At 40.7% G+C, this 72,089-nt stretch overlaps 3 long non-coding RNA genes across 3 annotated transcripts; all 3 read left to right on the top strand.

Annotated features, from left to right (window-relative positions):
- The first annotated feature begins 3,309 nt into the window (after positions 1 to 3,309).
- On the top strand, positions 3,310 to 10,649 carry LOC113023281 (uncharacterized). The gene is made up of 4 exons (XR_013909680.1): positions 3,310 to 4,894; positions 8,672 to 8,815; positions 9,043 to 9,104; positions 10,235 to 10,649. It is a non-coding gene; the product is annotated as an uncharacterized LOC113023281 (long non-coding RNA).
- Positions 10,650 to 29,400: 18,751 nt separating this feature from the next.
- On the top strand, positions 29,401 to 31,252 carry LOC145429303 (uncharacterized). Its single transcript, XR_013909538.1, has 2 exons — positions 29,401 to 30,607; positions 30,731 to 31,252. It is a non-coding gene; the product is annotated as an uncharacterized LOC145429303 (long non-coding RNA).
- A 20,165-nt stretch (positions 31,253 to 51,417) lies between these two features.
- LOC113023384 (uncharacterized) lies at positions 51,418 to 54,366 on the top strand. Its single transcript, XR_013909537.1, has 2 exons — positions 51,418 to 52,641; positions 52,795 to 54,366. It is a non-coding gene; the product is annotated as an uncharacterized LOC113023384 (long non-coding RNA).
- Positions 54,367 to 72,089: the final 17,723 nt, after the last annotated feature.

The raw sequence follows: 72,089 nt of genomic DNA, 5'->3' as shown, positions 1-72,089 counted from the left end.
ACACCTATGACTGTACGGCCACTAACAACTCCAACATCATTGTTTGCGGACGACACTACAGTGGTGGGTCTTATCACCAACGGTGATGAGACGGCTTACAGGGAGGAGGTCAGCGCCCTGACCCACTGGTGTCAAGACAACCATCTCACCCTCAACGTCGCAAAGACAAAGGAGTTGATAGTGAACTTCCGGAGGTGCAGAGAAGTACACACCCCCATCACCATCAACGGCGCTGAGTGAGCAGTTTCCGGTTCCTTGGAGTACACCTGGCTGAGGATCTTACGTGGTCAGTACACACAAACAAAACAGTGAAGAAGGCGCAGCAGCGCCTCTTCTTTCTCAGGAGACTGAAAAGATTTGGCATGAACCCCCGCATCCTCAGGACCTTCTATCGCTGTGCCATTGAGAGCATCCTCACTGGATGCATCACCACCTGGTATGGCAACAGCACCGCTTACAACCACAAAGCTCTCCAGAGAGTAGTGCGGTGCTCTGAACGGATAATTGGAGGTGAGCTTCCCTCCCTCCAGGACATCAACAGGAAGCGGTGCCTGAGGAAAGTGGGGAGGATCATCAAGGACTCCAGTCACCCCAGCCATAAACTGTTCAGACTACTTCCATCAGGAAGGAGGTTCTGCAGCATCCAGTCCCTTACCAGCAGACTGAGAGACAGCTTTTTCCACCACGTCATCAGACTGCTGAACACTTCATAGACACCTCACCTTCACTACTGGAACTTCAACATTATGCACTCCACACTGTATATAAATGCCACTTGTTTTGCACATGTCCAACTACCAACCTCTGTATATTTTATATATTTTATTTTATTGTTTACTCTATTTAATTTGTAAAATATGTATATACACACACACACACGTAGAAAAACATATTTAGTATACACATCCAGTAATGCATGCACTCTTATATTGTACATATATTTATTACTCTAAGATTTAGCCATTCTTATATTTTGCTTGTTTTATGTTATTGTATTTTTGCACACCTCTGTTGCTTGTGAAGCTCGCACACAAGAATTTCACTCGCATGTACTGTACCAGTGTACCTGCTCATGTGACGTGACAATGAAAGTGATTTGATTTGATTTGATTTAGAACAGAAAACAGCCACATGAAAAAATCACATAAACAAATACAGCAGCATCTAAAAATTTGAGTTTTGACTCAATTAAAATAGTTATTCTCCTCATTTCTAATAGAGTAATATAACTATTTCAAAAGTATTTTTCTCATCAACATACATGTACAGTAACTTAGCAATGGTGATTGGTACAACAGAAAATCCTTAAATTTGCTAAAGTTTTCTCACATAAAGGGAGATGAGGGTATTATTGAAAAACATCATCCTGAAGCTCATTAGCTTCCAGTACAGATTGTATGCATGTCATTTTACTTAGTTTAAACTGATTTGAGTCCTCCAGCTAGCGTATTTCCAAATTGACAAGTGAATATGGATTTTAGTTTACCAAAATAACTACACATGAATATTTGTGAGAAGTAAACTGGACAATGTGGGAAATCTTGGTGAAGTTCATTACCTGGAAACAAGATTTGAGATTTTTCTATTCTATTCTATTTGTAATGGACACTGGATATGCAAATGTCCACATGGATAAACACACTGTTCAGGCAAATGAGAAAAAAAAAATTGCGACACAGCAGCTCAGTGTGTGATTTGATCACAAAAGTTAGTTTCAATGGCAAAAACAAGCAATTAATTTTGATATAATTGTCTAGATTTTTGTTTGTTGGTTACTCATATTGGCAATAAATGTGGATGAATAAAGTTAAAGGGAGGAAAGCTGATCCAAATAAAAGGGGCGTAGCTGCCAGGAGCAGAATAGTATACATACAGGATAGCGACGAATACATGTATATCCTATAGACCAACGAGAATCATCAAGGCTAGTAAACATTAATTTAAATTGACTAGATTTAGATTCACTCAGTCAATTTAATATTTTATATTGCCTTTACATTCTCTGGGGTTGAAAAACAGTGATGATAGCCCATGTAATACCTGCTTCTGCAACTATTGGTTAAATCCACAAAGGGTAGTGAATTTCAGAGCAACAAAATGTTTTTGGGTTTTTTTTGTCCACACAACATCCAATCTTAGAGTTACCCCATCTGTCAAATCTGCACACTTTAACTCCTGAGCACAACAATTCAGTTCAATTTATATTGCATCAAATCCCAACACCAATCAACTCAAGGTGCTATATATTGTAAAGACTCTACAACGAGATAGTGTACATGAACATCTGTGTAGCATATTGATTTGTTTATATAGCTCAGTAACTGCCGTGGGTTTCCTAAGGCACCAACGGCTGAGGACAAGAGAGCACAACCTGTCAAACCCTAGTGGTGACAAAACACCACTAGGTTGTGAAAGATGTGGCAGTCCTATTAAACAGCAGAATCAGGAAGAAGGCATATAAGAAAACTGTAATGTACCGGGGCACAAGGAACAACTGAATCAAATGTGGAACACTGTATTTCACATAGTAGTTGCAGTGGTATTAGGGGCAATAAAACCAGTAAACCCAAACTGTAAGATTCCAGTACATTGCAGACACAACATCAAAGGTCTCCGTCCAGAAGAGGTTCTAAGAATAGTTAAAATACTGTGCAGAACCCTCAAACTTGATAGAGGACCCAAGTTTGAGGAACATGGCGACAATGTAGGATCAAGTCAACAAGGTCCCAGTCTCACAGGTTTAGAGACCATTCTGATCTGGCAACCACCAGTTGTGAAGAAACTAGTAGATGACTTGCTATGGGATGACTGATATTGGATGACTTCCTCTTCCTGTTGCTGTGTACAGATGTGCTTTATCTACAGGTTAATCTGATTAACTCATTTAATTACAAAACTTTACTTAAAGGATAAACAGATTTAGTAGAAATGTAACTCATGTTAATACTAATGACAGTGGTTTTATTCATTTTTCTTCAAGGAAATTCAGAAACTAATAAGATTAGAATGTATTTTTGTGAAAGCACTTTCACTTTCAACCTAGCTATGTAGTCTACAAGAAGTTACAACAATATAAGTTGACAGTAAACCCAACGTTAACAACCCCCTGTTCTGTGAAAGTCACAGGAAACCCACAATGATAAACAGTCCCTCACAAGCATGCACAAACCTTCAGGCTGTTGAACCAGTATTAAGTGCAGAATGTGATTTGTTTTATTGTCAGTAGTTTAGAATGTATTTTCAGAAAAAAAAACATATACATATATATATATATATATATATATATATATATATATATATAGCGAGAGAGAGAGAGAGGGAGAATCAGCACAATTCAGAAAATAATAATATTAGGAAGTGTTATTTGTGACAGCACTTTCAAGATTACCTTTTTTGTTTTTCCAAGAAATGATATTTGAAACAAATTGTAATCATTTTCCTTGTGTCCTTAAAGTCAAGGTTGGTCACCATACAGGCTCTGTCTCATGCTGCAGAATGACAGAGGACTGATCATCCAGTGTGGTATTATATAAAAAAAACAATATAATCAACACCAAGTGAACTACAGCATCATCAAGAAACCTCAGCATTACTTTTCATACTGCAGTGTTTTGAAGGGGTTTTTTTATTCGGGCTCCACCCAAGTTATTTACACTGCCCATGGTCCCCTGGTATCTTGCATAGATAATATCAATTATGCGCTGCTCATTATTGCTGCCAAATTTTAACACTGAGATCACCACCTAAAGGGAACCAATAACATAACGATAGATGGTCTGTTTAGAGGAGGATCTTAAATCAAGAAATTTTAATATTAATTTTTGATTCTGTTTGTGTCCTCCATCGTTGTTAATGTGGACATATTTTCTTTATTTATAACCCAACAGAGGGCAACTTCTTCAGATTCCAGTGATATAAAACGTGGTTAAACAATAATTGTGCATGACTAGAAGGTCTAGGTATGTATACATATTTAAAATGCATGTATAAATTGATTTTAATAAAAGCTTTCAATAAAGTGTAATTGATTATTGATTTTTTTTTTTTACAGTGTGTGTGTTTTTTGTTGTTTTTCCTTCTTTTCTTTCTTTTTTTGTTCATTTTTGGAAAATGATCTTTCTGGTTACCATCATAACATCACTTGGTGTTGCACCTATAGAAAACAACCACAAAGAAATGTTCCATTCAGCAGGCCAATCACAACTTACATTTCCTTTAATGGAAAAATGTGCATAGGTCATGACATCTGTTAATAGGAAGTGTTGTTGTCTTCTAACTCCAGGTTATCGTCATTAGACATGGACGGGGTGCATGCATTTCTGGTTGTTCTTTTAGGTAAATCATCTAAATGTTTTTCAATATCCCATTTTAACAATAAACATTTTTCTCATTCTGAATGTTTAAAAATTGTGCATATGTGAACATACTTTAATTTTTGTTTGTTTGTGTCTTCCAGGAGCTTTATCTTCGAGTCAAGATCTGAGAAATGAATCAGTGATAGAGATGAGAGTGAGACCAGGAGAAAACATCACTCTCTACTGTGATTGTAAATCATCAGTTGGAGTATACATAGTGTGGTACAGGAATTGTTCTCATGAGAAGCAGCCTTCCCTGGTATTAAAAACCAGGCTGGATCGGAGATATGGTGCCCCACACTCAGATTATGAGTCTACTTTCTTCCATCTCCTGAATCCATTTCCTGATTTTCATCTGGTAAAGAACAATTTCTCTCAATCTTATGACCTGCTGATCACAAACATCACTGAGACTGATGAAGGCCTTTACTACTGCGGAACTGAAGAGCTCAAGGTTAAGGATGAAGAAAAAATTATCCAAAGATATGTGCGCACATATAGTAATATCACAACAAAGATCCTGCTTCATAAGGATTCTGGTGAGTCTTGCATTATCTGTGCACTGTTTTTTAGCCCTTTGAAAAACTAACCACAGTAAGAAGATATGATCCTACATTATGATGCATTTTAAAATGGACAGTTTGATTGTTTAGTAGATAGTAGGTGAATGATTATGATGATTTGCATGCCACCAGAATAAATTTAAAATGAAACAAGAAAGATGCAATTTTTTTTAATTTTTTGACAAACGGAGTTGTAAATGAAATGCAAATTTTTTATGTTTTCTTTGTGGTGTTTTAACACTTTCCGTCCCTCAGAATGCTTTGCTTGGCCTTAAATAAAGCTGTCTTAAGCTTTTGCCAGTAAGCAAACTGCATTCTAAACTGAAATCAAGTCAATGACGTGGCCGTTACTAAATATTTTATTTATTTATTTATTCATTTTACTTCTTTAAAACAAGCTAGATGCTGTTACAGCACATTCTGGGTTATCCTCTATAATATCAACTACATCTGTAAAAAGCCCTCATCTTTGTGGCTAAAAGATGAGCCTGGTGTCAGAATGTAGGTAAAAATGAGAACATTTATACTGTACAACTTCGTCTGAAGTTTTAAAGCACATATCTTGCAAGGTTATATGATCTTTTGTACTCTAATTTCTACTTTGTTATGATAATTCATAGACAATTAGTTTTACTATTGAAACTATCATATATAGTAATGTTCAATGCTGGCATTAGAGCAATAGAATAAAAAATAAACTTGAGCTTCAGATTTTGAGATTACTTAAAAACTGTTTTTCTTGCAACTTTGGTTGCAATTTTTTAGAGGAGCTAATATGTTTATTTCGAACATAAAAATTTTATATCACTTGCTCCTATATTTAAAAGTTGTATTTTGTGTTGTGATTCACTGTCCACAACCTAAATAGCATTTGGCTTAATCTGAGCTGAAAGCAGTTGAGATTTTGGTGAGGTCTGATGCAAAAATTCACAGAGGGTTCCTGCATTTGTTTGGATTTTCACTCATTCACACAGGGTCAAAATTATATGTACAGGTTCAAATATGTATAGTGGTGGCTGTGACACATTAAAAAATAACACATTACTGTAATCACATTATATTTTCCAGTAACATTTTACTGTACAAATTCAATAATGCAGCACATTACAGTTACAATTATGTTGTCACTTGCGTTACAAAGGTTCATTCATTTGCTGTGCGGCAGAAACCATTTGCACATTGTTAAAATCAGGTGATTTCAGTTCATGTCTGAGAGGAGAAAATTGGTGGAGCAGTACAGCAATACAGCTTTTGAGGAGTGGACATTAATTACATTTTTATTGCACAAAAGGACACAAGCACGATGGTCAAGCGGAAACAGCTTCCAGGACAGAAACAACCACATTATACTGCTAACACAACATTAACTCTTTGCAAGCATCTACATACACAACATGCTAACACAAAGCTAGACAAGAACTGAGAGAAATTTTAAAGCTGAGAACAAACTGACTGATCTTCAACAGGGACAAAAAACAGTGATGAGCATTGAGGCTAATAGTCACCATTTCTACCTGTTCATGTTTCTAAAGTAGAATGACTGTGTCGATCATTTTCAAGTTTCTTTGAGCTGGTTTTAATCTTTGCTTTGTGTTGTCAGGTTAATGTTCCTATCTAAAAACTGAAAGAAATATTGTACCTGTGTCCCCATTAAGATCGAGATTTGTGTTGGTACATGGGGCTGTAGCCTACATTAGCTGGTTATTATCAAACGATGTGTTTCAGGTCATTTTATGGAGTAATGACTAACTTAATGTAACATATGAGTAGTGTAACAAATAATTTTTCCTGGCAAGTAATTATGCAAAGCATAGCATTACTTTTAAGTAAAGTAACAAGTAATGTATTAAAAGGAGGTGCTGAAGGTTCTACAATGTCTTTGAACCAGACAAAGTCAAGGCATATTAATGTCTCATTAGTGATCACAACTGACTACATTTGGTAGTTTCTTTTTGCAAACATATCAATTTGTACAATAATTATAACCATAATAATTTATTTGTTAGCAATCTTTGGATTGACCAATACTCAGAACAATGGGAAACCCCAAGGAACTAAGTGAAGACCTAAGAAAGAGAATTGTATAAGTTGGGAAGGTCTCTTGGAGACCTTTCTAAATGACTGTAGAGTCCAAGATTATCAGTTGAGACAATTATAAATAAGTGCAACTTATTTGGATGTTGCCATTTTGCCAAGGAAGAAGACTCAGACTAACCCTGAAATAGGAGGAATCTGGTTAAGATGTTCAGGGACAATTCAGTGCTCAAACATGCCATGAACTGAAAACTCCTCAAATGCCAGCATCACTGCCCACAGTGAATTGAGTTTTACATTGCCATGGACTGAGAGGGTGTTGACCAGTAAAGAAGTCCCTGCTCCAAAATCGACATCTTCAAGCTCGACTGACATATGCAGCTGCCCACACAGACGAGCCAAATACGTAATGGATAAAAGTCAGACATGAAAAAGACTGAACTATTTGGCTACAATATTGAGAGGTATATTTAGAGGAGTAAAAGACTGGGAAGAGTGAATCTACAATAGGCAAGCAGCTTGGTGTGAAAAAATCAACTGTGGTAGCGGTCATCAGAAAATGGAAGACATACAAGACCACTGATAATCTCCCTCGATCTGGGGCTCCACGCAAGATCTCATCCCGTGGGGTCAAAATGATCATGAGAACGGTGAGCAAAGATCCCAGAACCACACGGGGGGACCTGGTGAATGACCTGCAGAGAGCTGGGACCAAAGTAACAAAGGTCACCATCAGTAACACACTACAACGGCAGGGAATCAAATCCCGCAGTGCCAGACGTGTTCCGCTGCTGAAGCCAGTGCATGTCCAGGCCCGTCTGAAGTTTGCCAGAGAGCACATGGATGATACAGCAGAGGATTGGGAGAATGTCATGTGGTCAGATGAAACCAAAGTAGAACTTTTTGGTATAAACTCAACTCGTCGTGTTTGGAGGAAGAAGAATACTGAGTTGCATCCCAAGAACACCATACCTACTGTGAAGCATGGGGGTGGAAACATCATGCTATGGGGCTGTTTTTCTGCCAAGGGGACAGGACGACTGATCCGTGTTAAGGACAGAATGAATGGGGCCATGTATCGTGAGATTTTGAGCCAAAACCTCCTTCCATCAGTGAGAACTTTGAAGATGAAACGAGGCTGGGTCTTCCAACATGACAATGATCCAAAACACACCGCCCGGGCAACAAAGGAGTGGCTCCGTAAGAAGCATTTGAAAGTCCTGGAGTGGCCTAGCCAGTCTCCAAACCTCAACCCCATAGAAAATCTGTGGCGGGAGTTGAAAGTCTGTGTTGCTCCGTGACAGCCCCAAAACATCACTGCTCTCGAGAAGATCTGCATGGAGGAATGGGCCAAAATACCAGCTACTGTGTGTGCAAACCTGGTAAAGACCTATAGTAAACGTTTGACCTCTGTTATTGCCAACAAAGGTTATGTTACAAAGTATTGAGTTGTATTTTTGTTATTGACCAAATACTTATTTTCCACCCTGATTTACGAATAAATTCTTTACAAATCCTACCATGTGGATTCATGGATTTTTTTTTTCACATTCTGTCTCTCACAGTTGAAGTGTACCTCTGGTGCAAATTACTGACCTCTGTCATCATTTTAGGTGGGGGAACTTGCACAATCGGTGGCTGACTAAATACTTTTTTGCCCCACTGTATGTTATCATCAGTCTACACAATGAGCTAACCTCGATAACTTTTGTTTTTCAGGTTCAAGTGAGAACCGCTGTTTTACAGCTTCAAGTGAGCACCATCATGAAACTTGTTGGATGCTACTTTATTCCTTGTGTCCAGCTTTTGCTGTTATCTCATCACTTCTCTCTTCTCTTTTGATTTATTACTGTCAGAAGACAGGTAAGTCCTCAACGTTTAATTTGTCTACCAAATTATTCTTCATCTCTTTATTTCCGTGCTCATTTTGCCATCATGATTAAATTAAGTTTTTGTCTCTAAAATTGAAATATTTTCACTTTCTCTATAATTCTGCTATTATAATTTTACTATGATTTTTCCTTTAATCTGGTTATAGTTGTTTTCTTTTGGTGTACTGAATTATAATAACACTATGTTAATTTCTATAGCTAAGACACCTCAGGATGATGAGAAAAGATACAGCAAAAGAGTACAGAAAAGATGGAATGAGGTAATTAAGAACTTTCATCAGTCTTTATATGTACTGATATTTAATATTTATAATACCGTATTTTCTGCACTATAAGGCGCACTTAAAATCCTAATTTTCTCAAAAATCGACAGTGCGCCTTATAATCCGGTGCGCCTTATGTATGAATTCTGGATTGTCGGAGCATTACAGCTACCGTAGTCAGGAGCCTAGCGGACTCGGAGTAATCTGGGTCCAAAACTCCGTCCGCTTCAGTTCCCAAAGTCAAACGAACACTGCAGCATCACTGAGAGTTAAAAACTGTCTAAATTATTTCAACTTTAATAAAATAATCAGCATTGCTGCTTTACCAAGTGTAACAATTAAGTTTAACATCCAGGCATCCATGAAAACATAATTTATTAAATTTAACAGAGTTAGAAGTTAGCAGGAAGTTAGCTCGCTAGTTTCAACCTAAACATGATATTGCATGTTCTGACTGAGAGATTTCTGAAAAATTTAAAACATACTGCTCTGCTATCACTTCCAACATAAATGAAGACAGAAAACTAAACAGCAGTGACATTTGTAGGGTTACTGAAGTTGGACTAGCTGATATATAATGATCTGCTATGTGATCGCTAGCGACACAGCTATGTTAGCCTAACAAACACAGTGAAGCTGGAGGATGAACGCTAACTTTTTCCACTCCATAAAAGTTAACATGAGGGTTCCCGATGATGAGGGACAAATGCAATCGCATGTTGGGATGCTGTAAACTGACCAAACTTCAGGAGAACAACTGGAATAATCCATCCACAATACGCGGTTAGTCATTAATATACTCCCAGCAACACTGGAATAGAGCAGCTGCGAGAGGATTCAACATTAATGAATCAATAGTACGGAAGTAGAGGAAGCAAGAAGAATGAGTTGAGTAAAGTTTGACTTATCTGACTGTTTTGTTTCGCTTACTGCGCCTTATAATCCGGTGTGCCTTATGTATGAAAACAGACCGTTCATTGACAGTGCACCTTATGGTGCCTATGGTCCGAAAACTACGGTACTGCTAGCATTTATTTTCTGCTGTTCCTCATTAATGTTTAGCAGTGAATTCATTTTAGCATATTAAATCAATAGATGATGATAATTCTAAATAAATATATCTTTAGGATGAAGAACTGTGTTATGCTGCACTGGAATTCCGCCAGTCGTCACAGAGACCAAAGAAGACGATAGCCCAGAGCTCAGATTTCAGCACTTACTCTGCCATTAATACTGACAGCATGCAATGAACCCATCAGTGCAACAGGCTGTATAATGAATTCTATACTCTTATACTTATATTTTATACTTTTGGTGTTTGTGCTTATTAAAATCATGTTTTGTTCACAACAGTGTTATCACAACGGTATTTATTACATCCCACAGAATTGCTTAGATCTGTGAAAATAAAAATATATTTACTTTGTTTGCCAAGAGGATCATGCTATAGTCTTTAAGTTAGATATGTGAAACAGTTTCGCTTTACTTTTTATGCAAGCAATGTAATACATCTGTAAAGTTTATTAAAAACATTTCACTTGTTTCCATTGTTTGTGATTATTCTTCATTTTTCTTACTGTTGGTCTTGAGAACTACTGTGTATTATTCAGCCAAAAAATAGAATAGAAGATTGGAAAAATGTTGCCTGGTTTGAGTCTCATATCTTAATTTCTGCTGCGAAATTCACGCATCATGTTTAGAATGTTGTGTAACTTTCAGGCTGGTGTAGAGTAAATGTGTAGGGGATGTTTGCTTGGCACATTTTTGGCCCGTTAGTATGAACTCATTTAAACACCACACTCAACCTGAGTATGATGAGTAGATGTCGTCCCATCCAGAACAGTTAAATCCTTCCCCAGGGCGTAGATTTGGTTTTGACATTGGTGGGGACGGATGATTCAACCACCCTGTTTCTTTTTTTCCCCTTTTTGTCTTTGCTTCTTGATAAAAAAGGAGAAATATACTTGCCTACATATGCTATTCTACATGCTTTTAAACCATTTAAAATTACAATTCATAGTTTTACATTTGAATTATATAATGTTAAATTACTATTAAACAAATGACTAAGTATTTTAGAGTTTAGTTTACTTCAGCCATATTTCATATAAATCAGGTATCATACAAACATAAAAATAGCTTCAAATACAGTCATGACAATAAAAGAATATGACTTTAAGGACTTAACAACATTACTTCAGTTATACTACACCAACATCTCTTATACATTAGCACTAAGGGAACACTGAATGACCCGGTGGGTTTTGTCTATAAAACTACTCATCTAAGATTACCCCAAGTAAAAGATCTCTCAGCAAAATTATGCAACATTTTAGGCACTATTGCCCCGATCAAATCAGTGACCTGGGATTTTTTATTCCAAACATGAACTACTGTTACAGCAACAGACATGGACTACTGGTGTCCCACACAACAACTCAATGCCCACTATGTGAAGGGACCACACACATGCCTTCTCCTCTCGTTAACTGAGATAAACTGCTGGCATATTTGTTTTACATCTATACTGTCCGGTCTCTCCTGGTGGACATACAGCAGCATTTCTCATTTGAGTCATTGTTAACCTTAGCCATCTTTTTAGTCTTCTGAGAGCACTGAAGCTTCTTTCAGCCTCAGTACATGCGTTTTATCCTCAGATTAAAATTATTATTATTATGTGCTTGATGTGCCTCACCTTTGGCCCTGGCTCTTCCCCTCTGACTGCACTAGGACATATTGCTACCAGATAAAATAACACATTGATTCATGCCATATGAAAAGTGAGATGTGTCAATTCAGATTCTTTGTCAAACAGACACTAATGAATCAATTTACATCAGCAGCCTAACAATTGTCATGATAAAATAAATACTAGTTAATCTATAGCACCAAATCATCAGTCAGTCACCTGTGACCTTGCCTCTTCACCTCTGTCCGAGCTACAACATGGCAGAGCTGCCTCTGTCACCTGATGAATAACAGTGAGACATTCCAAATACATGCAGTCACACATGTGCTTCAAATACAGTAATGAACCATCAAGTCATCATCCAATTTCACCTGTGATCTTGTATCACCATTGTTGGTTGGAATATTTGCAAAATCATGACTACCTCATGATATTTTGTCTCAAAAATTAACCCTATGAATATGTCAGTACAATTAGGATGAAATTATTGTGTCACCAACATTTGACATTAGACATATAATTTTAACAGCCTCTGTAAACTAATATCCTGGCTTGCTCAAGGCTGCCATTTTCTCTGACATTTTATATCAAAATTAGAAATGCTACTCTGGGAGTGCTGCCTGTTGCTGGGCAGAGAGCAATTCCCGGCACTGGTCATCTTGCAAGTTTCTTCCTTCTACACCCTAACAGTTAGCAGATAACATAGTGAAACATAGTTAAGCAAAGCTAAGGATTTTTTCGCCAGGTCATCCTGACACATAGACATACTTCATCTAAGCATACAAAGGTTATACAAAAATCATACAGTGAAGTTCTAACCACCTACATCTGAATGTGAGGGTTAACTACAATTTTCACATTACATTACCAGCAAAAGTTTCTTGACCAAGTACTAAGTCATGTTTTTGCTTATTTTACTCTGACATGCAAATCAGTTTATGAGTTTTATTTAATGTGGGGTTTTTTTCCTGGGTTTGGGTTGGTATTCAGTCTCTCTCCATTAAAATGAAACTACCATAAGATTTTAAGACTGTTCATTTCTATGTAAATGAACAAAGTTACAAATTCAGCAGGCGATCAAATAATAATCTCCAACACTGTATATCTTTTTAAAACTGGCTTAATGCTATAGTCTTAACAGAGAGGTATTATCAGTTTCTCTTTAAACATTTTCATGTAGCAAGTGTAATATGTCTGTTATTAAAGTATAGTTAATAAAATATTTCACCTATTTTATTGTTTGTGACTATTTTGCACTTTCCTTAGTGATGGTGGCATGGACTATTGTGTCACTGCCTGGCATTTGCATTTGCTGCTCTTACCACACATCTTACCACTGTTTTCCTGTCCTCATACATGTCTTGTACCACATATCACATATATCTCTGCCAGTCCTGACTTCCCTATGTTATGGTATCATTTCACTAGATCCACAAAGACACAATATAAGTCCTTCTGACCTTCACTATACCACCAAGTGTCCTTGTCCTCTTTCCAGAGGATTCGACTTTTGTCAAAGAAGGAAGATACTGCCCCCTCCCCTCCCCCCACCTCCTCCCTCCACTTTTAAACATAGGACACACATGGGACGAGCGACTATTAAAATATAACGGGAAACATAAACACAGAGACGAAACCCAGACTCAAGACATACAACTAGACACAAGGAAAGGGTAACAAATATAGAGACATGACTAAGGACTAACATTACAAGACATGAACCAAGAACTAACTAAACTCAGAAGCACAAGAGAATAATATACAGTATCTCACAAAAGTGAGCCTTCACATTTTTGTAAATATTTTATTACATCTTCTTGTGGGACAACAGCAGGTGCAAATGAAGAACAGGTGTGTTGAATTTGATGTTATTGCTCTCATACTCTCTCACAGTGGTCACTGGAAGTTTAACATGTCACATCATAGGAAAGTATTCTCTGAAGATATGAAAGAAAGAATTGTTACTCTACATAAAGATGGCCTAGGCTATAAAAATATTGCCAAAACCATGAAAATGAGCTACAGCACGGTGGTTAAGACCATACAGCAGTTTAACTGGACAGGTTCCACTCATAACAGGACCAAAGAAGTTGAGTGCATGTGCTCAGCATCATATTCAGAGTTTTTCTTTTGAAAATAGATGTATGAGTGCTGCCAGCATTGCTGCAGAGGTTGAAGGCGTGGAGCGTCAGCCTGTCAGTGCTTAGATCATACGCCTCACGCTGCATCATGTCCCAGAAGAAAGCCTCTTCTAAAGATAATGCACAAGAAAGCCCACAAAAAGTATCCTGAAGAGACTAAGGACATGGATTACTTGTGGTCTGATGAGACCAAGAAAATTTATTTGGTTCAGATGTTATCAAAGGTATGTGGGGGCAACCAGGTGAGGAGTATAAAGCCAAGTGTGTTTTGCCTACAGTGAAGCATGGTGGTGGGATGTCATTACTGTTATGAGATACTGTACATAGAGACTATTTTGAAGCTAAACTATTTTGTAATTTCAAAGAAATAAACAAAACCAAGTCTAGAAAAAATGAAAACAATGAACATACATGTATACAATCCAGCTGATCCCACAAGTGTTTAATCAGGTTAGGGGCAGGACCACAGTCAGCCATCCCATCATCTTCACTCCAAATACTGTATACAGTGGCTTGCAAAAGTATTCGGCCCCCTTGAACTTTCCCACATTTTGTCACATTACAGCCAAACATGAATCAATTTTATTGGAATTCTACGTGAAACACCAATACAAAGTGGTGTACACGTGAGAAGTGGAATGAAAATCATACAGGATTCCAGACATTTTTTACAAATAAATAACTGAAAAGTGGGGTGTGCGTAATTATTCAGCCCCCTGAGTCAATACTTTGTAGAACCACCTTTTGCTGCAATTACAGCTGCCAGTCTTTTAGGGTATGTCTCTACCAGCTTTGCACATCTAGCAACTGACATCCTTGCCCATTCTTCTTTGCAAAACAGCTCCAGCTCAGTCAGATTAGATGGACAGCGTTTGTGAACAGCAGTTTTCAGATCTTGCCACAGTTCGGTCCAATAAGGGATTGCCACGGGTTAGAAAATTTCATCTCAATATCTTCCTTCATTGAGATTGTCATCAGACCACAAGAACTTTCGTCTTTACATCTAGACCATCACATAACATTACACCAATAGAAAACAACCACAGAATACAGTTCCTTTCAACAAGCCAATCACAACTTACGTTTCCTTTAATGGAAAAATATGAGCAGGTCATAAGATCCGAGAGTCAAACCAGTTGTAGCGTCTTTTAACTACAGGTCATCGTCACACATGGACAGACTTCACATAATTCTTGTCCTTCTTCTAGGTAATATTTTGGATGGGTAAACTTTGTTAAACTCTGTTGAACTGAAATTTTGAAGGAATTTGAACTATTAATTCTGTTTTACGATTTACATCAACTTACATACTTGATTAGAAGACTTTTGTCTAAAAGACGTTTGTACTGTGTTTATTTTTCAGGAGGCAATTACATTTCTGGATCAGTGGTGGAGAGGGTGGTGAGATCAGAAGACAATATTACTTTGTACTGTAACTGTAAAACATCAAGTAAGGAATTTCTTGTGTGGTACAGAAACTGCACCCATGAAAATCAACCTTCTCTTGTTCTAAAACTAGAAGAGGATTCATGGAAACCCACCACTGACCAAGCAACTTTGGTGAATTCCCTATCTCGGTTCCACTTTGTAAAGAACCAGTCGTCTGGATCCTATGATCTGCTGATCATAAATATTTCTTATTCTGATGAGGGCCTCTACTACTGTGGAATTGGGACGCTCAAGGTGGAACAGACTTCAGTAATCAATCTCAAATATATTTACAGATACGGCAGCATTACAACAAGGATTCTAATTAGTAAGTACTGTGGTGTGATTTATCATTATTATTATTTTTTTATTAGTAGTAGTAGTGTAATGTGAGGGTTCACTAGATGGTTTGGAATCTCTCTGAATAATTAGGAACAGCAAGATGGAGACGGATAACTTTTTAGCAGCCACTTTACTCTCAGCACACCGCAACAACCCACACTTCCTGTGTGCCGCCCTCATGAATACTTCACTGACCTCTCAGAAGCCAGGAAATCTTAAACTCAGATCAAAACAGGGAAAACAACCAGGTAGATATAACACATACTTATTACTGGTTTGAACATGCATGTCTAAACATTCAAACATGTAAACATGTAAATATCAAAACACGTAACCACCAAATAGCTACATAACTAGCTTTATAACCTTTGTAAACACCTCTTTGTATATCAAATTAGATTTAAGTTTACTTCTACACTTTACAGTAGTATTAGAAAAAGTAGTAGTTTAGTATTAGTTGTAGTTCTTTGTGTTCAGTGGAGAATTATATGTTTGATATATAATTATATTTGATTCTCTTTAAAATAGCCTTTAAAGGATAATGATGTTTAGAAAGACTTATGTAATATGAAAATATTAACAAAAAACACAGCACAGACCTAACTGAAAAATATTTGTGAACAATTTAGATTCGAGTAACCAACACTACTCAACTTCAACTGATTGCCTGACTACACCAGACTGTAGCATGTGTTGGAAACTGCTATTCATCCTGTGTCCAGCATCTGCTGTTTTCTCCTTTTTTGTCTCTCTTCTTGTTCATCACATCTGCCAGAAAAACGGTAACTGCTAAATATAGCACTTTTATTCAATCCATCCTTCAGTTCTTTCAACCACTTTTATAACTGATTCAATCTGTTATCATAACGTTCTCCAAAAACTTCAAATATTTGTAATCATATTAGAAATTGTTGGAAAATAGATGCTATATTTAAGTATTGCATGAATGAATGTGCCTGTATTGGTCACTTGCGGTTTCCAACATTGTGTGTTGTTGGATGTTTTTGTAATGATGTTGTATTTATTTCTGGGATTGAAAGTTGATCAGCAAAAACCTGAAATGAGTGGAAAAGCAAGGAGAAATCAGGTAAATTGCATTAGTATCCAATTTCTGTTATATTTTCAGTTTTTTTTTTTCATAATTAATTCTACAAAACAAAAACTTTCAAAAAAGTTTTTAATGGATTAAAGTCAGTAGCGACTATAGATGCTGACATTTTTACATACAAATTTTATACACACAGCAAATTTATTGTTAGTTTCTAACAATTACTCAACACCATGCAGTGGCGAATCAAAATTATGGTTTGTTTTCTTAATAATAGGCATATATTTCCATCTCTTAGTGCAGCCATTTTTCTATCTTTATTCTTAAGAACGAATACAGGTTTCACCATTTACAGTGCTTATACTTTCTTTATGCACCAATATACAGAATTATGTTTAACAGTGACTTACAGAAAGTCAAATTCATTGCAATCATTAATTAATCCTTAATTAAAATGCACATTCACAGGATGAAGATGTGTTTTATGCTACAGTGAAAACGGGTCAAGCAACACAAAGACCAAAGAAGAAGATAACCTATAGTTCTGAATTCTGTACTTATTCTGCCATCAATACCTCCAAAGTTTAGATATAAAAAGGTCAAAATTGTTTGAGAAATTTTTGTATTGTTCACCACACAAAGTTGAGCAGTGACTAAATTTAAAAGTTTCTCTTCTCAATGAACTTTAAACTGGTTGAGGTTACATTTAAGATGTATACAACAATGGGTTAATGATGTGACATTACCAGAGTTGTTAGCTTTAACACAGGGATTTATAACAGGCCTTTGCTTTTAATCAATTCACTGAATAAATGCTGTAGTAATTCTGTTGCATTCTTGTGTTGATAAGTTACCGTATCAGTATCCCAGTTGCTACAGATACATAAATGCTTAGTACAGACTCCTCCATATCATTAAGTGTATGGAGTAAGGGTGAGAATAATAAATAAATATGTTTTTTTAAGATTAAACATATATGGGGGCACTTCAGAATTTTAACTTAAATTGACCTTCATATTAGAAAATTGACAAAGATAGTTACCCCTTCCCTCTTCGAAGCGTGTCTGGTTTCACAGGTCAGAGCAGACTTCATTTCTAAGTGTAAACACAAAGAATAAAAATAGTACGCATCTTTAGTCCCCAAGTGCTAATTTATAGCTGATGATATGTTACCATTTGGTATCTAAACTTGTGATTACAATATACAATGAATCTTATAGGAATATTGAGAGACCAATAACCCCATTGCCAAATATTAGAGAAATATTAGATTTAATAATTATGTGAACTTTTGAAGTGACTGTGCACACAGTATTTACATTGATCAGCTGAAATATTTACAGTAATTCCAGCCTGTTTCACTTTTTGCCCATCATGTGCCTCAGAAAGAAATCTAACATGTAAAACTGCAGACTGTAGAAGACCTCTGATGGTGCCCTATGGTTTAGACCATGATTTTAATAGGAGATATGTTATAGTCTGTATCATAGGATCTGGTGATGTTGTAATTAATTAAGGTATTTGGAAGAACGGAATCTCAGCAGTGATAGGGATTAGGGAAGGACTAGTCTAGACAGTGGTGGAGATGAAGATTGGCTTGAATGGAGGAGAGTAACAAGGGAGAGGTGGAGATGGAGAGAGATGGGTTGCATGATGGCGTCTGCAACGGAGAATTACAGATGAACAGACAGATTTAAAGTACTTGGGGTGGAGGCTGATTGGCTCGAAGAATGTGGCATGATAGGATTAGACCAGTGATGTCAAAATGAGTTTGAGAGTGTGTGAAAGTGGAAATGATGTAATGCTTAGATTATCTACCAAACACCTGTGAAGCAGACAAAAGTGTGACTACAGAGCTTCCCTATTGAACTTATATATAAGCTTCATTATGAGATGTTTTTGGAAGCAGATGTGCGTACATTTTTTTGTTTGGGTGATTACTAAAAAAGTAATGCATTCCACGTTACATTTTCTTTAAAGTAATGTATTGATTTTTTTAGTAAGGACATATATAGTAATTAGTAAATAGATTTTGAAAACAGTCTTTATTCATATATTCGCTTAAAAATAAAGTCAATGTTAGTTATTACTTTTTCCCTTTTTATAATGTTTGCTTCTACATGATATTAAAGTTTTTGTGGTAGTTAAGATGTTCTCATGTAAATTGATTTCTTTTTTTTCAATTATTTCAAATGATTTTTAGCATTTTAAAGTCAGGTTAAACTTTGGTTAAACAATAGTATCTATATTATAAAACCTTCTGTGATTTTTCTGTGTTTGATTATTATAGGAATTACAGTGTTTATTATTTGAAGCAGCAGTTGTTTTCTTGTCACAGTTTTTCAAAAGATTGTGGGGGTGGGGGGGGGGGTGATCATACTACAGGTCTATATACAATATCCTTTGTAAAATATATAGCTTTTGTCTTTAATTGTTGATTTGTATCATTGTTTTCCAAAGTATTTTGTAAACTCTGAATAACAGTTTTCATCTGAGTTTTGGAAATGTTTCCATTTTCTGGATTTCAATTTAGCAGCTGTCTTATCTGAAAATAATGTAATAATCAATTCACTAATAATCAAATAAAATGTCAGTTAAAATATTTGGAATTTTTTCTTCTTGCATCCTGACTGTAACAAACTTGCATCGTGTAGTAACTGTCTTAACAGTTAACCAAGTTAATGTGGGGTGGAAGATATGATAGATCCCTACTGTCACAAGTAAATGTGTCTGCCATAAATTTTACTAAGTGCAGAAGCTCAATTAAAGTTTCAGCTTTAATATCAAAAATCCTTGAAAGAGTAGTTGTCAAACAGCTAACAGATCATCTGCAGAGGAATGGTTTATTTGAAGAGTTTCAGTCAGGTTTCAGAGCTCATCACAGCACAGAAACAGCTTTAGTGAAGGTTACAAATTATCGTCTTATGGCCTCTGACAGTGGACTCATCTCTGTGCTTGTCCTGCTAGACCTTAGTGCAGCATTCGATACTGTTGACCATAATATCCTATTAGAGCGATTAGAACATGCTGTAGGTATTACAGGTACTGCACTGCAGTGGTTTGTATCATATCTATCTAATAGACTCCAATTTGTGCATGTAAATGGAGAGTCCTCTTCACACACTGAGGTTAATTATGGAGTTCCACAGGGTTCAGTGCTAGGACCAATTCTGTTTACATTATACATGCTTCCGTAGGCAGCATCATTACAAGATATAGCATACATTTTCACTGCTATGCTGATGACACCCAGCTCTATCTGTCCATGAAGCCAGATAACACACACCAATTAGTTAATCTCAGGGCTGGACTGGGACAAAAAATCGGCCCGGGCATTTTGACTAGAGACCGGCCCACCAGGATAAAGATTGAAAATGTGACGTCATTCAGGGGTAAAACCGCAAAGGATTCTGGGAACTTGTGGCAAGAGGTACTAGCGATAAAAAGAAACCCAAAAAATGCCAAGAAGCTGTTGTATTATTAACTGCAATAGCTGGTCGCATGACAGCCACGGGAAGCCGACGGGTAAAGAGATCGTTTTTTTTTTATCGGATTACGTCGCTGAAGAGAAATTTTTTAAGCCATGTTTCCGAAGTAAGAGCCGACGGATGGTCTGGATATACCAAATATAACGTCTCAGAACACTCCAGCTCACATGTTAGTCTGCTCCAAGCATTCCCACAAAGGTCAGAGTTTTGTTGTAGTTAATGCGTCATTTTTCTTAACATAATTGGGGTGGCTGTAGCTCAGGTGGCAGAGCAGGTCAGCCACTAATCAGAAGGTCGGTGGTTCGATCCCAGGCTGCATCCTGGCTGCATGTCAAATATCCTTGGGCAAGATACTAACCCCATGTTTGCCTACTGGTGGTGGTCAGAGGGCCTGGTGGCGCCTGTGTCCGGCAGCCTCGCCTCTGTCAGTGCGCCCCAGGGCAGCTGTGGCTACAATGTAGCTTGCCATTGCCAGTGTGTGAATGTGTGTGTGAATGGGTGAATGACTGAATGTAGTGTAAAGCGCTTTGGGGTCCTATGGACTAGAAAAGCGCTATACAAATGCAGGCCATTTACCATTTAATTGGTGATATAGGTTACAAGCAAGTCTGGCGCTGAACAGAAATTGTCGCGCTATGCTCCTTTATTTATTGTGCATAAATAGTAAATTATCCTGACACAATATTGCGTTTCGCTTCTGTTATTATGGTACATTGACAAAAACATATACTTTTATTCACAGGATAAAACAGTTTTTTTGTATCACTAATTGCCCAGTGCGATTACAGCATACAATATTATTGTCACTGCTACATTTCTGTGATGCTACCAGAAATTATTTCCACTACTACTTAATTACCGTTGAGCTCAAAGGTCCTATTAATAAACGGTTAACGAATGTGTATTTATGAGGACGATTTGTGAGACTGGTAAACTTATGATACGTACGATGGTCTTTCGTTCCACACGGTGCATTTCAAGGTCCTGCACCCATCTGTCGGTAAACTGTACCTGGGCTTGTTGCAGTGATCTGAAGTTACTAAACTTCACGAGTGTATGCACTCACTCCAAGAACCTTATAATTATAAATTTGAGCGTGGTGAAAGTTGAGCAGCACGCTGACGTCTTTTGTCCACTCTGGGTGCTCCTAAGGGTCTGACCCTTTCACTCCTTTGATTTTTTCCTCGTATTTTTCTTTGTCTTTTCGTCGAGTCTGTCTTTGTATGGACCGGCATTGTTCTCCTTTTGTTTTGTACATTCCTTTTTTGTGCGGCAAAGAAAAAACAAGAAGGTATTGGAACCGGAGAATGAACGTTTTGCGGTGCTGCAAACGCTTGCATTTGATGCGGTACTTGGATTGTTTTGCCACGAGTTCCCGGCATGCAATGCGCGAAAATCACGTGATTGCTAAACAAGGGGGAGGGTGCATCCAGCCTCCTCGGCTGTAATTGGTCCAGCCCAGAGTCGATCATGACCAATTGGCCAATCCAACACCTTTCATTATATATACCCTTCCTAAAAAAAAAAAAATCCATCGGCCCATAAAAACAAAAAATCGCCAGCGGCCCACCGGGCAAATGCCCGGTATGCCCGATGGCCAGTCCAGCTATGGTTAATCTGCATGAATGTCTTAAAGACATAAAGACCTGGATGGCCGCTAACTTTCTGCTTCTTAATTCAGATAAAACTGAGGTTATTGTACTCGGCCCTGAAAATCTTAGAAATATGGTATCTAGCCAGATTCGTACTCTGGATGGCATTACCTTGGCCTCCAGTAACGCTGTGAGGAACCTTGGAGTCATTTTTGACCAGGACATGTCCTTCAACGCACATATTAAACAAATATGTAAGACTGCTTTCTTCCATTTGCGCAACATCTCTAAAATTAGAAATATCCTGTCTCAGAGTGACGCTGAAAAACTAGTTCATGCATTTATTACTTCCAGGCTGGACTACTGTAATTCATTATTATCAGGATGTCCAAAAAACTCACTGAAAAGCCTTCAGCTAATCCAAAATGCTGCAGCAAGAGTACTGACAGGGACTAGAAAGAGAGAGCATATTTCTCCTGTTTTGGCTTCATCACCCACCGGGAACGAGTCCGACTTATTGCGAACCAAGCTCTTGCAACGGTTGTATAGGGATCGAATGGCCCGTAGCAATGGGCCAGACTCCCCATACTCCCGCAGCACCTCCCACAGGACACCCTGAGGGACACGGTCGAATGCCTTCTCCAAGTCCACAAAACACATGTAGACTGGTTGAGCAAACTGGTTGGGAGTGTGATCCCCCTGTAGTTGTTACACACCCTCCAGTCCCCCTTCTTAAAGATGGGGACCACCACCCCAGTCTGCCAGTCCAGGGGTACTGCCCCTGATCTCCACGCAACATTGTAGAGGCGTGTCAACCAGGACAGCCCTACAATGTCCAGAGCCTTCAGGAACTCGGGGCGGACCTCATCCACACCAGAGGTTCTGCCACCAAGGAGTTGTTTAACTGCCTCAGTGACCTCGCCCCTGGAAATTGGCGGGTCATCCCCCTCATCCCCAGACTCTGCTTCCTCCTCGAAAGACATGTCAGTGGGATTAAGGAGGTCCTCAAAGTATTCCTTCCACCGCCCGACAGTTTTCTCAGTCGAAATTAGCAGCGCTCCGCCAGCACTATACACAGTGCAGGAAGAGCACTGCTTTCCCCTCCTGAGACGCCTAACGGTTTGCCAGAATCTCTTCAAGGCAGTCCAAAAGTCTTTTTCTATGGCCTCTCCAAATTCCTCCCACACCCGAGTTTTTGCTTCAGCCACTGCCCGAGCCGCATTCCGCTTGGCCTGTCATTACCTGTCAGCTACCTCCAAAGTCCCACAGGCTAACCAAGCCCAATAGGACTCCTTCTGCAGCCTGGTGGTGTTCAGAACATATGGTCGCAAGTCTGGTGATACGATTACAAAATCGATCATTGACCTCCAGCCTAGAGCGTCCTGGTGCCACATTCAAACAAGGTGTTCGTTATGGCCAAACTGTGATTTGCACAGAAGTCCAATAACCAATCAGTACTCTGAACTGCCACTCGGCGCATGAGCGCAGATGACAGTCAGGACACCCTGGGTCGGGGAACGCAGGGCGCAGGGAACAAACCCTCTCATCCACCTGGAAGAACCTCAATGTACTGGCAGCAACCCGAGGGGATATTAGAATACCCACCCCAGCCCGCTGCCTCTCACCAGGAGTAACTCCAGACTGAGACAGATTCCAGCCCCTCTCCAGGAGACTGGTTCCAGAGCCCAAGCCATGCGTAGAGGTGAGCCTGACTATATCTAGCCGGTACCTCACAACCTCACGCACTAACTCAGGCTCCTTCCCCACCAGAGAGGTGACATTCCATGTCCCAATTGCCAGTCTTTGTAGCTGGGGAGTCCTCCAGGGCCTCCGCTTCTGGCCGCCGCCCGGCACACAATCCACCTGACCCCTACGGCGCCTCCTGCAGGTGGTGGGCCTGTGGGAGGATGGGCCCATGTCCCCTTTTCGGGCTGTGCCCGGCCAGGCCCCTTGGACTAAGCCCGGCCACCAGACGCTCGCCCTCGGGCACCCTCCCCGGGCCTGGCTCCAGGGCGGGGCCCCGGTAACCCTGCCACCCTGTCCAGGGCAGAGTAAACTGTTCCCTCAATGTTTTTCTCATAAGGGTCTCCTGAATCACTCTTCATCTGGTCCCTCACCCAGGACCAATGTAGTTTTTTTTTTTACTTATAGGCCTTATAAGCCTATACTGGTGTTTTTAAAAGTCATGTTTGACTTCATGGTTTTCTGAATAGTTTCTGGGATACTCAGAACTCAAATTGCACTACTTTACATAGTTTATTTTGATGCACATGCTGTTTTCTTTGCAAATTTGCATTATAGAATTTATTTAGTTTTTTCTGCTGTATATAAAAATTGGTGTATCTCAAAAATAAAATTATGACGTCACTCAAAATAAATTTGTTGTTGTAAACTCTTTTTTGCAACTTTTTTATATTTAAAGTTTTGAGGGATAAACCTCTGAAATGTCTCTAAGTAGAAATATATGTAAAAAAAACAAAAACGATTTTCAATTTTTTGTAGTTTATTGCGCTTTTTTGCAATTTATGTAGTTACTATAGACTTAATGCATACATATTATTAAAATTTGGGCTATAACAGTTGTATTGATGTATAGCGACTTGAAATGCTCTGGCGGACTTGGTTCTATGCTAGGTCTTAAAGGGATTAATGGTAAATGGACTGATTCTTATATAGCGCTTTTTTACTCTCCCTGAGTATTCAAAGCACTTAATACAACACACCAATTTATTATCTTAATCTCCAGTCATAGAGGCCTGGGGTCCATTTATTGAATCCCAACTGGTTGCTGAGTAGTTGCTAGCTGATCTAAAACCAAAAACCTCCTTACTTTGGTTGCTTGTAGGTTGCTGTGAAAGATGCCCTCTTTATGGGAAAAGAAATCCCCAAGTGGTGGTGAAACTGATAAGAGTGGACCACAAAATGGAAACCTAAATGTTCTCCATTTCCTTTCATTTTCCTTTTCACAGTTACCACTACTTAATGAATAGTTGGTAAATGTTTGCAAGTCTGCATCTTCCATGCAAAGTACAAAGGTTTGCGGCAATTTGCGTGTAAGTAAAGCAATCACGAAGAAGTCTCTGGAGAAACACCTCTTTGTGACTGATTTCACCTAGCAACAGTCAGCACCCACTCATCGACCAGATGGGGGAATACACATTTCACCTGACAGATTTCATGGCCGGTGTGACTAAGGCCTTCACTGTCTAATCAGCCTGATCAATGTGTTTGATGCAAAGGCATTAGAGTGCAGGGGGAAAAAAGACAAAATGTTAGCAAAGAGAAGGCTTTATACAGAACGTTGAGATCATGGAGAGGCAATCATCATCTCCTGCCATGAACAGAACAACCAAAATCAGCACAGATGCAAATGCTCCTTGTTAGAAGAGTTTCTGTTTGCTTTTGTCTTTTATGGTGGATTACATCTGTATGGTTTTCTACATACTTTAAGCAATTCAAACAAAATTATATAATACTTGTGCTTAACTCAACGGTCTTTTATATATCCTAACATGCATGTCTGTAATGGTTTTGAGCAAAGCAGAAAAATTATTTTATGCAAGGCTCGGAAAATTATATTTGAAGTGCACTTTCTGTACTATCTGTCAAAATTATCTTTTGCATTCATTCCAAAAACATCACTTGTTATTGCACCAATAGAAAACAACCACAAAGAAAATGTTCCATTCAGTCGACCAATCATAACTTCCACTTCCTTTAATGGAAAAATCTGCTTGGGTCGTTGCATCTGTCAGTAAGACTTGTTGAGCTGCCTTTTAACTCCTGTTCATTATCACACACGGATATGATGCATGTTTTTCTCATTGTTCTTTTCGGTAATTATTGTGATCATTTTCAAGATTTATTGATATTTCGTCCTATTTGACATTGAACTAATGTTGTAAAAAAATATCTGTTTTATTGTGATTTTGTATAAAGCTGTGCGTGTTTTAACCTCTTCTAATGTTTTTGTGTATAGGTCCCGTAGGAGCTTTAACTTCTAGTCATAATTTGACCAGTGGAACAGTGTTGGAGATGATGGTCAGACCAGGAGAAAACATAACTCTCTACTGTGAATGTAAAACTTCAACTGGAGAATTCATAGTGTGGTACAGGAATTGCTCTCATGAGAAACAACCTTCTCTTGTTCTAAAAACAAAGCTTGAGCAAAGACAATATAAACCAGGTATTGATTACCAAAACCTTCTGAATCCACTCCCTAATTTCCATCTTGTGAAAAATCATTCCTCTCAATCCTATGACCTGCTGATCACAAACATCACTGATTCAGATGAGGGCTTCTACTACTGTGGAACTGAACAATCTAAGGTGAAGGACAAAGAAACAATTAATCTTGAATGCCTTTATAGATATGGAAACCTCACCACAAAGATCCTACTTCGTAAGTATTCTAGTGTGAGTCATCAATAAATGATCTGTCTGCTTATTACAACAATTTGACATGAATATAATGGTAAAAATACAAATACAGAAATAAATAAACATAGAAATAAAACAAATGTTTATGTTTAATAATTTTTTAAGATATATTCTTCCTTCAGAATAATTTGCCAGGCTTTTACTACAGCTTCATCTATTTTGCTTGCTTTATTGTAAGCAAAATAGGTATTCAGGTGACTGAAACAGACACTGCAGGATATTCTTTTTCTTAATTTTCAAAAACTACTGGGTGCCTATTATTATATGTTATGGTTCATTTTCCTTCTGTACTACCTTTGACTGAATCTGAGCAGAAAGTTCATTGCTATATGTTTCACATGTTTGTCATTCTGGTACAGGTTGGTCTTTGTAATGCAACTAACAACATCATACTTAAAATTATCCCCAGATCTTTTACCTGAATAATTTAGGGGGAAAAAAGACTAATTTCAAAGCTTTTTTTACTCAGACCCCCGTGAGCCTCAAACCACGCAAAAAGACTGTGGTATATGCTGGATGCTTCTCTTCTCTCTGTGTCCAGCTTTTGTGGCCCTCTCATCTCTGCTATGTTCTCTTTTGATATATTACCATCACAAGACAGGTAACCGCTCTGTTTCATTTGTACAACAAGATTTTTCATCACTTTAGTTCCATGATCATTTGACCATCACAGAGTTTTGTCTAGTAAAAGAAAAGAGCCTTTGTACATTTAAAAAATGTTTTAAATGTTCGTAGCTAAGAAACCTCCGGCTGATGAGAAAAGATATGAGAGCAGAGACCAGATGAGAAGAAATCAGGTCATATATCATATTTATTGTCTTTGCTACAGCTTGATTTTTTAATAGTAATGACACAAAGCTATTTAGCTCTAAAATGCATTTATCATTTGTCAGTGCTTGATGATAATTCTAAATAATTATGAAATTTTAGAATGAAGATGTGTGTTATGCAGCACTGGAAATCCAGCCAGTATCTCAGAGACCAAAGAAGAGGATTGCCCAGAGTTAAGATTTCAGTGCCAACACAACCATGAATAGTTTTCACATGTAATGAACTTTTTTTTCCCTCAGTATGGTTACTAAGTATTGTTGATAAGTAGTCTGTGCTACCAGATCTGATAAGGAAAGATTATGTAAGATTATGGTCTTTTTTCCCCCAAAAAAATCAATGTAAGGAATTCTAATGCTTAGATATTTAAAAATAATAAATATTTACTGTGTTAGCAAAGTTTTTAAAATTGCGACTTGGTGTTAAAGTCACCTTAACGTGGAAATATCATTTTAACTTCTTAATCCTCCTATAACAAACCCTTAGTATTTATGTGATCATTGTAATACATCTGTGTGCTGTGCTTTAAAACAGTGAATTTTCAGATACACTGTAGGCTACAATATTTTTTAAACCTAATAAAGTTCATTAAAATGTAACCTATTTTAATTGTGAATATTTTGCATTCCCCTTACTGATCGACAGCCTACCGTGAATGGTTTGACTCACACAAAAAAGAGTATAAAACAAAAAGGCCCAGGCCAAAAGCAATTTAACATACTATCATACCAGTTGTATTAATTTCTAAATGGTTCTTTTACAGATTCATATATACTACTCAGAAAACCTACAGTTTTTGGACATTTTTGTGTCATTTTGAAGACTAATAGATATCGATGTTAATTTAAGATTTCATATCCAACTCTACCATTTGGTGCTGTGCGTATAGAGGGAGATGTGCTGAACCACCATCTTGCACTGCATTAAGCACCACATCTGTCCTCATCCGCACCTATCTGCTTGATAGTGTTGCTTTAAGATTTGTCCAAGTGGCTTTGTTGGCCTACCTTGTGGTTATGATGTGGTTGGGGACAGGATGGCCCTTGGCAAACATGGTTCAACTACAAACATTATGTCTTAAATGGTCATAGTATGATAGCAAGATCTGTACTCTAGATGAAATAGTTTTTCAAGCACTTTCAGTCAAATGTTGTGCAAAGCAATAACATTTGATTGTCAACTAACTTTGAAAGGCAGAGCTTCTCAGAAGTAATGACTGGGGGAGGTTCACCAATCTAAAAAAAATCTGCATCTACAAATTGTGGAACAATTTCCTCAATGTTAAATTGTGCACAAGTCCATAATATCACCCAGAGAGTCTGAGAATATGTGGAAAGTTCTATACACACATGAAAAGGCTTAAAATAAATATTGATTGCCAATGATCTTTAGCATTTATTAGCACAATTCGCAGTGCCATCCACAAATGCAGAATAAACTTTATCATTACAAGAAAAAGCCAAATGTGAACATGATGCAGAAATGCCACCATCTTCTCTATATCAAAGCTCATTTAATATTAACTGATGCAAAATTCTTCTATAGTCAGATGAATCAAAGTTTGCAATTGGAAAACATGAACACAACATCCTCTAGACTAACAAGGATAGGGAGATGGACAGTTAAGCTGATAGGACATCCAAAGTTATAAGATCTTGCTCTTAGTCTAATCTCAAACATGCTGCTCCAGAACCATGTACTAGAAAGGAAGTTCAGCACAGCTAAGTTATTTTTTCGTTTTCTGGATTCACTTACCCTGATATTGGCAGTCAGGATAACTGGTCACATGAAGCAGTTTAATAACTCGTTAACTTAACCCAGGGTTTCCCATACACATTCACATGAAATAGGTGGTGTTGATAAGTGTACTGGCAACAAAGTGGCTGATTTTACAAAGAAAGATAAAACTATACTATGAGAAAAATATGAAGCACATAACACCAATTTAAATTAGCACTGCTGCTGTAGATAAATTAGTGACTTGAGTGTATGTTGCAGACTGGAAAAGAGTTGGTATATTGATGAAGTTTAGCTAATTTAGGATTGATAGCAAGAAAAACATACTGTAACATTTAATAACAACAACTCTATCATTAAGACACAAGAAATTCTGAAGCACTATAATTAATATTTTGTTAAATTAATATTTAAAAGACAGGCTTAGTTGTTATTCTTTCAGCGTCAACCTCACTGCTCTTTGTTGGTCTGAGAGCACATATTGATTAATATTATTATAAAAACAAATGTATGCTTAGTCTGCATGTAAATTTGATGTAAAGTCAGCAAGTAAAAATAGCTCCTCTGTTTTAGGATCCTATATTTATGGTTATAGAACAATAAAATTGTTTTTAAAATTGCTTTCAGCCAACAGTAATGTTAAAAAATGTAAAAATTAAGTTGTTTTTTAAGAATTTATATGTCTCATGATTCATCAGGGAAATGCAAGGTTTGGAAATTGCAGGTTATGTGGCCCTGAAGTGAGTTTAACATTACAGACCTACCACATAGGAACAAAGGACATTTTATTATAATAACGATTACAGGACAATGTTATAGTATTAGTTTTTCAAGTATTTTTATGTGTGCTTTACAAAAACAGACTAAAACTTATGTCAACACATATTTCAGATGATCAAATCCATTTGAATACTACAGAAAGCTAGCACGAGTGAATTCAAAATGCAATGTCTTGATGCATGCTCAATCATCCAGGTAAGTAAATCTCCAAAAGTTGATTCTGTTCATCTGGATGTAACATTTTCAGTGGGAGAAACGTTTCGTCAGTCTACAGTCAAAATGCAATGTGAAAAAGTTATTCAAATACTATCAGGCCCTAACTCAAAAGTCATTTTCCCCTTAACCTAATAACTGGTTGTGCCATCCTTGGCAGCAAGATATATATGAATATATTACTTAAATCCATCTAAAACAGTGGTTAGGATGGCTTTTTGTTTACAACAATTCATGATGCCTATTTTTAACTAATTTTCTGTGTTTTGTCTCATGTTACCAATCAGCTATTATCTTTAACAGAATGAAACACTGTAGCTAAGTTTATAATGAGCAAAGTTTGTTTCAAGGACATAATACAAAGAATAAATAATACTTTCTCTGTCTTGAAGCTACAACAATACAACTCTGACAGTAAAGTCAACTTCAGCCTCCTCATCAGCCGTCAAACAGGAAACCCACAACATCAAAAAGCCCCTTACAGAGTTACAAAAATTCCCTTGCAGAGAGTTTGACATGCATTATAATGTACAGTTTGATTTGCTTGACATTTTATATTGAAAATATATTTTGAGAATAGAGCAAAAGTATTTCAGCATCCCAGATCTATGCTATCTGGACATACATAACTACCTTATAAACTTCCCATCCTACTACTCGGGGGACTCTTTAAAAGCTTACAAAAGCCTGGAGGGTTACAAATGGACTCAATCTGGCTTTGCAACAGCTGTGGAATCTTCAAGCAAAAAAAAATTCTGCATCATCACTGGAAAGGTAAGTGTCATGTTATCCGAGGCGGTGTGACATCGTTAGCGTTGTCGTTTGCTAAAACACGTCTGGTTGTCAGTAGCTATTTTGTGTTTTTGGTGTACTTAACATTTGTAATTGTATTTATAGGTTCAACATTCCCAAAGGCTTAATGACCCGCTGTTAAAGCCATGGGTAGTAGTGAGAAAAGACGGGGTTGTCTTGGGAGCACACTGTAACTGCACAGCTGGCCTTGGTGAGAGCTGCTCACATGTGTCAGCTGCTTTGTTCAGGACATGGCAGCATACCAGTGGAAAAAAAAAGAAGAGATAGCTGTTACATCTAAGAAGTGCAAGTGGGCCATTCCAAGTGAGGAGTCTTTAAAGAAAGTGGAGTATTAGCAATGCAAGGACATCATTTTTAACAACTCTAAACAAAATAAAAAAGAGAAATCTGCAAAAGATCATCCTGGCCTCCCAGCTTTCCCACCTCTGACTGCTGCTGAGCAAGACCAACTGTATCACAACCTCTCCCAATGCCGCACACAAGAGGGGAAGATCATCAAAGCTAAATTAAAATTCTAAATTAATGCTATTTTTGTTATGAAGCAAGTGGCTAGTTTGTAGATTTTTGTTCACTGACAAAGGCAATAAATTTTTTTTCTGATTTTGATTCTGATCTGTATCTGTCAATCAGGAATATGAAACGCAGTTAGTGGAAATCATTTGAGATGGATGTGAAGATCAAAAAATAGTGAGCCCAGGTCTGCCATTCTCTTATTCTGATATTTGTAGGACAAGTAAGAAAGCTTTCCCTTCAAAAGTCAAGTCACAATAAGCAAACAAAAAGTGAGAGTGTATTTGTTGGTTGAGCACATCAGTCACATCATTTTCATTTACATCACTGGAAGGGCACCACAGATTCAGATACATTTGTAAGCTCACAACATACACCCACAATCTTGTCAAGACAGGTCACATCATTTTCTCTGTCTGTCTGTGAAAGTTATGGGGACAGTGCTTTGCAAGATTGTGTACTTTTGACGGAGAACTCCTATTACTCTTTTATATGTATCCTGAGAGAAGCAAGACATCTGGTGTTCTCCAAATCAACAGGATCCAACTGTTTCTTTCCACAAGTAAATGCTGGAATCTACTGCATCACCTGGGAGCAAATGAGATAAAAAAAATGACTTTGTTCTGTAATAAACTTATCACTTGTGCGACCTCCCCATTCGACTTGTACGAGAAGTAACACTGAGCACTGGCTAGCAATCTACTCAGTTTCTCTAGATATATTTCTAAACAATCCATAATGCAAACAGTCTTCTCAAAGCTGCTGTTCTGAAATGCATATAGCAAAGATTGTCTTAGGGATTCTCTGTCAGGCCATAACACTAGCTGAGAGCTGCAATCGCACTGTGTGAATAAAGTTGGCTCTCAAATCAAATCTCTGAACCCGTCACGCGTCATCCTTGCCACAGTGGTACCGAAACCCAGGAAGTGGCATGACGGGTCCACACCCGAACAAGGGAAGGGAGGAGCTGGCCCAGATAGTGGCTGAAATGGCGGCCACCCAGCGGGAGCAGGCGGCAGAGGACTAGCCCATTGTCTGCTATCGAATATTTGATACTTGTGAGTTAAGGACTGAGTGAGCTGGGACTCTGCAAACACTTTTTGATTCAAATTAACCTCCTTCATCGTCTTGGCTTGGCCTTCAACTCTCCAACAATGTACATCTTGACTGTTTTGTTGAAATTCCTGTATTCATATACTAATATCCCACATGGAAAGAAAAAAAAAGAACTATTAATGAGAAACACCCTGGATAAATGGATATATTTTCTCTCCATCTCCCCATGCAATGTTGAAATCACCCTTTGACGAAACTGACTGGGCATAATCTGAATGATTTTCAACAAAGACATGCATCAATGATATCTTGCCAATGGGATGCATCATAGTTCTTCCCAAATTTTGAATTCATGTTGCCATGAGATGCAACCATTAGGGGCTCTGTTTGGCATGTCACCCTGCCTGTCATTGAAGGCCCTCCCCTTTAGTAGAGGTTCCAAAGGTCCCGCTGCTTCCAAAGCTAATTGGTCTTTAAAGACTAGTTTGTTGATTACAAAGAAGTTAAATATAACTGCATACAGAACATACTTTAAAATATTTAAAAATATGCTAAGGATTGCTCTATGTATAGGGATTTTTGTACAAAGTTTGGCTGAAATTGGCCCACTGGTTAAGGAGGAGATATATCATCATTGTAAGATGGAACTTGTCCAACTACTCTTTTCCTCTATTGTGTTTAACAAAAACAACACCCATTCAATACAATGCTAATGTTTTATTTGTTTTATAATATCACTTATGTTTGTTCTATATCAAAAACCTCAGATACAAAAGTACGGTTAATAATTGAGGTTCAGCTGGAACAGTTTAAATGTTGGCCAGGTAGTTTGAAGAAACTTTATCTCGTTTTTACATCAATACAAAAAGAGACACACGACCACGAAAGGAAATGTTACGCTCAACTAACCAATCACAACATGCATTTCCTTTAATGGAAAAATCCTCTCCTTTCATGATAGCCGGCAGTAAGCTTTGCATAGTTTACAGTAGTGATGGGATTTCCGGCTCTTTTTAAAGAACCAGCTCTTTCGGCTTGGCTCACTAAAAAGAGCCGGCTCTTTCGGCTCCCAACCGGCTCTTCAGGTTGTTTTGTTGCTTTAATTAATTAATTATCAACAACAATATAAAATTATGCACAAAAGGAATTAGTAATGTAAAAAAAATGTGGTTTTCTTTATGTATGTTTATATATAAATATTTATGGGGGCCCCTAGAGACGAAACACGTACAAACTCCAAAACACATTTCTAGCATTAACTGAACTTCCAAGACAGAGCTACCTAGATCACTTAAATTACACAATCGAATTCATATGTTTATTGTTTTTGTATTAATACACAAACACTCATATATATATATTCAAATAATTTAGAAAAAACAAACTTAATTTACCTGTTTCTAACACACACCCAATCCGATTGTTGGGACTTCCTGGCTTGTGTAGCCACAAGGTAGCAAAAGCTCAACACGGCCCCTAGCATCCTGGAGCACTTCCGTTGTGTTTTGAAGTTTGTTTGTGCTTTGTCTCTAGGGGCCACTGTAAATATACTTTTATTTATTCACTCCACATAAAATGTAATAAATAAATTATAAAATACAGAAACCAACTATTTACATTTCAACTTTTAACTACTTAAATTTTCAGCTTTTTCCTTTTAAACAAATTTAGAGTGAAACAACACAAAACACTGCAAACCACAACACAATTAAATATAAATTAAAATATGGGAAAAAAAAGGGGGTGGGGGGTGGGGGGGGGAGAGAACGCCCAAATCTTTAATTAAGGGAAATTGTGGCATTTAGAAATATTAATATCACACTCAACTAACTGTGTTTTAGCTTCCCATTGCACTGATGGGTGGACAGTTCTTAGGTGCCTGTGCATGTTGTTTGTGGAGCCGGCTCTATATGATATCCTTTTCTTGTAGACTCTACACTCTGCCTTTGTTTTGTCAATAAGATTGAAATGGTTCCAGACTTTGCTTCTTTTCTTGGTGTCACTCGTTTTCTTTACTGTACCTTTCCAATGTGACGGTGTTGTCTCTTGTTGTTGCTCCCAGCTCTCTTTCTTTCCCTCTCCCTCCTGCTCTTGTTGTGTGCTACTGCTGTTGCAAGTGTAACTACCGCCCCGCCCCCTCAGCTCAGTGCTGAGCAGAGGGGGGAGGGGTGCAAACGCAAGGCTCTGTTTGCCGTCTCTGTTCAGCGCAAACACAAGGGTGACTTGCAGCGTGAAGCAAAAAAAAAGTGAAAGAGAGGGCAGGAGAAAGAAAAAAAACAAAAGAAAAAAACATAACACGGCTCGCACCGTTCACTTCAAAGATCCGTCTCTAAGAGCCATTTCGTTCGCGACCGACCCATCACTAGTTTACAGTATCTAGAGGTCATCAACAAACACGTCAGGATGCTTTTTCGTCTCACTACTCTCTTAGGTATATTATTTAATATATTATTAAAATGTATTATATTATTTAAATTTCCATATTTAGTTTCTGAGTGTTTAAACTTTCTTGTAATGTCAATTCCATTGAAATAGTTTAATTTTTGTGTTTTGTGTTTGTCTTTCAGGAGTTATCTTCTGTAGTCATGGCAAGCTGTCTGGACCAGAGTTAGTGCTAAGAGTCAGATCTGGCGATAACATCTCTCTTCACTGTGACTGCAAAAGATCAAGCCGCAAATTCATAATGTGCTTATTCTTTCAGAGTAGGGAATTACAGTTATGTAGACATAGTTCCAAGCACAGAAAGAGTTGGTGAAGGTGGTGGCTGAATAGGTGGTTGAACTAAACTGAACTGAGCCTCAGGTTGTTGTGGTGGTGGTGGTAAAGGTGGTGGAGTTACAAAATGAGCAGGTAACTGAACTGCCGACTGGGCAGCAGGCAACAGAGCTAGAGGCTGGGCAGCAGGCAACAGAGCTAATGGCTGGGCAGCAGGCAACAGTGCTAATGGTTGGGCAGCAGGCAACAGTGCTAATGGTTGGGCAGCAGGCAACAGTGCTAGAGGCTGGGCTGCAGGCTGAGCTAACAGCTGGGCTGAAGGCTGAACGGATGACAGGGCTGAAGCATGAATGGGTGGTGTTTGTAATGGGAGAAAAGCAGGGCCAGATGAAAAACCGTCCTTATCATTCTCAGTTTTAAAATTAATAGTCCTGGTAATTTTAACTCCAGACCTGGAAGGAGCAGAGTGAATATAGTCCTTCACACTCAATGTAGGCTCAGAAAAGGCACCCTTTGTGACAAGAGACATAGATGAAGCAGGGACACCGCCGCTAGCCTCATTTGCCACACAGGTAACAACCCCAGAATAAACAGTCCCATTGTCCAAAACAACAAAAGGTGTCCTTTTTACTCAGCACAGCTGGCTGCTGGGGTCCCGAAGCCTGGCTGTGCAGTGAAATGTCAGTGGAGTGGCCAATGCTTCCTCCTCTTGTCATGGTCCTGGGCCCGTGTTGGCCCAGTATTCTAAGTTCTCTTGTATTTTTGTATTTAGTTCCCTGTTTAGGTTCTGTTTCCTGAGTTGCCCTGTTATGTTGTTCCCTGTGTGTTTTCCCTTCGTGGCTTTTACCCCCTGTGTGCCCCTCTGTGTATCTGTGAGCCCTCGTCTCTCCTTATGTTTTATTCCATGTTTCCCCTGCCCGTTATGTCTGTGTTTTCCCCGTGCTCTCTCTCCTCCTGTCTGAACCTCTGTACTTCCTGTTTGACTCTGCCCATCTCCCGTCAGTGTTATGTTCACCCCGCCCTGTCTCGTTATGGTTATCTGTGTCAGCTGTGTTCCCCGTGTGTTCCCACTTTCCTCGTTAACCCTCTGTGTATTTCTGTCTGCGTCTCCCTCTGTTCGGCGTCGCGTTCTCCCTCATGTTGTGTGTGTTCCTCCCTGTGTTTCTTGGCGAGCTTTGTATTTAGTTTTCCCAGTTTAGTTTCGTATTTCCTACGTTCTGCCTCTCCAGCATTAAAGCTGTAATTTTTGAGTTCATCCCCGTGTCTGTGAGTTTTGCATTTTGGGTCCTCCTCCTGCCTGCGATCCATGACAGAAGAACGCGACCACGACATGGACCCAGCAACTCACAACCCCTCCGCTGAGCTCCGGGAGGATTTAATCTACACGGTGGAATATCACTGTCAGGAGTGGGAAGTGCTGCCAGGAGACGAACACCGGGAGGTCGTAGCCGTCCGTCTACAGCGGATGGTGTCCGGACTCCCGTGGCTGTTCGGCGCGCTGCACCCCCACATCCGGGACTTCCTCGTTTCCACCGTAGGCATCCGCCCGGAGCTGCCTCTCCGGTGTGAAGAGTCGGAGGACGTTCAGCCTGGTCCGCTGGAGGATTCGCGGTCCGGCTCGTCTCCTCCCCCTTCCCGGAGAAAACGGCGTTCACGTCACCGGCGTTCCCGAGCAGCGGAGCAGTTTTCATCCCTGGGTGAGAGTGACTGTGCGTCACACTCTCAGCCCAAGTTTTCTGGACCCGGACTTCATGACTTTTCCACCACTGTGAGTAACTCTGTTTTGCCCGCCATTGTGTTTCCTGAAACGGATAACTCCACCACTGTGTGTTTGGACTCTAGAGACACTATACATCGAGGCACCTCGGTGTCGGATCATTCACCAGTTGCTAGCAACCTTTGTGTTTTTGAGCCCTCTGATTTTTGTAAAGCTCGCAGTATGTCCTTTGATTTAACCGATATGAATGTGTTACATGTAGAGACAGCTGAACCTAAGACAGCTATCCTACACCAGACTCACCCATACACTGCTACCAGCATTGCAGCCCCACAGAACTGTTTTAACCAGCCTGTACACTCTGGGGTTTTCCAGTCTGAACTCAGCCACACACCACCACCATCATCAGCCAAACCATCTGAGACTGAGTGTTCTGTAACTGATGCTCCTTCTAGTAACTGTTTCATGTGCCAACCCGTTCTGTCTTTTGACATGTCCAGTGGTGCCCAGTCAGGTCCACAACCAGTGTTTAATCATTCAGTTTCTCGAGTGAGCGGTAACAAGATGGTCGCTTCCTTTGCTAAGCTAACTGAAAGACTAAGGTTAAGCGTTAAAGAGTTGCTTGATCAGGTCAAGTTTTTGTGACCCACGGCAACGCATGCTTGATCCTGTTCGCTACTCCTCTGAACCTGTTGCTGTGAAAACTGTTGTGGGTGTTACTTCGTCCCTGGACTGTGTGGCTCCCCATCCAGTTCGATCTGAGTCAGCCTGCCGAGTTGGTTCACCTATGGACTACATGAAAATTGACTTTGTTTCTCAACCTGTGTTTGTCCTTCCAGCCTCGATTCTGAAAAGAACTGTCTCTGGCGTTCTTCCTTCTCTGACCTGTGTTAGACAGCACACCGTTCCTCAAGAGACAGTTGTTGATGTTGTCTGTTTTGAAACTGCTTCGGTGACTGTCCCTGAGCTAACCTCCTCCAGGACTGCTAGCGTTAACCTGGAGAGTGTTATAGCAGTGGATTTCCTAGGACCTGCTTGCTTTAAACCTAGATCTCCTAAAACTGAGTTTGGCGTCAATAACTTGGTTTTCCCAGTGTCTGTTGCTGCTCCTGAACTCTGCTTTCAAACTCCAGTTCCTGTAACCAGGGCAGCGCGGGCCCAGCTTTCCCTTGCTCCCGTATCAGTTCCTCGGGAGAGGGTGGCTGAGGTCAAGCCGGTCCCTGCTTCTATCCCCAGCCTGGCAGAGGCTCCGTTCATCCCGGCACCCGTACCTACCCCTCGGGTGGGGTTGATGGACACCCAGCCGTCGCCTGTGCCTGTTCCGGTTCCCCGGGTGAGGTCAGCCGTGACCCTGCCGACTCCTGCACCCATCTCAGTTCCTCGGGTGGGAGCGACAGAGGTCCAGCTAGCTCCTGCACCCACACCGGCCCCCAGGGTAAAGGCAGCCAGAACCCAGCTCGTCCCTGCACCCGTATCTGTTTCTCGGGTGGGGATGGCTGGTGTTCGGCCAGGCCTAGCACCCGTTCCTGTTCCCAGAAGGAAAGCAACCCAGAGTCAGACACCTGCTCAACCACAAGCGCAACTACCACTACAACTGCCATTTCTGTCCATAACGCAGTCAGTAGCTCAGTTATTAGCACAGTTTCTTGTTTTGTCACCAGTCCAGTCTTTATCACAGTTCGCAGCTCCATTACCCGTTCTGTTACCACCTCAGTTTCTTGCTCCAGTGCCTGTTTGGTTATCAGCTCAGTCATTAACTCTGTCACCAGCACAGTTAGTAGCTCAGCAACCTGTTCAGTTACTGCCAACCTCAGCTGGGAGCCTTTGTGAGCTTTCTCCGCCAGCTGTGGACTGCATGGTACTGACAAACGTTGGACAGACTGTTTGCCCTGCACAGCCCCAGCCGTTGCATCCCGAGCCGACTGTGTGCCCTGTGCAGCTACAGTTAGCGTCCGCTGAGCCAAAGGTCTCCGCACCAGCTGGCTCTGCATCTGTCTCCGCTGGGGGTTCAGGAGGACCCCTCCAGCAGCTCCTCGTCTCCGCTGGCGGCTCTGCCCAGCCCGGCCAGCACCTCCTCGTCTCCGCTGGCGGCTCTGCCCAGCCCGGCCAGCACCTCCTCGTCTCCGCTGGCGGCTCAGGTCAGCCCGGCTAGCACCTCCTCGTCTCCGCTGGAGGGTCCGAGGGGCCCGTTCAGCCACCAGCTGCTTCACCGGCAGCCTCGTCCACGTTTGCAGCAGCCGTGTCTTCACCCACGCTAGCTGCGGCCTCCGTGTCTCTGTCCACGTCTTCGCCTAGTCCAGCTTCAGCCTGTGCTTCGCCTGGTCCGGCCCCGTCATCGCCTGGTCCGGCCCCCGCATCTCCCACGCCCGGTCCGGCCTCTGCATCGCCTTCAACGTCGGCCGGTCCGGCGTCGGCCTCTGCAGCATCGCCTGGTCCAGCCTCAGCCTCTGCAGCATCGCCTGGTCCAGCCTCGGAGTCTTCGTCCTCGTCTGGCCCAGCCTCATCGGAGTCTTCGTCCTCGTCTGGCCCAGCCTCATCGGAGTCTTCGTCCTCGACTGGTCCCGCCTCGACTGGTCCTGTGCCCACCGGGCCTCGGCCAGTACGCCTGGCACTGGAGAGCCGCCGCTGCCTTCCGCGCGGCCGGCCTCCTGAACTGCTCAGTCGTCTCCTTCGCCGCCGCCGCCGCCGCCGCTGCCTTCCGCGCGGCCGGCCTCCTGAACTGCTCAGTCGTCTCCTTCGCCGCCGCCGTTGCCTTCCGCGCGGCCGGCCTCCGGACCAGCTCTGTCACCTGTGCCACCCGCCCGGTCGGCCCCCCGACCGTGTGACCCGTGAACTTTTATGCCGGTGGGCTCTGGGTCGGCCCCCTGAACTTTATTTGAACTATGGTCTTGTGCTCCTGTGTTTTCTGTTGTTCGTTTTTGTTTTCTGTTCCGAGCCCTCCGTCCTGGGCCCACGCTGCCCGCCCTGGGTCGTTTTCTGTTTGGTTTTTGTTTTCCTGTGTTTGGGCTGTCTGGAGCCAGCCCTTATGGGGGGGGGGGGGGGGGGGGGTGATGTCATGGTCCGTGTTGGCCCAGTATTCTTAGTTCTCTTGTATTTTTGTATTTAGTTCCCTGTTTAGGTTCTGTTTCCTGAGTTGCCCTGTTATGTTGTTCCCTGTGTGTTTTCCCTTCGTGGCTTTTACCCCCTGTGTGCCCCTCTGTGTATCTGTGAGCCCTCGTCTCTCCTTATGTTTTATTCCATGTTTCCCCTGCCCGTTATGTCTGTGTTTTCCCCGTGCTCTCTCTCCTCCTGTCTGAACCTCTGTACTTCCTGTTTGACTCTGCCCATCTCCCGTCAGTGTTATGTTCACCCCGCCCTGTCTCGTTATGGTTATCTGTGTCAGCTGTGTTCCCCGTGTGTTCCCACTTTCCTCGTTAACCCTCTGTGTATTTCTGTCTGCGTCTCCCTCTGTTCGGCGTCGCGTTCTCCCTCATGTTGTGTGTGTTCCTCCCTGTGTTTCTTGGCGAGCTTTGTATTTAGTTTTCCCAGTTTAGTTTCGTATTTCCTACGTTCTGCCTCTCCAGCATTAAAGCTGTAATTTTTGAGTTCATCCCCGTGTCTGTGAGTTTTGCATTTTGGGTCCTCCTCCTGCCTGCCACACAGCGATCCATGACACCTCTGAGATGGCTCTGACGGGCCGGGCAACACCAAATCCGGTGGGCTAGGTGGAACATCCTCTGCTGGGCTCCGCAGGTAAGCAGTAGCAGCTGGGTGAAGATGTAATTCATTGAGGAAGAAATCCAGACGAGTGGGTGAAGTGAGCTCAATCACGGCTGCGGCAGCAGACATGTAGAGTGTTGAACAAGAGACCCAAATGCAGGCACTGGCTTTGATGAAAATGAGCTTTATTTTCAAAATGGTGAGAAAACAGACTGAGCAGAGATGGGAATGACAGAAACTAAGATAAACCTAAACTCGGAAAAACTAATTAAACAAACTTGAAACCATGACTTGCAGATTGATATGCAGGATAATGCGCAGGGTGAAACACAATATAACAAGAAGAGGTAACAAGGACGGACCAGTAACAAGCAGAAGAAAACACAGGGCTTAAATACACACAGGAGGAATCAAGGAATGGGAGACAGGAGAAAAACACAGCTGGGAGAAATCAGACCTGATGAGACAAGGTGAAGCAAAACCAAACACACTACACAAAGGACAAGGGCTATCAAAGTAAAACAGGAAATACAACAGGTATGTACAGCCATTTCATTTCGCATTCACCTCACTTTCTATTGTAATCTTGCCGAACATAGCAACTGGTCTGTACTTTTGTCTGTTCTAAACTATTTAAAGTGAGTCAGGGGTTACACGAGCTTAACACTAAGATATCAGACATGGCAGCAGGGAAGGAACTCAGAGATGTGGGACCAGGGCAGGCACAGAGGCACAGAACAGAAGGAGCTCAAAATACAAAACCTGGAGGCCTATCTCCCTTCACCACACTCTCTGCCGGTGGCTGATGCCCTCAGGGGTTGGTGTGTTGGTGGTTCTTGGTGTCCGGGCCTGGGCACTCAGGTATGTACCGGCTCACTTCTGATGGCTGCTTGGCGGGGCCTGCTGCCCGTTGCTCGTTCGGGCCTCTTCCTGGGGGTGGGGGGCCCTCAGGCCTCTGGGCCAGTGGCTCGGTGCACAGCTGGCTGCCGGCAGAGCCCGTGGGCATGCCACTGCAGCCCCCTCTGGCTTCTGCTCTGTGGCTGCTGGGTGACCCCTCATCTGGGGCTCTCCTCAGCTCTTCCCAGGAGGGTGGCACTGATGCCCCTCCGGTGTACCTCCTTGGGCTCTTACACTCTGGGACCTCTGGATGTCTAGGGCCTGGATCTCCTCCATGCCTGCTTCATGCCCTGGGGGACAGGGCTATGGCCTCCTACACCCTCTAGCAGACCGTTACATAGAGAAACCTTTTGAATACAAGCACTCTCATCCACACAGGTGTGCACGCTGGTGTTCACTGTTCATAAACACAAACTACACATTTCTTGGCTGCGATCTCAAAGCACATTGTGCACTGTCAGTCCTGTGTGCTGCACAACAACATTCAATATTTACTGTTATTTACACTTAGCTAGATTAATGCAATGGTGTTGTGTTTATTATGTTGCTCTCTCTTTTTTCCTCTCAACAGGTGATCTGGGAGACCTTTCTCACTGTCGCTCTTCCCCTCTGTTTTTCTTTTCCTTCGTCTTTCTTTCTCCTTTTCCTATCTCCCAGCCATGTCTGTCCCGTCTGTAACAACTGAAAATAAAATAAAATAACTAATAACAACAAAGGTCGATCAAATGGACCAATACGGCAAAGCCATGATGATCCACTTGGTAAACACTTGGTAAAGTAAATCCATTGGATATACTTGTTGGCCTTCAGACAACAATTCTGACGGCTAAAGAACCAAACAGGACAGGCACAAAAAAAAAAAAAAGATAGGTCTATCTATATATCACCTGAGAAATACAAATACTAGGACAGAAACCAAAATATTAACAGTGACAACCCAGAATAACAAATAAACACAAATAAAACAGCCACAAAACACAGGGTCAGTGACCCAGGACCATGACAAAAACACCTATTTGTTCACATTTCTTTTGTTAAACATACAAAAATTGCAAAGGATACAATAGTTTAAAAGGCATAAATAGCATTGTTGCCTAAAAAGTGCATGTGCCAAAGTGCTGTTGGCCTAAAATTTAGGATGGATGGATAGATATCTTTTTTTTTCTTTCAACAGCCACCAAACACCTAAAAACAGCAAATGAGAGCAAGTACAGGGATTCCGCAAAAACACACAAACACAAAGCGTGTACACGACGCATCAGAATCAGGCTTTCTTCAGTTTTTGTACTATTGCAGGATATTTTAAAGTTATCTTCTAAAGACCCAGGCCAGGAAAATCTCTTTCATGTTTTTTTTTGTGTTTTATCCTCAGTTACTTTGACACATTGGCATCTGCTGTGATGCTTAAACCTCTAAAGTCTCAGAAGTGTCAGTACTGATAAATGATCAGAATTATAATATTTCTGACTGTCTGAGTCAAAATGTAATCAAATCGGGATCGAATCAGAACCTTGTGAATTGGAATCAAATCAATTACAGAAATCAGTGACAATACGATCGTGGCTCAAGAGTTGGGAGTTCGTCCTGTAATCAGAAGGTTGTCGGTTTGAGCCCCAGCTCGGACAGTCTCGGTCGTTGTGTCCTTGGGCAAGACACTTCACCTACCACCTACTGGTGTTGACCAGAGGGGCCGATGGCGCAATATGGCAGCTTCGCTTCTGTCAGTCTGCCCCAGGGCAGCTGTGGCTACAACTGTAGCTTGCCTCCACCAGTGTGTGAATGTGAGAGTGAATGAATAGTGGAATTGTAAAGCGATTTGAGGGTCTCGAAAATTAAATAAATAAATTAGAGATGGCACGATACCACTTTTTTTTATGTCCGATACCGATATCATAAATTTGGATATCGGTCGATACCGATATGAAACCGCTATAGTGTTTTTTAATCAATAAAATGTTTTTTTTTAATATTTTGCTGCTTTTTGTATAAGTTCACACTCAAGTAAAAAAAAACCAAAAAAAAAACACTAAAGCTATTCTGTTATACCTGTATGCAAAAAATACACTGCGCCCAAAACATTTCATAGTTCAGCAATACTGATCAATCTAATAAACTTAAACCTACTCCATCCTCCCTATTCTGGTATTTTAAAGAGTAAGCAACCTAACTAATAGGGTTCTAAAACTCCCAGGAAAAAAATAAAAAATAAAAACATAAGGAACCACCCTCCACCTCATGATGCTTAATTGACGTAATCAACTTCAATTTGATGCAGTGTGAAAAAAAATGCCCAGAAATAAATTATTTTTCAAGAATAATTAAATAGATTCAACATCTTTCTTCAACAGAATTGCAGACTGCACAGATGGTACCTTCCCAAAGGAAAAAGTAGTATAGCTTACTAGGGTATATTAGACTTAATAGTTACTATATACAGTAATGGACTTCTATACATTTTACATCAGATTAAAACTTTGGGTGTAAGATTCGGATAATTATTTATTAAAAGCTAGACATTTTAAATGAGAATAAGAAAGAAAGGTATGTCTTTGTGCCCCTTTTCCCTGTTAATGCCCTACCGGACCCCTGGCTAAACTTTGCTAGATCCGCCCCTGCACAGTTACCAGCCATCAGCTACGTAGAAAAAGATCCTGGTGTAGAAAGTAATATTAAATAAATTCTAACAACAGCTTATCAGGCTTAAACGTGCTGCTGTTGTTCATCTGCTGGTTTCCTCTTTCTGGCGCGAAGTGGGCCAAAAACAAACAAGAGAGACGGACTCGCGACAGAAAAGCCGATCAGCTGATCATTGATCAGTTTCACGATTGAAGTAGCAGCAAGCGAGGGAGCGAGAGAGAGAGAGGCAGTCGCTCCATATATGGTTGTTAAGCTTAACGCGGGAATGCTTTACAAACATTCAGAGATGAACTTACACATTTGCTTTACTTCTCTCTGGGATAACTTCGCCGGATGAAATGCCGGATTGATAGCGAGGCTACAAATACACACAGCCGCTCTGTCACGTGACGCACACTGCTCCGATATGCTACGGTTATGAGCCGACTTACACCATGTAGCAAGTTTTGTGAGGTGCTTTTTTTGATATTTAATGTATCGGATTACATTTTTTATTTCTCTCCAATATCCGATCCAGTAATTTACATCAGTATCGGACCGATACCGATACGTAATATCGCATCGGTCCATCTCTAATATAAATGCAGTCCATTATTATTATTATTATTAATACCCAGCCCTATTAAATACGCATGTGATCCCTTACAACACTAGGGAACATGTCTAAATCTAATGGGGGAAAACCAGATGGGGAAGGAAAACTGCAACACACACCAGACATGAGACTAACAAAATAAAACATGAAGTAACTAAAGTGGGGATATCAGGGTAGGGAAAACTGAAACTCGGGGGGCTTAACGACAATTCATAAAGTAGTTACAAAATGTGAAAGAAACTGCAATCTAACCTCAAATTAAAGGAATGGAAATTCAAACATGAATGAAAAAAAGAATATGAAACTCTCAGAAGAACCAAAAAAGACTAAGTTAAGAACAGAATATCAAACAAAACTAAAATGTTAAACTCTAAAAGCACCCTTTTGGGTCGGAGTTCTGATTTTTTCCATTCTTCAGCCAGACAAGCTGTTTGTCATGTACAACATCATCCTCAGTACAAATGGACCAGCTGCGCCTTCCAGTCTCTGCCAGATAATCTACCTCCTAAGTGTGGTAATCAGGAAAAACCTTGATTCCTCTTTCTCATGTAAGCTGGCCTAATTTTTGGCACAATCTCTGGATTACTCAACGTCTACTCTGTGTCTACCTGCTCATCATCTATCAGTAACTGTCTTATCTGAATTTCCAAAAGTTGATTCTGTTCATCTGTACGTAACGTTTTCAGTGGGAGAAACGTTTCGTCACTCATCCAAGTGACTTCTTCAGTCTCAGTTGACTGCAGGTTTCCCCAACGTTATAAACAGTATGTTGGGTCTGTGTTTCCACAAGCCCCGCTGGTTTAGAGACTTATTCATCATGAAGAAAACAAGACAGTCAGCGATCGATCGATTTACTTGCAAGGGAGGCCTCGTCGGTGTCTACCGCACAATGACCCCAATGACGGCCTCCTCTCACTGCTTTTTATTGGGAAAACAGTTCACACAATACACATCACAGCAAAAGCAACACCCACATGGTTCTAAGACAAGGCACTGTATGTACAGTGGGGCAAACAAGTATTTAGTCAGCCACCGATTGTGCAAGTTCCCCCACCTAAAATGATGACAGGCGCTGCCAAAAAGGCTAGGCAGCGCCTGTATCACCTACGACAACTGAGGAAGTTCAGGGTCTCGCCAAAGATCCTCAGGATTTTCTATACAGGCGCTGTGGAGAGCATCCTCACACAGAACATGACATCGTGGTTTGGGAACAGCTGTGTGAAGGACCAAAAAGCTCTCCAGAGAGTGATCCGTACAGCAGAACGCTGCTGCAGGATTGCTCTCCCCCCGCTTCAGGACACCTACACCAGGAGATGCCGGACTAGAGCAGCGCAGATACTGAAGGACCCGTCCCATCCTGGCAACAAACTGTTCCAACTTCTGCAATCTGGTAGAAGGTTCCGCATCTTCCGGGCAAGGACAGAGAGACTCAAGAGGAGCTTCTATCCCCAAGCCATCCATGCCCTAAACACACACACCCGCCCTCTCACATCATCTATAATTGACTGAGACAGGACTCTTCCAGACACTCTAAACCAAGGCACAATGTACATTTCAATTCCTTTAATTTTAAATATGTTTATATTGTCTATCCTGTAAAATAGTCAGATGTCTATTCATATTAATGTACAGAATTCACCTGCTTGCTGCTACTACTGCACATTCACCCAGTGTATATACTATATGTATGTATATATATATATATAATGTTCTTCCTCTACACCCCCCCCCCCCCCCCATGTCACATGCATAGTTATACAAGTATAACTATGCATGTGACAAATAAAGAACCTTGAACCTTGAACCTTGAACCTTGATGACAGAGGTCAGTAATTTGCACCAGAGGTACACTTCAACTGTGAGAGACAGAATGTGAAAAAAAAAAAAATCCATGAATCCACATGGTAGGATTTGTAAAGAATTTATTCGTGAATCAGGGTGGAAAATAAGTATTTGGTCAATAACAAAAATACAACTCAATACTTTGTAACATAACCTTTGTTGGCAATAACAGAGGTCAAACGTTTACTATAGGTCTTTACCAGGTTTGCACACACAGTAGCTGGTATTTTGGCCCATTCCTCCATGCAGATCTTCTCGAGAGCAGTGATGTTTTGGGGCTGTCGCCGAGCAACACGGACTTTCAACTCCCGCCACAGATTTTCTATGGGGTTGAGGTTTGGAGACTGGCTAGGCCACTCCAGGACTTTCAAATGCTTCTTACGGAGCCACTCCTTTGTTGCCCGGGCGGTGTGTTTTGGATCATTGTCATGTTGGAAGACCCAGCCTCGTTTCATCTTCAAAGTTCTCACTGATGGAAGGAGGTTTTGGCTCAAAATCTCACGATACATGGCCCCATTCATTCTGTCCTTAACACGGATCAGTCGTCCTGTCCCCTTGGCAGAAAAACAACCCCATAGCATGATGTTTCCACCCCCATGCTTCACAGTAGGTATGGTGTTCTTGGGATGCAACTCAGTATTCTTCTTCCTCCAAACACGACGAGTTGAGTTTATACCAAAAAGTTCTACTTTGGTTTATCTGACCACATGACATTCTCCCAATCCTCTGCTGTATCATCCATGTGCTCTCTGGCAAACTTCAGACGGGCCTGGACATGCACTGGCTTCAGCAGCGGAACACGTCTGGCACTGCGGGATTTGATTCCCTGCCGTTGTAGTGTGTTACTGATGGTGAGCTTTGTTACTTTGGTCCCAGCTCTCTGCAGGTCGTTCACCAGGTCCCCCCGTGTGGTTCTGGGATCTTTGCTCACCGTTCTCATGATCATTTTGACCCCACGGGATGAGATCTTGCGTGGAGCCCCAGATCGAGGGAGATTATCAGTGGTCTTGTATGTCTTCCATTTTCTGATGATTGCTCCCACAGTTGATTTTTTCACACCAAGCTGCTTGCCTATTGTAGATTCACTCTTCCCAGTCTGGTGCAGGTCTACAATACTTTTCCTGGTGTCCTTCGAAAGCTCTTTGGTCTTGGCCATGGCAGAGTTTGGAGTCTGACTGTTTGAGGCTGTGGACAGGTGTCTTTTATACAGATGATGAGTTCAAACAGGTGCCATTCATACAGGTAACGAGTGGGGGACAGAAAAGCTTCTTACAGAAGACGTTACAGGTCTGTGAGAGCCAGAGATTTTCCTTGTTTGAGGTGACCAAATACTTATTTTCCACCCTAATTTACGAATAAATTCTTTACAAATCCTACCATGTGAATTCATGGATTTTTTTTTTCACATTCTGTCTCTCATAGTTGAAGTGTACCTCTGGTGCAAATCATCTGGTGTGTGTGTGTGTGTGTGTGTGTGTGTGTGTGTGTGTGTGTGTGTGTGTGTGTGTGTGTGTGTGTGTGTGTGTGTGTGTGTGTGTGTGTGTGTGTGTGTGTGTCCTCCTGCTGACCAAAAGGGTTATAAAAGCAGGAAGCAACATCACAAGAAACAGATCTTCCAGATAGGATGTATCTGCAATAAGACACTACAGCCCCCCCACCCAGAACCTCGAGAATCTGGGGAGGGGGACAAAGAATTCCTTTCATCACAGAGTTAAAACAATGTAGAGATGGTAAGCATAAAAATGACAACATTTAACAATTCACTTTAACACAGTAAATTTGCATAATGACTGAAACCTGCCCACTGAAGGAACAATGGGCTGGGAGGTCAGTTCCTTTATCCTTCATCTTAATTATGCAAATTCTTATGACCATTGATCAAAAATCACTGATCAATGGCCATGAGTACCACTCACAGAGAGTTTGGCAATGGCCGCAATCACAGCATTGTAAGATGACGTAAGATGTACCCTTAGGCCCCCTCCTCGATTAAGAGATGGTCTTTCCCTTTTCACGTACGGGTACCTAAGGGATCATTTTAAAACAAATGACCGTGATGAAAAATCTTAGTACAACATAGACATCAAAAACAGTAAGTGACATAGTTGCCAAAGAGAAAAATAGTTAAGCTAAACACAGGTAAACACAGTGCGTAAAGTAGAATATAAAATAACAATTTTACCTGCATGTATTTCGCCCATATTATCCGTCTGTGGCCAAGAGGAATGCGGGACTTTTCATGGCTGTTTTGATGTCGCTGTCCCTCTTAACCAATCAAATCTCACTGTGATAGCAGCTTTCAACTCGGTATGACCCAGGTTGATAGAGGGTGCCCAGTCTGGATTGCATTCCAGCATTTTGTAGGCTGGTTTGCCAAAAAACACAACAAACATTAGCCCGCAAAGCCACAGTAAACAAAGCAGCATAGCGCAGCATAGACTTATTTGTAACCTGCATCAACAATTATGTTATGATAAATTACTTGTTAAACACAACAAAAAACTTACCTTTGTGGAATTGCTTGGAGCAGACTAACGTGAGCTGGAGTGTTCTGGAACGTTATATTTGGTCTTCGAATAGCTGCAATCTAGGCCATCTGTCGCCTCTTCGTGACTTTGGAAACATGACTGGAACAATTTTTCTTCCACGAAGGAATCCAATAAAAATCATTGTCTTTACCCGTCGGTTTCCCGTGTCTGTCATGCTACAGATTATGGCAGTTAATAATACAACTGCTTCTTGCCATTCTTTGTGTCTCTGTTTATCTCTGTGTGACTGTTGTCTTGTAATAGCCCGTGTGGGCTAGTACCACTTGCACCTACAATCCTTTGTGGTTTTAACCTGGAAATTACATCACGTTTTCAATCTCTATTGGTGCCCCTCAAGGATGTTCCTCTCACCGCTATTGTTCTCCCTCTACACTAATGACTGCACCTCCAAGAGCTTGGCTGTTAAACTCTTAAAGTTTGCAGAAGACACCACCGTCATTGGCCTCATTCAGGATGGTGATGAGTCTGCATACAAGTACAGTGTGGCGGAGGTGTCTTCCCTGGCATAGCTGCAGGGGAGGGGTGGAGCGGTGAGCTCAGGGGGGTGGTACCGGGAGGCAGGTGAGCCACAGGTGGTGGCGATTGTGTCATGAGTGTTTTCCTTCTGTGTGTCTATATAGTGACGGCAGAGTCGAGCGGGACCGGGACGAGTTGTCACGGTGCATTGTTATTATAAATAAAACGTTTTCATGAGCAAAAACGACGTGTGTGTCGCCTACATCATATACAGTCTTCCACAGGAGCTGCTAATCCAGTTCTACGCCGCAGTCACTGAGTCTGTCCTGTGCTCCTCCATCACAGTCTGGTATGGTGCAGCCACTAAACAGGACAGGAGCAGACTTCAGCAGACTGCACGGGCATCATCGGTGCCCCCCTGCCATTCATCCAGGACCTGAACCTTTCAAGAACCAGGAAATGGGCAGGGAAAATCATCACAGACCCCTCACACCCTGGACACAGACTTTTTGATCTGCTGCCCTCTGGCAGACGGTATGGAAGCCTGAAGACCAGGACCACCCGACATAGGAACAGTTTCTTTCCCTTCGCCATCTCCCTCCTAAACAGCTGACCTGTCACACTGCTCCCACTGCCAGACTGCAACTGCACCTTATGTACATTCTGTGGTATTAATTTCACCTCATTTAATTTCTGTCATCTTTGTTACATATTGTTGTGATTTACATTGCTGTGTTTGAGAGTCACCATCTACCGGAACCAGATTCCTTGTATGTGTCTGCGCATATACATGGCCAATAAACACAATTCTGATTCTGATTAACTAGTGAAGAATCAATAACCAGAGAATCAGCCAACAGGGGAAGTGCCGGAGAGATTTAACCAACGGTGAGCCTCTGAGACTAACGGAAAACAGCTGAAAACGGAAAACAAAAGAAAATTCAACTCTTGATTCTTAATGGAGATAACAGATGCAGCAGTGCACAGTTGACAGGTAAAATTATGAGCATGAGGATTTATTTATTTATTTATTTATTTATTTATTTTTAACTTCCCATCCCTCAAATCATGTCCTAGGGAAGACAGCAAGAAACAAGTTAAACATATTTTTATTTGCAGATTGTTGAATTCTTGGGATGACACCGCCTGAAATCAAAATGATTGAAAAGGCAGCTAGCACGCAAATTAAGAAAGATATAGACGCAGTCACATGAATGAGAGTCTGAAAATGAGAATGATGGCGAGCACAGATTTAAACCATGCAGAGTAGAGGCTGACTGCCTCAAAGAAGGTGGGTGGACTAGAGTAATGATATCAGTATTGAGACTGACAGCGTGGGAAAGTGGTCGAGATGAAATAGACTTGGAGCCGAACACCCAGGAATGCAGTCAGATGAATGATTACACGTCTTCATTATTGAACTTACGCATAAGGTTCATTTCAATAAGGAGAGATCATCTGTAAGAATTTAACATGATTTTAGATAGAGAAATTAATCAATTTGGTGATTAGACACTGATGACCCATTGTGACAGAAGACACCCCAAAAACTAAGAGCAATGTTACCTTGAGATGTTTGACATTATAGATTGACAACACATGATTTTTCAACTAAAGTAGAAAATTTTCAGATGCATCAGTATTGTTAATAAGTGAGATTAAATTTTCTGACAATTTTGACTTGTTTACATTTAAACTGTCCCGGTTTAAATGTTGGTCAGCTGTAGTTTTAAGAAACTTTATCTTTTCTTTACATCAATACAAAAAGAAAGTGACACATGACCACAAAAGAATGTTACGCTCAACTAACCAGTCACAACTTACATTTCCTTTAATGGAAAAATCTCCTCCTTTCATAACATCCGGCAGTAAGCCTTACTTGATTCTCTTACATCTACAGGTCATCGACAAACATGGGCAGGACGCTTTTTCTTCTCACTGCTCTCTTAGGTATATTATTTAGTTAAATCTGAAAGATTGCATTTGCACTTCATATTTTTCTTTTTGTGTAATAATCGATATTTAGTTTCTGAGTGTTTGAACAATATTGTAACGTTAGTTCTGATGAAATTGTGTTTGTCTTTCAGGAGTTGTTTTCTGTAGTCATGGCAAGCTGTCTGGACCAGAGTTAGTGCTAAGAGTCAGACCCGCCGATAACATCACTCTTCACTGCGACTGCCGAAAATCAAGCCGCAATTTCATAGTTTGGTTCAGGAACTGTTCTCATGAGAACCAGCCTTCACTCATTCTGAGGACAAACTACAAATATGATCCATCATACCTTGAGGACAAAGTAGACATTCTCAATCCATTCCCTCGTTTGCATTTAGTGGAAAACCAGTCTTCTGACTCCTATGACCTGTTGATCATGAACACTACTGATTCTGATGAGGGTCTCTACTACTGTGGAACTGAACAGAAGGAGATTGACGCAACATTTTCTCAGAAATATATTTACAAATATGGCAACATCACAACCAGGATTCTGTTGAGTAAGTGTTTGAATCTTATTTCTGTTTGAAATAGCTTAAGTTGAGTGAAATTCATTCAAAGAATATAATCTGAATACTCAGAATAAGAACAGCCTCCATAACTTCATCTTGGGGTGTTCAAAGAATATTCTAGCTCTAGTATTCATACTGTAAATTGCTCCTGATAAATAACCAATTTCAGTTTATGATTTAATTAAAGAAGTTAAGGCACTTAAAACAAAAGAGCCTAAAGTTATCCACAAAATGAGCTGATTTGTCGTTATTTTTTAAATGTAATTGCCAGTGGTCATGTACTATATAGGTCATTTAATTGTTGTTTTTTTTCTTTTTAGTCATTTGAGATCTATATTTATGTATCCACCTATATTTAAAAAATATTATTGCAATTAACACATGGGGAAAAATCTGTATTTTTAAACATGAACCATGAAAATGCATACAAATAAATTATACAAACTAATTATTGCAATTTGTGTTTGAGACAGCCTCCACCGTGATTCGTCATGACATCCACAAACCTCAGGAGGACTGTAGCGTGTGCTGGAAGCTGCTTTTCACTCTGTGTCCTTTTATTGTCGCTCTCTTCTCTCTTTTATCCTCTGTACTGTTTTACCAGCTTCGCCAAAAAATAGGTACCTGCTGTATTTGTAACTTCCATCTGTTCCAGCTGAACAACTTTGTACTTAATTTCCATCCTCAATTTATTGTATTATTGTATTTATTATGTTCCATCTTTGATGTAAAATTTGTCCTCTCCTCTGTTTTCTGTAGAAAATAATACATCTCAAGATGACATGAAGACAACTGAAAGCCAAAGTCACATAAAGCAGGTAATCACCAGCGGCAGTAATTAACAGACTATCTTGGTGTTACAGTTACAATTTTCATTTTAAGTTACAGAGTGAGGTGGGGGGGGTTTTTTTTGGGTTTGCTGTTTACTTACAAACTCTAATACTATATTAACAACAATTTTGAAATCTCAGGATGAAGATGTGTGTTATGCTGCCCTGGAAATTCGTCAAGCATCACAGAGACCAAATAAGAAGAAAATTCAAAGTTCAGATTTTAGCACATATTCCTCCATCAATACTTCCCAGATATAAGAACATTCACATTAAAAACAAAAATGATAATACAGCAGTTTTCTACCACATTTAAGATGAAAAGCAGGTGATAGATTTGTCCCTTCTTGTTTAATCAGCTTTTCACACCAACTTTGACATGCTGTTCACAAACTCCTGATTCTATCTTGTTTTCAGTCTCTTTGGCTGATACTAAATGAAGACCTTTGATGACTTGACATTGTTGTACTGCTTAATAGATTCCTCACAATAGACGCTGATATTTCCAGAAGTAAACTGTGTTGAATTTATAGTGGCATAAAAAGAGAATACGGTTTGGTTCAAAACTCCATGAAGTAGTATTATGAAGGAAGATTACTTATGTAGGAAGGAGTGTTAAGCCTAAATAAAGGAACAGTGCAAAATGTATTTGTGGCATTGTGAGAGAAAAATGTGCATGACTTTAAATGGTGATACAGTAAATGATTGATTGTGTAACTGACTGATGGTAACTGTTTTTGTAATATTGAATAAGAAATCTTATAGTCTATTTGTAGAGAGATTATTCAATGTGTAAAATTAACTTTATTTGTCAAAAACTAACATGAATTTCACATTTCCCTCATTTTGGTGTAATGTCTGACCTGAATGTGCTTCATTAGTATATCAAAATTACTTTATTATATATCATTTGATGTAGTCGAAAGTTTAACATTTTAATAAAAGTCGGTGAAATGATAAGCAGCACTCACAGTCTGCTGAGTGGTAAATTAATGCATTAACTTTGAATTTGCTAAGTGACAGGTTTCTGCAGTATGCATAATTTGCCTTCTTCAGATCACCAGTGCTGTGTTCGCTATTATATTTTTTCTTTATAGATTTCTATCGCCTGTTTCTCTTATAATGTCCCATCTAAAGTAGACGGTATTCAGTCTGTTCATTTTGTGAGCAACAATAGTCAAATACCCCTTTTATGTGAGTATACATAGAGCCTGAAGTTTGGGTTAAAGGTGAAAGTTGATAGCAACCATTTTGATCCCCAGGTTTTATGTTTATTCAAGTCACTTAATGCAAATAAAGCCTGGCTGTGGTCAACTTGTATTCATACAATATTAGCATGCCTGAACAAATAAGAGGAGTGCAAAAATTAAGAACTGTAAGGCAAACAATGCAGGCTTTGTGATTTGTCTTAATAATACAAAACAGACTTTGATTCCAAGACCACACTTGCCTCTCGGTTAGTTTTACAGTTGAGTTTGAAATTTCTGGTTTTCTATATTAAAGGATTTGCATGAGTATGTGTCTTTTTATCTCTCTGAATGCTGAGTCTGTACATTTTAAAATTTGACTTCTGACATGGTTTATTTAGCTGTTGTTGTTTTTTTAATTCTTTGAAGTTCTGTTTTCCTTTACTGTCATCTTTTATTATGTTTTAAACAGTAAAGAAGCTGTTGTTTTTAAATGTGCTTGCTTATAAATAAAGTGACTTAATTTCACTGTGTTTAAGTAAAGTTCTCTTCTTGTGTTGAAGCCTGCTTGTGATAGGACATGGCATTTGTCCTCATGTGATTTCCTGTTTTTCTTTCTTGCTTTTCTGTAGTCAAGCTCTAGTTATGTATCCTTCAATGCAATAAGTATTACAAAAGGTGTTTGATAAAAATAGATAGCTAAAAGAAGTTACTGGACAATGCAACTATCAACACTTGGCCCAAAGCAAACAGGAAAACCTCAGTGAAAACCTCAGCTGTTTTTCAGCTGTTTTTCTTTCCCTCTTTCTTTCTCCCCTTCTTTCCCCCAGTCAAGTCTGTCCCGTATTCAGTAAGTGAAAATAAAATAAACAGTAAAAGGTGAATCAAATGGACCATTACGGCAAGGCTGGGATGGTCAATTTGGTAAAGTAAATCCGTTGGGCATCTTTGTTTGCCTTTAGACAATAATTCTGATGGCAAAAGAGCCAAACGGGACAGGCAAAAAAAGCCAAAAAAAAAAACAAGCAGCCGCACCTGCACTAAAGCAACGAAACATAAAACATTAAAGAAAACAGTAAAAGAGATATAAATAAAACAAATACACCGTAAGGTACAGTTCTTTATAAAAGCATGATTAAAATATCAAAAAATTCCGAGTAAAAGACCATAAAACCAGGAGTCGGTCAAGGCCAGTCCATAAACCTTTGTAAAATGACAACAAGGCTACAACAAGACAAAACAAGACAGCAGCAATGTGGCACAATCCTGTAACAAAAGCAAGAGTCCCACTTACCACTCTCTAAAGGGCAGTACTAAAATGAGCACGTGAAATCCTACCCAAAATCTACGTCACTACATGTTGATTAATGGTGTTCTTTCATTTTTGATCTACTGCAGAGTATTTTTAAAGTTATCTGCTATAACAGCCCAGGCCAGGAAAATCTCATGTTTTTCTGTGTTTTATCCTCAGTTACTTTGACACAAAGGCATCTGCTTGATAAAGTCTTGCAAGTGTCAGCTTTCTTTTTATAGATATAAAAATATGGATATGTACTGATAAGTGATCAGAATTATAATATTTCTGACTGTTGGTGGCAAAATTTCCCTGATTCAAATGGAATCGAATACTGGATCAAATCAAATCGGAACCTTGTGAATCAGAATCGAAGCGATTCTAGAAATCAGTGATGATACCCAGCCCTACTAATGATCTTCTACCTAATCACATGAGCCAAGGTGTGAAAACGGGTGTAGGAGGGAACATTTTTTGTGACACTATCCACTCTGCCATAGCTCGGCTACAGACTCAGCACCCGAGTGCCTTTATTGTGATCTCGGGTGACTTCAACCATGTATCACTGGACAATACACTACCAACATTCAAACAATATGTGGACTGTCCCACCAGGGGAGAGAAAACTTTAGACTTACTGTATGCTAACGTCAAGGATGCATACAGCTCCTCCTCCCTCCCCCCACTTGGTAGGTCAGATCATAACCTGATTCATTGTTCCAGCTCAGACTGTTCATTGTTACCCAAATAACAAGCCGTGGGTGACTAAGGACATCAAAGCCCTCCTCAACAACAAGAAGAGGGCTTTCAGAGGGGGCAACAAAGAGGAGGTGAGGAAGGTCCAGGTGTTACTAAAGGACAAGATCAGAGAGGCTAAGGACAATTACAGGAGGAAGCTGGAGTGGAAACTCCAGCAGAACAGCATGAGAGAGGTGTGGAGGGGCATGAAGACCATCACTGGATTCAGGCCAACCAACAGCAGGGGAGCTGAGGGAGGTGAGAATAGAGCCGACGAGTTGAATCTGTTTTTCAATAGATTCGACACCACAGTGTCTGCTCCTACCCCCACAACCTCACCTGCAGTCAGCCTGGAATCCAGAACCACACCACTGTGCCAGCCTCTCTCTTCACATGTTGCCTCCTGTGAGATTCCTGACACCCCTCCCCCACCCATCACCTTCACTCAATACCAGGTTGAGATGCAAATGAGGAGACTTCACTCAGGCAAGTCTGCTGGACCAGACGGAGTGAGTCCCCTTGTCCTCAAGGCCTGTGCCCCCCAGCTGTGTGGAGTCTTTCATAAACTGTTTATGCTGAGTCTGAGTCTGCAGAGGGTCCCGGTGATGTGGAAGACATCATGCCTCGTCCCTGTACCAAAGACGCCTCGTCCCAGTGGCCCCCAGGATTACAGGCCCGTGGCACTGACCTCCCACATCATGAAGACCCTGGAAAGGCTCATCCTGGACCAGCTGCGACCCATAGTAAGACCACATCTGGATCCCCTTCAGTTCGCTTATCAGCCTCGTCTCGGAACAGAGGACGCCATCATCTACCTGCTCAATCGTGTCTACACCCATCTGGACCAGCCGGCGAGCACTGTGAGGGTCATGTTTTTTGACTTTTCCAGTGCTTTCAACACCATCAGGCCGACCCTCCTGGGTGATAAGTTAGCAGCGATGCAGGTGGATGCTTCTCTGGTGTCCTGGATTGTTGATTACCTGACAGGAAGACCACAATATGTACGTCTCCCACAGTGTGTGTCTGACAAGGTGATCAGCAACACAGGGGCACCACAGGGGACTGTCCTCTCCCCCTTCCTCTTCACCCTCTACACCACAGACTTCAGCCACTGCACAGAGACATGCCATCTTCAGAAGTTTTCTGATGACTCTGCGGTGGTTGGATGCATCAGCAGGGATGATGAGACAGAGTACCGGGCTGTGGTCGACTCCTTTGTCACGTGGTGTGAGCAGAATCATCTGCAGCTCAACGTGGCAAAGACCAAGGAACTGATCGTGGACTTCAGGAAGACCAGGAAACACTTGACCCCTGTTTCAATCCAGGGGGTCAGTGTTGACATTGTGGAGGACTATAAATACCTTGGAGTACACATTGACAATAAACTGGACTGGGCTAAAAACACCACAGCACTTTACAGGAAGGGCCAGAGTCGTCTCTATTTTTTGAGGCGACTGAGGTCCTTCAACATCTGCCAGAAAATGCTGAGGATTTTCTATGAGTCTGTTGTGGCCAGTGCGATCCTCTATGCTGTTGCATGCTGGGGGAGCAGGCTGAGGGTTGCAGATGCCAACAGACTTAATAAACTGATCCGTAAGGCCAGCAATGTTGTGGGGATGGAGCTGGACTCCCTCAAGGTGGTGTCGGAGAGGCGGATGCTGTCCAAGATAAAGACAATGTTGGATAACACCTCCCACCCACTCCATGACATGTTGGTCAGTCACAGGAGCTCGTTCAGTGAGAGACTGAGATTACCGAAAAGCACCACTGAACGACACAGGAAATCATTCCTGCCTGTGGCCATCTCCCTGTACAACGCATCCACTTAACACACTGTTTGCTGCTACAGCTACACATGTTTCTTTTCCAAATATTTATTTATAAGTGACTTATGTATGTATGTATGTATATATATGTATATATTGTACTATTCTTAGTTAGCGTATTGTCTGTCTTGTCTTAATGTTGGTTTAAAATGGAGCACTGTAACAAAAAATAATTTCCCCCAGGGATCAATAAAGTATTCTGATTCTGATTCTGATTCTGATTTTTGCCCCTCTAAGCCTGAAGGGAAAAAGAGAGAACACACACATGTAAAGGAAGCTCTTAAAATGTGGCTATCCCAATTGGGCTTTCACCAAGTCAGCAAAGATGCACAGAAAAGAAGATTAGACAACAACTAGGGAGGATCAGAAAGACAAACGCAAGGACATTGTTATCCCCTATGTAGCCGGTGTAAAAAAAAAAAAAAACTCGTGACAGTCTTCTCCAAACACGTCATCCCAGTGTACTTCAGACCCAGCCACACACTCGGACTGTTACGGTCCTGGGTCGGTGACCCAGTGTTTTTGGTTTTTGTACTTTTACCTTTGATACGTTTATGTATTATGACTGTTTGTGTTTTGGTTTCCCAGTGTTTAGTCTGTGCTCCCTCTGTTTGGTGTCATCCCTGCCTGTTTCCCCACTAGTGTAGTCAGGTCTCTGTGTTAAGCCCGCGTCTCTGAGTCTGTGTCTTTGCATGTGTGTGTGCTTTTCCTGTTTTACTTTGAAGGTCTGTGTCTGATCTCAGTGTGTTCGGTTTACGTTTCCCCTGTCCCGTCATGTCTGATTACTCCCAGCTGTGCCCTCCTTCTGTGTCTCATTCCCTTGTTATCCTTCTGTGTATTTAAGCCTTGTGTCTGCCTCTGTTAGTTGAGATTACAGAATGCGTAATCGCTGTCCGGCATTCTGTGTCCACTCTGCATCAATTTCTGTGTCTTCCCCTCTCTGTTTTCAGGTTTGTTTTTGCTTAGTTTTCCCAGTTTAGGTTTTCTCTGTTCTGTTTTCAACACCCTCGCCTTTGTTGTATGTGCACGCTCCATAAATAGAGCTTCTTCTTTCTCAGGAGACTGAAAAGATTCGGCATGAGCCCCCGCATCCTCAGGACCTTCTATCACTGTGCCATTGAGAGCATCCTCACTGGATGCATCACCACCTGGTATGGCAACAGCACCTCCTACAACTGCAAAGCTCTCCAGAGAGTAGTGCGGTGCTCTGAACGGATAATTGGAGGTGAGCTTCCCTCCCTCCAAGACATCTACAGGAAGCGCTGCCTGAGGAAAGCGGGGAGGATCATCAAGGACTCCAGTCACCCCAGCCATAAACTGTTCAGACTGCTTCCATCAGGAAGGAGGTTCTGCAGCATCCGGTCCCGTACCAGCAGACTGAGAGACAGCTTCTTCCACCAGGCCATCAGACTGCTGAACACGTCATAGACACCTCAGCTTCACTACTGGAACTTTAACATTATGCACTCCACACTGTATATAAATGCCACTTGTTTTGCACATATTCAACTCTGTATATTTTATTATTATTATTATTATTATTATTATTATTATTATTATTATTATTATTATATTTTTATTTTTTTTACTATTTAATTTGTAAAAATGTGTATACACACACACACACACACACACACACACACACACACACACGTAGGAAAATATTTAGTATACACATCCAGAAATGCATACACTATTATATATTGTACATATATTTATTAGTTTCAGGTTGGTCATTATTGTATTTTGCTCGTTTGTGTTGTTGTGTTTGCACATCTCTGTTGCTTGTGGGGCTCGCACACAAGAATTTCACTCGCATGTGCTGTGCCAGTGTGCCTGCACATGTGATGTGACAATAAAAGTGATTTGATTTGATTTGATTTGATTCCTCACCTCAGTTGTGCCGCATCTTGGGTCCTTTAATAATTCCACACGGTTTGCCTGGCTAACCGTGACACGGACAAAAACTGGTTCATCCCAAAGATAAAACTCCTAAACACAAACTTAACAATGTAGTGTATGGTGTACAGTGTAGCAAGGAATGCCCAGACCTCTACATTGGAGAGACCAAATAGCCACTTCATGAACGTATGGCACAACATAGAAGAGCCACCTCCACGGGGCAAAACTTGGCTGTCCATCTGCATCTAAAAGACAAAGGTCACTCTTTCGAGGATGCCAATGTTCACATTTTGGACAGAGAAGACAGGTGGCTTCAAAGAGGAGTGAAAGAAGCCATCTATGTCCACTGTGAATGACCGTCTTTGAACAGCGGCGGTGGCTTACGACACCAACTGCCAGTTCTGAGATCCCTTCCCAGATGCCTTAATGCCCACTCAAACCTGGGCCATTTAACCTCAGAAAATCACATTATAGGCTGGGGCTAGGTTTCACAATGAGCTCACCATAAAAGCTTGGTTGATTGTGACCTACACCCATTTTCACACCTTGGTTCGTGTGATTAGGTAGAGGATGATCAGGGGTCCATTGTCCCTCTTGGGGGAAAAACTCCCACAGGGTTTAAATCTGGGACTCTCCACCATTTGACCATAGAACTGAAGAAGCTTCTCGGATGAGAGGTGAAACGTCTTCAAGCAACTTAAAGAAGTCCAGACGCTTTTCTTTCCAAACTCCTCAGACAATGTAGAGTTATACGGGTTATAAGAATTTACTGTGGTGATGAACTGGATGATGACCATCATGAGGTTACATCAACATTAAACTATATATACACAACAATAGTATAAGTAAACATTTGCGTCTTCATTATTTATTGATCATACACATACTCACAGACTAATATTGTGCAACGAAAGATTACTGGCCAAGCCAGTTTCACAAAATAACTGTGACTCAGCCTTCGATATATTGTATTTGTCAGTAACATCTCTATACATGTTGGTTGCACAATGTTGTTGTGCTCTTTAATTTAATTTTTCTGTTTTATTATTAAAACAAAAAAAAACTTATTACCTATAAATAAATAGAAATTAAAGATTTAAGAAGAATCAAAGCGCTCAGCTGAAATTGTTTTCCCACATTTGGATTTTACAATTAGTAATAGTCAGGATCGCCATTTTTATTTTAAAACGTAATTTCTAAAATGTTGAATACATTAGAAACAAATCGAACAGTTGAAAATGTCGAGTACAAGAACTGTTACAAGCAACTTTATTGATTATACAGAAAAATTTAAATCAATCGATCTGCAGATGGATTCTAAACTTCCTCACAAACAGGCCCCAGGTGGTGAGAGTTGGTAAGCACACCTCCTCATCACTCATCCTAAACACAGGTACACCACAGGGTTGTGTGCTTAGCCCCCTCCTATTCCCTGTTCACACACGACTGTGTTGCTAAACAAGAGTCCAACATCATCATCAAGTTTGCGGATGACACAACCATCATAGGCCTCATCACAGACAATGATGAGACGGCCTATAGAGAGGAGGTGATGGCACTGTACGAGTGGTGCCTGGAAAATAACCTGACTCTCAACATCAGCAAAACTAGAGATGATAGTGGACTACCGGAAACGACCAGTCAGAGAACACCAGCCCATCCACGTCAACGGTGTCAAGGTCAAAAGGGTCAGCAGCTTCAAATTCCTTGGAGTCAACATCACTAAGGACTTCTCCTGGACCCTTCACACAGACACTGCTATCAGGAAAGCTCGCCAGCGGCTTTACTTCCTGAGGAGGCTGAGGAAGTTTAGCATGAATGCCAACATCACCTCAAATTTTTACAGGTGTGCAACTGAGAGCTTGCTGACGAACTGCATCACAGTTTGGTACGGTAGCTGCTCTGCCAGCAGCCGTAAATCACTACAGAGGGTGGTGAAGGCAGCAGAGCACATCACTGGCACAAGGCTTCCTGCCATTCAGGATATTTATCTCCAGCGATGCCTCCGTAAAGCACACAGCATCATCAAGGACCACAGCCACCCAGCACATCAGCTGTTCTCCTTGTTACCATCTGGCAGATGTTACAGGAGTCTGTCTGCTCGGACTACAAGACTTAAAAACAGTTTTTACCACCAAGCCATACGACACCTCAACCACAACACTTAAACACACACAACACAGCACTCAGAAGCTACCCTGCAGCTTCACAAGTACTCTGTTTAATCTGCACTGGTCACTTCACTTTATTGTTATTGATATTTATATTTAAAAGTGCAATACTGTAATTTTCTGCCTGTGAAATATCCCATCTGCCCTCCCGTCATATTTCTTTTCAAGATTTTCTTAGTTAATCACTAGTGTACATATATTTATATTTTTAGATACATATATATTTAGTCATCTTTTCTCTTTTACCATGTCTCTCTAATATTTTGCTCCTTACTATTTTTCTAGTTTTTTTATTATTTTAATTTTATTATATTTTCTCCTACTGTATCATGCTGCTGAGTGACTGCTGCTCGTCAAACACATTTCATTGCAATGTTGACCCTGTGCTAACTTGCATATGACAAATAAAACTGAAAACTGAATTTAATAAAGAAATGCATCCACTGGTCCTATTAGGGATTCAGTTAGAAAACAAGATGATAAGCAGAGGATGCAGCACAGTGGGAAGCACTATTAAAATTATGACTCACCCAAACTAAGTGTTAGGGTGAGTCACATTGCCTCAAATGGCCCAAGAGCTCAATTTGCTCTCCTCCTTTTCCTCTTTATAAACCGCACCCATGATATGAGGGGAAACACCTGTGGTCAGAGGGAGGAGGACAAGGGGAGAGAGAGAAAGCCACACACACAACCACAGCTGTAACACTCAGTGATCGCCTCCAATCCACACAATTCAACTTTAAAACCAAGGGTCACCACAAACAGTGAGTACAGTGAGTACAGTGGCTGCCACCAGGAATCCCTAATGAAAACAGAGGAACCAGGGTAGAAATCACTAGCACCACATCTTAAAAAGCACTAGTAAGCAAAAAGGTTATATTTTAAAAGTACAAAAAATTAAAAAACACTAGTGAATAATAATTGACCCTTGACTGGAATTTCAAAGAGAAACAAAGGACAATTAGAATCACACATAACATACTTAATTTTGTATTACATCATTAACACTAGTTTGTTTTGTGATTGCTTATAAATAAAGTGATTTGTTTCATATTTTGTTTATCTTTCCTTTAACACCCAGCACCTACTACAGCAAATGCAAAACCATTAAGAACTGACAAAATCTCAAAATTGAACTTACTCATAGTACATTTACCACAAATCTATACTGTAGCTCAGAGGTGTGTTGAATGAGCTTCTTTCATTGAGCAAGATTAAGCCTACCACATCTGATGCATGGCCTTTTGTTACCTAAGATAGACACGCAGAAAATGCTTACAGTGCCATTAAAAAGACTTATAGCAACAACAAATGTCCCTTCACAGGATGAAGATACATTTTATGGTACAGTGGAAATCTCCAAAAGTTGATTCTGTTCATCTGGATGTAACGTTTTCAGTGGGAGAAATGTTTCGTCACTCATTCAAGTGACTTCTTCAGTCTCAGCTGACTGCAGGTTTCCCCAATCTTATAAATAGTAAATTTGCATAATGCCTGAAACCAGCCCACTGAGGAACAATGGGCTGGGAGGTCAGTTCCTTCATGATAATTATGCAAATTCTCATGACCATTGATCAACAACCACTGATCAAAGACCACTGATCAATGGCCATGATTACCATTCACAGAGAGTTGGGGAATGGCTGCAATCACAGCATTGTAAGATGGTGAAAGATGTATCCTTAGGCCCTCTCCTCGATTCAGAGATGGTCTTTCTCTTTTCACATAAATAGCCTCCTTGACTCTTTGCTCGAACCAGCGTTCCGCCCTGTCCAGGATGTGTACATCCTCATCATTGAAAGAATGTCCACTGGCCTGTAGGTGTAAATAGACTGCAGAGTCCTGGCCTGATGAGGTGGCTCTTCTGTGTTGTGCCATCCGCTTCGCCAGAAGTTGTTTGCTTTCCCCGATGTATAAATCCTGGCAATCCTCCTGGCACTTAACATTGTACACTATGTTACTCTGTTTATGTCGGGGGACCAGATCCTTGGGGTGAACCAATTTTTGGCGCAGCGTGTTTTGGGGTTTAAAAGCCACAGAGACACAATGTTTAGAAAAAATGCGTCTCAACTGCTCCGATACTCCTGACACATATGGGATCGCTACAGGTTTTCGCTTAGTCAGCGGTTGTCCTTCTCTCCTGGATCAGCTGGAGCTTTCTTTAGGCGCCTTTCCAGCTTTGACAAAAGTCCAGCTGGGATAACTCCATTTACTCAGGGCCTTCTTGATGTGCTGTTCTACTGCTTCCCTGGCGGCTGTGCCTGTGGCGATGGTGTTGGCTCTATGTTGTGGCGTCCTGATGACAACCAGTTTATGCTCCAGTGGATGATGAGAGTCAAACCTTAAATACTGATCTGTATGCGTAGGTTTACGGTACACATCAGCTTTTAGATGTTCCCCATTACTGATGGAAATCTCACAGTCTAAGAAGGCTAACCTGCCACTTTTCATATCCTCCCTGGTGAATTTGATGTGTCGGTCCACCAAGTTAATGTGATCCGTGAGTTGTGGTACGTCATGAGATTTTATTTTCATCCAGGTGTCATCCACATACCTGAACCAATGACTTGGTGGTGTTCCAGGGTAGGATAACAAAGCCCTCTTTTCCACTTCTTCCGTGTGCAAATTGGCCACGATGGGTGAAACTGGGGAACCCATGGCACACCCATGTTCCTGCCTGTAGAACTGACCCTTGTATGTGAAATATGTGGAATGAAAACACAGTTCCAACAGCAAACACACTTGGTCGATGCTGAGAGTGGTCCTGTTGCTGAGGTTGGGGTCATCCTGTAATCTCTTACGAACTACCTCCAATGCTTCTGTGACTGAGATGCAAGTGAAGAGAGATTTAACAATATACGAGACCATGGTTTCATCTGCCTCCATAATGACATCTCTCACCTTCTCAACAAAATCCAAGGTGTTCTGGATGTGGTGTTCTGAGCTGCCTACCAGCGGGTTGAGGATCGAAGCCAGAAACTTGGAGATGTTATAGGATTGGATGTTTATAAGATTGGGGAAACCTGGAGTCAGCTGAGACTGAAGAAGTCACTTGGATAAGTGACGAAACGTTTTCTCCCACTGAAAAAGCACTACATCCAGATGAACAGAATCAACTTTTGGAGATTTACTTACCTGGATGATTGAGAATGCATATAGTGGAAATCCATCAGGACACACGGAGAGCAAACCTATAGTTCAGACTTGCACCTATTCTGCCATCAATACCTCTGGTGTGCATTTGTGAGAAAGCAACAAGCCTCCCTGATTTGTTTTCCTTTTCAGAGGAGCCACAGTGTCCAATGTCAAGCCTGTTATTTTCAACATATATATGATATTTAAAGTACCTACTATAATTATTTTATTTGAACTGAGCACCAAAATAGATTAAAAGTCTGAGAAATAAGACAAAAACTCTGAATACCGGCCAAGTGAATGATAGATACAGTGGCTTGCAAAAATATTCGGCCCCCTTGAACTTTTCCACATTTTGTCACATTAGAGCCACAAACATGAATCAATTTTATTGGAATTCTGCGTGAAAGACCAATACAAAGTGGTGTACACGTGAGAAGTGGAACAAAAATCATACATGATTCCAAACATTTTTTACAAATAAATAACTGCAAAGTGGGCTGTGCGTAATTATTCAGCCCCCTGAGTCAATACTTTGTAGAACCACCTTTTGCTGCAATTACAGCTGCCAGTCTTTTAGGGTATGTCTCTACCAGCTTTGCACATCTACAGACTGAAATCCTTGCCCATTCTTCTTTGCAAAACAGCTCCAGCTCAGTCAGATTAGATGGACAGCGTTTGTGAACAGCAGTTTTCAGATCTTGCCACAGATTCTTGATTGCATTTAGATCTGGACTTTGACTGGGTCATTCTAACACATGGATATGTTTTGTTTTAAACCATTCCATTGTTGCCCTGGCTTTATGTTTAGGGTCGTTGTCCTGCTGGAAGGTGAACCTCCGCCCCAGTCTCAAGTCTTTTGCAGACTCCAAGAGGTTTCCTTCCAAGATTGCCCTGTATTTGGCTCCATCCGTCTTCCCATCAACTCTGACCAGCTTCCCTGTCCCTGCTGAAGAGAAGCCCCCCCCCGAGCATGATAGTGCCACCACCATATTTTGGCCAAAAAGTTCCATTTTGGTCTCATCTGACCAGAGCACCTTCTTCCACATGTTTGCTGTGTCCCCCACATGTCTTGTGGCAAACTGCAAATGGGACGTCTTATGGTTTTCTGTTAACAATGGCTTTCGTCTTGCCACTCTTCCATAAAGGCCAACTTTGTGCAGTGCACGACTAATCGCTGTCCTATGGACAGATTCCCCCACCTGAGCTGTAGATCTCTGCAGCTTGTCCAGAGTCACCATTGACCTCTTGGCTGCATTACTGATCAGCGCTCTCCTTGTTCGGCCTGTGAGTTTAGGTGGACGGCCTTGTCGTGGTAGGTTTACAGTTGTGCCATACTCCTTCCATTTCTGAATGATCGCTTGAACAGTGCTCCGTGGGATGTTCAAGGTTTGGGAAATCTTTTTGTAGTCTAAGCCTGCTTTACATTTCTCAATAACTTTATCCCTGACCTGTCTGGTGTCTAAATCCAATTGAGAATCTGTGGCAAGATCTGAAAACTGCTGTTCACAAATGCTGTCCATCTAATCTGACTGAGCTGGAGCTGTTCTTTGGACTTCATGGTGTTGTTGCTCCCAATATTCTCTTAGACAACCTCTGAGGCCGTCACAGAGCAGCTGTATTTGTACTGACATTAGATTACACAGGTGCACTCTATTTAGTCATTAGCACTCATCAGGCAAAGTCTATGGGCAACTGACTGCACTCGGACCAAAGGGGGCTGAATAATTACGCACACCCCACTTTTCAGTTATTTATTTGTAAAAAATGTTTGGAATAATGTATGATTTTCGTTCCACTTCTCACGTGTACACCACTTTGTATTGGTATTTCACGTGGAATTCCAATAAAATTGATTCATGTTTGTGGCTCTAATGTGACAAAATGTGGAAAAGTTCAAGGGGGCCGAATACTTTTGCAAGCCACTGTAGGTTGCACATATTACGGAGCCCCGCAGGGGACATGGGAGAAAAAAAAAATTAAGACGGGCTTTTGCGAGATCTCGCAAAAGTTTTAGCCGCATTCTTCGGCCTTCGACCTCCCGTTAGCTCGAAGCTAACACCGCTTTCCCGGCACATCGTGCCTCGACCTCCCGGTCGGCTTCGAGCCGGTGTCCAAAGAATGCGGCTAAATCTTTTGCGAGATCTCGCAAAGCTTTTGCGAGATCCCGAGTTTGCTTTGCGAGATCTCGCAAAAGTTTTGTGAGATCCCGAGTTAGTTTTGTGAGATCTCGCAAAAGTTTTGGAAGATCTCGCAAAAGTCCGTCTTAATTTTTTTTTCTCCCATGTCCCCTGTGAGGCTCCGTAATATATATAGTGACTTAGAAGAGAGTGACCTAAAAATCCACATTTATTTGTTTTTTTTATTAGTTATATTGTCTGACTTTTTGAATATTTATAATTAAATTGCTATTTGCTGTTTTTTTAATTTACTTTTACGTAATCTGGACGCAAACTCTAGAGGGTTAGTGTTTTGGAAGTTATAGTAGCAGTCATTTTTGATTTCAGATAACTGCACTTTAAATTTCCACTTCAACTTTAAACTGTGCCTCAAAGATGTCACAAGATAAAAATTCACAAACCGCAACCATTATGTAGGCCATGTAGTGAACAGCAGGCTCACAGGAAAACCACAGAAACAAACATCTCTCGGACAACTGAATGCAACATTCAGACTTCACGCTGCACACTGTTGACCTTAAGACCTTTTCTCAGAGACTTTGCAGAGTAGATATCTGTATTGCTGCATTAAATGTTTTTTAAGCTTTTTTTTTAGCTCCTTTTGAACACTTGGTCTGCACCCAAAATCACATCACTTTCTTTATCACACTAGCCATAAGTAAACATCCACTGACTCTCTCCCTGAGTGAAAATTAAAGAAAAAAAGTAAGCACTGAATTTTTTTTGACTCAGAGCTGACATATTACATTTTTTTTATGTAAACTTTGTGCAAAAGATACTTGGCTGTTCACACATTCATTCGGAAAACAAACAGGTTCCTGTACATCTTTTGAAAACCTCTAAGTCATGTAGCCCTAACAGTTTAATGTTTAAAATTTGTCACACTGATTCACACTTCAGACTGACAAACATTTGTTCTCATTAAAATGTTGCTAACGCTGAGCCACACATGTGTGGGAAGTGGATTGTTTTAGAACAACAGCTCGGCAGTGGTTGCTGAGCAGATCACACCTGTATGTGTGCAAATGCATAGCTGTGAGCACACAAGCCACAGCTGGGCCACTGCCCTCCCCTAGAGAACAGACTGATGTGTCATAGGGCAAACAATTTAAGAAGCCCTACAGTTATACTTTTTATGTGAAGTGACTCCAATTGGTCATTTGAATAAGTCTTTGTTGAATATTAGAAAGAACTTTCACCTTTAGATAGAGAGCAGGTTGTAATATACAATTATTATGTTAATTCTGCCTTAATTCTGATCATCAACTATTTCAGCATTTCTACCTGGTTTGTGATTATGTTTATATTTCAGGAGCTGTTTCCTACAGTCATCACATAATCAGTGGATTAGTGCTGAAAGTCACAGTCAGACCAGAAGACAGTACAACTCTTGACTGAGTGTAAAAAATAAACTGGACATTTGTCTTTATTGTGATACAGGAACTATTATCATGTGAACGACCCAATATCATGGCAAAGCCTGTAATAGACACGCCGGTCCACTGTGTCCATTTCATGCTTTGCCCCTCCAAAATGTGAAATGAACATGCAGAAGCTGCAATAAGTTGCATTAAGCTGCAATAACAGCAGAGGGAAATATTTTATTTCAAGCCAGCATGAACATACGGCCGTGTCTGTTACACATTTTGCCATGATACTGGGTTGACTAGTTTCTTTGGCATGACTGACCACAGGCAATAAATGGTTCAATCTCCATCCGTTTTTCTTTGGCTTACATAGGACTGGGAGTTGTTTCCTTTAATTCTTATTTTATTTTGGTAACCTTTGTCTCTTGTGCTTTAGTCCTCTGGGGTCCAGGGTATTGCTGGCCATTTTAAGGGTATTTTGTAATGACTTATGAGATTATTCCTCATTAATTTTCAAATATGGGATAATGGGCTCTAAATCACCATTATATATTTTTCGTAATAATTGTTTAACACAACAAAACAGACCTTTCACCTTTTCATGTATTTCAAAACTGTTTTTTTTTAGGAGAACTGGATTGTAAATGTGCCTGTCTTTAAAGTACTTTGGGTCAGCTTTTTTCAGTTTTTTAAATATCCTATATAAATAAAATAGAGTCAATACAAAAACAAAAATAAATTCAGATATAATTTATTCATAGTGCATGTCTGAGGCATATTTTTTCACCTCAAAAAAAGGAATTTATTTTATATGGTTAAGTAGGTTGCGTTTGAATGTCTGAAAATAGTCTATAGGTAATTATTCAGCTGAAGTTACAACTGATGACCACTAAGAAGCAAACAATACTTCATGACTGAAACATTGCTCTTCCCGTATATGAGAGATATGTGGTTATTCTTTGCCTATCTGAAGGGACTGCGACAGTGATCTCTGTCTCTGTGCTGGTGGTCTAGGTCTCTCTGAGGGATTTCCTTCCTCCTCTCTTTGTTTCTCTTGCAGTTTGTTCCAGGCTAAAGCTTTTTTCTTTTTGTGGTCTTTTAAGTCTGTATATGAGTTGGTGGTGTTTCACAGTAGATGATTTATTTGTAAGATGCTTTTCGCAGTGTACCTCTACTCATTTGTCTGCTTTATTACTCACTATGGCCTGAGTCAATCTGCTCAGTGCTATTGAGTCAGGTGACAGCAAGACCACTAAATACAGTAGAGCATTGAGGAGGGGGCGGAGCAAAGTATGCCTGCATGAGGGGAGTGATGTTTGTACATATATTTCTACTTTCTGATGAATGAGAGCAACTTACTGAACTTAGAAGAGAGAAAAAACTAAAGTATCAATCCTATCACACTCATATCGATCCATTACTAATGCCAGTGTTGGTACTGGTATTGTTGATATTTGGATCCGCTCACTCTCACTGCTCATTATCACATCTTTGCTCATACTTGTTGCTCAGCATTTCCTGTGTTCCCTAGAAGTTTAGGTTTTTTTTCCTACTTAGTGTTTGTCAGTGCTTTGTTTTACACTTGTTGAAATCAACAAAGAAGGATCATACCTTTGCCTATGCCCAAATGTTCAGGGACATGGTGCCTATTGAAAGGGGGAACTGCAGCTGCTGGAGCTGGTCATCTTTGAGTAGTTTGTGGTTTTAAGTAGTTTGTGGGGAGCGAAGACGAAAGAATGGGTCTGCTACCACTGGCCAGCAAGCCTGGAGGCAGCAGTTATTCCATTCAATTAAATGTTATTAATATAGTGCCAAATCACAACAACTGTTGCCAGAAGGCGCTTTTAATTATGCTTTCAAAGGACCACCTCCCTGGACCTCCTGCCTGCACACTCCTAGCTGTGAAGGACAAGCCAGTTCCAGCTTAGAAGAGGAAGCTCATCGGATCCTCTCCAGTGCTACCAACCACTGTTGAGTGTTTGCTGGGGGAACATCCTAACAACCCTGTTCTCTCTACTTTGGTCTTCTCAGGTCCCACTTGCTATAAGCACTGCTTCCAACTCACATCGAGGTACCCAGATATCAGGGAGGAAATGTTGGAAGTACAGACAACCCGGATACTCCTGTTAATCAGGATGGTATGGTCAATGGTGTCAAAGGCAGATGTCAAGTCCAACAAAACCATGACTGAGGATGCTCCGGAGTCAGCTGACATCATAATGTCACTAGAGACTTTAAGTAATGCAGGTTTCTGTTGAGTGACTTTTACGGAAACCTGACTGAAATTTGTCATAAATTTCATGTTTTTCTAAAACTGTGGTAAGTTGATCTGCAACTACTTTTTCCAGAATTTTCGATAATAATGGAAGCTTAGAGATAGGCCTATAATTCTTAAGCTGAGTTGGATCCAAACTGCTCTTTTTTAATATCGGCTCAACAACAGCATGCTTACAGAACGTAGGGACCACACCTGTTAAAAGAGAGGCATTGCATATCTCTACAATAGAGGGGCCAATGACAGAGAGAGCATTTTTAAACAGCCCAGCAGGTAGAATGTCATTTGCACAAGTGGTAATTTTCATTTTATCCAGCAGGAGTGAAAGGTCATGTATGGTCATTGGGTTAAACACTGACAGTAAATGAGGGGGAGGTGGCCCAGAGACAAAAACAGATGGTATTGAAGAACCAATGCTCATACGGACATGATCAACTTTATCCACAAAGAAATTCAGAAACTCATCACTCTCAGATATAGATGTCACAGGTACTCGGTGAACCACGGGGGAAACAATAGAGTTTATGGAGTCAAACAGTACCTTGGAATTTCTCTTGCTTGATGATATTAACTGAGAAAAATATCCTGATCTGGCTGTTTTTATGGTTTCATGAAAGGAAACCCTAAGGTGGAGCCTGTGAACTTCGAGTTTGGTTGATTTCCAAAGGCGTTCTACTTTTCTACAGATTCTTTTGACCTTCCTTACATCATCATTTATCCATGGATGAGCTCTTTTTGGGGCAGCAATGACAGATTTCATAGGTGCCACTGAATTTAAAATCTCCAAGCACTGATTATTAAAATACTGTGTAGCAACATCAGCATCAGTGCAGCCACTGATCACATGAGGGTCCAACATATTAGAAAACTTCAAAGCAACATCCTGATTTATGAACCGCTTATGGAACATGAGATTAGAAGGTGGTGCGTACAGTGGGAAGCTAAGACTAAAAGTAACACAGGAATGGTCACTCACTTGTACGTCTTTAACACAGACATTAGTTATGTCTAAGCCAAGAGAAAACACAAGGTCCAAGGTGTGGCCTTTAATGTGGGTGGGTCCAGAGACATGCTGAATATAACTAAAAGAGTCTGTAATAGATAAAAAGTCAGAGGCCATGCTACAGCTAAGATCATCCACGTGGAGGTTGAAATCCCCAATCATTAAGACTTTCTCCAGTTTAATAATGGAAGATAAAAAGTCCGTAAAATCTTTAATAAAAACACCAGCGGGGCCGGGAGGGCGGTAAATTAAAACACAATAAAATATATCTGAAGAACCAACCTTAAGAAGTTGTGACTCAAAGGAAGGGAAAAACTCAGAGTCCATACTCCTGCAAGCGAAATTGTCTCGGTGAACA

The sequence above is a fragment of the Astatotilapia calliptera genome, chromosome 6 (assembly GCF_964374335.1).
Source record: "Astatotilapia calliptera chromosome 6, fAstCal68.1, whole genome shotgun sequence".
Taxonomy (NCBI): domain Eukaryota; kingdom Metazoa; phylum Chordata; class Actinopteri; order Cichliformes; family Cichlidae; genus Astatotilapia; species Astatotilapia calliptera.
The sequence above is the reverse complement of the archived record's forward strand: the minus strand, read 5'-3'. Positions and strand labels throughout refer to the sequence as shown.